The sequence below is a fragment of the Notolabrus celidotus genome, chromosome 6 (genome assembly GCF_009762535.1).
Source record: "Notolabrus celidotus isolate fNotCel1 chromosome 6, fNotCel1.pri, whole genome shotgun sequence".
NCBI lineage: Eukaryota > Metazoa > Chordata > Actinopteri > Labriformes > Labridae > Notolabrus > Notolabrus celidotus.
Genome location: NC_048277.1, coordinates 12793735 through 12865823, shown reverse-complemented (window position 1 = coordinate 12865823; position 72089 = coordinate 12793735). Strand labels below are relative to the sequence as shown.

At 39.2% G+C, this 72089-nt stretch overlaps 2 protein-coding genes across 2 annotated transcripts; both read right to left on the bottom strand.

Annotated features, from left to right (window-relative positions):
- Positions 1 to 5340: 5340 nt before the first annotated feature.
- On the bottom strand, positions 5341 to 7837 carry il17c (interleukin 17c). The gene is made up of 3 exons (XM_034685968.1): positions 7387 to 7837; positions 7070 to 7284; positions 5341 to 6166 (listed from the first exon to the last, which is right to left on the bottom strand). Exons 1-3 carry the CDS (start codon positions 7399 to 7401, stop codon positions 5908 to 5910), a joined length of 489 nt encoding a protein of 162 aa, XP_034541859.1. The 5' UTR covers positions 7402 to 7837; the 3' UTR covers positions 5341 to 5907.
- An 11661-nt stretch (positions 7838 to 19498) lies between these two features.
- On the bottom strand, positions 19499 to 68665 carry zc3h18 (zinc finger CCCH-type containing 18). The gene is made up of 21 exons (XM_034685232.1): positions 68483 to 68665; positions 66454 to 67454; positions 62928 to 63012; positions 57514 to 57662; positions 57192 to 57287; positions 55772 to 55914; positions 55369 to 55398; positions 54871 to 54985; positions 53449 to 53720; positions 44628 to 44810; positions 38867 to 38992; positions 38170 to 38256; positions 36510 to 36667; positions 36299 to 36440; positions 31736 to 31852; positions 30750 to 30758; positions 30452 to 30657; positions 29728 to 29942; positions 28128 to 28227; positions 25753 to 25849; positions 19499 to 20695 (listed from the first exon to the last, which is right to left on the bottom strand). The coding sequence occupies exons 2-21, from the start codon at positions 67441 to 67443 to the stop codon at positions 20467 to 20469; spliced, it is 3549 nt and encodes a 1182-aa protein (XP_034541123.1). The 5' UTR covers positions 67444 to 67454; positions 68483 to 68665; the 3' UTR covers positions 19499 to 20466.
- Between the last annotated feature and the right edge of the window lie 3424 nt (positions 68666 to 72089).

The following is a 72089-nucleotide window of genomic DNA, read 5'->3' as shown; positions in this document are numbered from 1 at the left end:
CAACGACAAACCCAAGGTATCTATAAGTTTGCTTCTTAGCCAAAGCCTGCACTTAAAAGCTACCAACCCCCTTTAACAAAAACTTTATTAACACTATAAAAAAAAAAATTGACACGAGTTCAAACTTGGTATTAAAAGTAAGAGTCATAGCTGTTTGGTTTTGCAGTTACATTGGCACTCTATGTTTATGTATCAGAGTGCTTTCTGGTTTGACCTCAGGGCTTCACCTTGTGCTACACGTCATTCCCCACTCTCTTCACACATTTCCTGTTCCTCCTCTGCAGTCCTGTGTAATAAGGGCAAGTTTACCCTGACTAATACCTTCTAAAAAAAGTTTAGGCAAGAACAGCGAAACCAACTGACTAAGCCAGCAACTTGTTAGCTTTGAAGTTTCATTTCTGTTTCTGTCAACAGAGTTTCATGCCTCTTTGTTTCGAAATGAACTAATTTTAGTTAAGTTTTAAAAATATCCCCTGGTATTTATAATACTATCTCTAAAGGAGCCTTTTTATAATGTTTAGAGAGTAACAGTTTCAGCCTGCCATTTCAGAAGCATGACCTTTAAGAGAAAATTCTTTAAATAGGAGCATCTGCCACCGCAAAAATACATCACTTCTTCTGGAACAATTCCAAAACATCTGTTCTTGTTGATCACTACGCTCTGTGAAGGTAACATTAATACCAATGTACAAAATTACTGGAACTTCTCTCTAAAGATGTTTCCAGAAGAACATGTTAAGAAGTTATTTCCGCACCTCCAATAAAAGGTTTGAGGTAGGCTATTACCATCATACCTCATGTGAGTGTAATCATGTGATCAGTACTCAGCCTACTTGGTCTGGACTCTGTACTTATGTAAACTTTATTTCAACATGTACAGGACCTGATATTCTCGATACTCAGTGGAACAACTTGTTTGGTATAGCTATGGTTTTGACAGCAGAGGGCACCGATGTGTTATTTTCATACAGTTCCACACTAATGAAAGTGCAGTTGGTGGAGTTGTTCTGTAGTCAGCAAAAGATGGTGTTTGGATGTAGAAATATGAGTTGGGATTTCATTAAAAGAATGTGCATGCAGAAAAATAACTGGAGTCAACAGAAGAGTCTGTGCTTTTTGTTCTTCAGGTTGTCTTTCCACTTCGTCTCCATCCTCAACAAATCTTGAAGTTTGTCCATTCTTTGTGTCCTTGTCCTTCAGGTGTCCAAACTAATTGTAATAGACTCCCGACACGTTTTTATTGGATGGATACCTACATGTCCAGGTGTAGTCAAAAAAGCTCTCACCTGCTTTAGTTGGTCTTGGCAAAAAACCCATGAAAGTTGAGATAACCATTAAGACAGAAAATGCTGGTAACCTGGGCCCCTCAAGAGAACACCTGGGCAATATACAGCTCTTGGAAAAATTAAGAGACCACTGAAACATTATCAGTTTTTGCAGATTTTACTATTTATAGCTATGTGTTTCAATAAAATGAACATTTTTGTTTTATTCTATAAACTACTGATAACATTTATCCCAAATTTCCAATAAAAATATTGTCCTACAAAGCTCTTACTGGTCAGACACCTTCATCTTCAAGAGCTCATAGTCCCCTATTATCCCTCTAGAACGCTACGCTCCAAGCATGCAGGCCTGCTTGTCGTACCTTAAGTCTCTAAAAGTAGTATGGGAGGTAGAGCCTTCAGTTATCTGGCACCTCTCCTTTGGAATCATCTACCAGTCAGGGTCCGGGAGGCAGACATCCTCTCTGATTTTAAGATTAGGCTTAACCCCCCCCTTCACTTACTTTAACCCTCCATGTCCTATTGAAAGTTACTAACCATAGACCCTCCATGTCCTATTGAAAGTTACTAACCATAGACCCTCCATGTCCTATTGAAAGTTACTAACCATAGACCCTCCATGTCCTATTGAAAGTTACTAACCATAGACCTTTCTGGAGTCCAGGCGCTCCCTTGTCTCGTAGTTTCCTCTGAGTCGCTGCCGTAGACGCCCTCTTGCTGTGGACGTGTTGGACTTCACTGCTAGTAGTTTATAGAATAAAATAAAAATGTTAATTTTATTCAAACACATACCTATAAATGATAAAATCAGAAAAAGTGATAATTTTGCAGCGGTCTCTAATTTTTTCCAGAGCCGTATGGGTGCCATTACATGGAAATGAGGACAAATTGCCAGGGCTCCAGTAGACTGCAGTTCAGAGTTGGTCCCATTTGGATGTGATGATTTATTTCCTGCTCTGTAAACTTCCAGATGAAAGCAAGTTGAGTTCTACTTTTTGGAAATTCCACCATCTGAGTATCATCCCAGTTCAAACACAGGTAGCAGGTGTGTTAGGTGAAACGACTCAATGCGTTGGCAATTAAGCAATATTCAAAATCACTAAGCAACTATGCCTTAGTAGGTCATCGGATGAGTGATTCTTTGTGTATGTATGTGTGTGTGTGTGTGTGTGTGTGTGTGTGTGTGTGTGTGTGTGTGTGTGTGTGTGTGTGTGTGTGTGTGTGGAGCTTTGGCAGAGTTTATTTCTCAGTTATTTTTCTCATTCTTTATCATTAACACAGTAAGTTCTACTTTACCATACTCTATCAATTATTAAGTGTGAATGAATGAATGAATGATAGTTTAATTTCATGCCTGTCCATATACTCATGGTATTAATCAGACCCATTAACTGAAAGACAACCAGAATATTCCATGATTTCACCCAGTCAGCACCAAACAGAACAATAATAACACCATCAAACACACATGAACCACACCCAAATAATGCCCATATTCACCCTCATATCTACACATACATGTGCGTATATTAACACATAAACATACACATACGTCGATGCCAACAGCCTCCTTGACTCAAGACAAATTCAAACATCAGATAAAAAGATAACTCCCCTGTGTTCAACAAAAAATGTACTTGTTTAGCCCAAATTCATAGACTGATGCATTACATGAGAATAGAGTTTCTTGTAAATCAGGATAAAGTGGACAATATAATTTATTCATCAACAATATTCACAGATTCTTTCATCTTCAGGTACACCTCTGTAGCTCCCAGTCTCAATCGTAGTAATATACCACATTTTGACACAAAGTGAACTTTGACTTTTGGGCAAATTATACATATTTTTAACATTTTAAGCAATGCTTAAATAAACAATAACTTCTCACTTTTGGATTCTGAAAGATTTCTTTGCTCAAATTTTAGTACATCTCACGTGGGCATGAAATTTAAACTCCTTCACATCCACACTGGCTGCTTGTAAATACTTATCTTCAAGTCCACATTCTTGTAATACATCAAATATTTCTGATGTCCATACACCTTTTGCAGAAAAATCCCAATGTAATATTCTGATCACTCTGTTGGTGGTAACCACAGGAGGCTGTCCCAGAGGCTCACAATGCTGACCTTTTATCTTACCTTAACACTAGAACGGACTATTTTCACATTTATATGTGGTGTAACTTTGTTAAATTAAAGAGCACATTACTGCCGGTTCCTGACTTTTCCTAAGGTTGTGTGTTTATGTATTTTAAATGTCATTTATACAAATTGCACAAAAGGCAGCAATTATATGTTTATTTTTACCTACTTTAGCCACAGGCGGTCATAATGACGCGATTAAATTGAAACATTTTCATGCAGGGCAAATGTCTCTTGGTTGCTCGGCAACATTGTCTCTATAAAACTTAGAGACTGGCCATGAGTAATTGTACAGAGCAATTAAAAAAGTTTTGAATTGAAAATGAAAAAAATAGACAACTCTATAGATAGAGAGAAGCACAAAGGGAGAGATGACTGCTGAAGCCTGACAGTTGTTCCAGGAATTGGACAGCTCAGACCACAATCTATCTGAATGAGAAGCGGATAAAAGTGACTCGCAGAGGAAAGTTTCATCCTATAGATATACTGTATCTCCTTAAAGAATAAACACATCACTCTCTTTATTGGCTCTTTATCATAATTGATAACACAATCTGGCAGTCAAAATGACCTCTTGTGGCCTTTCTAGTAGAAATGGAATTCTGGCCCTTCAAGCGTTAAAGATAGAGATAGACCGATATGTTTTTTTTCAGGGCCGATACCGATACTGATTATTAGTAGTCAAGGAGGCCGATAACCGATATTTGGAGCCGATATTCATTTGCAGTAAAAGGGAAAATATTGGCCTCAAAATTTTGAATAATACAAACTCCAACACTTAACTTTGTTTAAATGCCTTTAAGCATGTGTTTATTAAACAGCTTTTCAGATTATTTGCAACATGTTAAAAGGTTGTTTTTTTATCTTAGACAATAGACATCTTTGTTTTAAAATTCCAACACAAAGTGCAGGGAGCTCCCAGGCTCAGCAGCATGTCCTATAAAATTAAATGAAAACTTACTTCTACAGTAAATAAAGTTTCCAAAATGTCAATATAACTGAAATGTTAATCTTTCACTTATCTTTGTTTTATGAGGGTATTTCAGTGTTTTTGAAGTGGGGTTGTTAAATCACTAGTAATTGAAGGGGCCACAACAGATGCTGCTCAGCTCATCCCCTGTAATGAGAAACTGCAGGGAGAAATAGAGCACAAGCTAGGCTTTGGTTTATGCAGACGGTGTCATTTCTGCCATGTGAGTAGGTGAATTTTGAGCCAAAATGACCCAGTTTTAAGTGATCCCTTATCGGCCTTCAGATTTTTAAAAAAGGCTGACACCAATATGCGTCAAAATGCCAAATATCGGCGCTGATAATCGGCCCGGCCGTTAATCGGTCTATCCCTAGTTTAAGAGTCCCATCCCATTTCAACACTGACTGCCAGGTGCATGTACAGTATTTAGTTTGACTTACGCATTGTGGTTATAAAGTTAACACTAACCAGTTCCAATTTTAAAACAGAATATCAAATCCTTGCTTTTGGTCAATGTGATGTTTTGTCCCGTGTCTATTCTTTTATTGACTTCTGACTCAGAGCAATTTCATTGATGACATTATACAGTATGATGTCATCACTTGATTTCCTTGCTTGTCAGCAGCAGCTACAGCTTCATCATTAAACCAGCACACAAAGAGAAACATACTGTAGTCCTGATATTTGAGAAGAGCACAGGGACAAATCTATGCAATGTGTGTGATAAAGAACAGTTTTTTCTCTTTCGTTTTGGATGTGAAAGGTTTGACTCTATCTCACCTGGACCTTCTGAAGCTAGTTAATGAACAAAAGTGGGAAAATACAGTAATATGTAATGTTTGATTCTGGGTTCTCATCAACCAGGCTCTTTGTTCGAAGGAACTTTTTCAGCAGTCATAGGAAAAAAAAAAAAGTTCACAGAAAGACAGAAAATGAGTTTCCTTTTAACTCCATTTTTCTTTATTTAGCTTTGATGAAGCTGATTTTTTGAGTGGTACAAACATATGCAACATATCAAACATAAATAAATATCAAGTCGTTTTCATCAACTAAGGTAAATGTTTCAAATGCTCAATTATTCATCATTTATATCAACAAAATAAATAGATAATTATATAAATATTATTATAAGTTACATTATTAGTGCATAAAACCACACAGTAGTGCACCTATTCTCTGTGATGACCACGCCATCAATATTATAAAAAGAAAAAAATTCCCATTTAGATGAAGTGCACTAGGCAGAGCTGTAACAATGTTCTAAAAAGAGCAAACAGGGTCTATAATGACCTTAACAACAAACAATACAGAGTATCTGTGGATAGTTGGCATAAACCAGCCTAAAAAACAGGCACATATGATCTTGACTTGTGAAGCCTCATTAATGATCCCAGGGGTGTCGACTGTGCTTTGAGTCTGCTCACTCATCACACTGTGATAACCCTGAGTTAGAACCTGTTGCGTTTTAAACAAAACACAACCTGAAGTCCCGTAGATTGTCTCACTATGTCGGCTTGGGTCTGACACATGTACAGCCCACAGCCACTTTCATATACACCGGCTCCAAGTGGTACTTGTTCTTATCACTGCATTGCCTCTTATTCAGAAACATTTTGGTCTGCAGCACAGGGACTGAGTTGTAGGCGTCGCTCATCACTGGTCTCTTGTCCGCCTCTGGGCCATCCTCGATCAAGATGCATCCTAAACAAAGACACTCAGCCTCGGAATAAGTGGAAGGAAAATGATCGGGGAGAGTCCGAATCCTGGAGAGAAACAAAATGAGCAGGTTATCAAAACATGCAGTGGATATGTTATCAAGCTCCTGAACACTTTGTGTTCCTGCTTATGAAGCTAATTTGTCATTTCTACATGAAAAAAATGTTACACATCAAGAAATCTATTATTGTCAGGCATAAAACTGTTTCTGTAAGGATCCTTCTGTTAAGGTTTTAGGCTCTTTGAATGACATCCGAGCCTACAATTACTTTGAGGGAACATACTTTGGTCTGAGCTTTTGCCCTAAAGGATTGCATTTAAGCCCTCACAGCCTGTCAGCTCTGACACCAGAAGAAATATACTAGAGAAATTCCTTGACTTTTCATACATAGTGCATTTTAGTAATATGTAAAAACAGCTCAAAATAGTGGAATGAGCCTTTAATGAAATCGATGTAAAGTCAGCTGAGGAGATAAGAGGGCAATGTTCACTGAAAATTGTAATCAAGCTGTAAAAGTGAGCTTTAAGTATATCTTCACATGAAGTTGTATAACCTCAACAGATTAGCTTTTATCAACTTTTAACACATACAAGTGCTTGAAAATTTGTAGCTTCAACTTTTAAATAAGCCTAACTTTACTTTAATTTTCAATTAACTTTTCAATTATTTAATTTCTAAGAAAATTACGTCTTTTTTTCTCCTTACATCATGAAAGATAAAAAGATGTCACATATAAAGAGTTAATGTAATTGGTAGCTAATTTAGGTTCGCACAGATGGCTACAGGGGGACTCTGGAGCATGTGGCGCACTCACGCTGCGTGTCATTAGCGCCAGTAGCCCCCGTGTCAAAATCACTACCAGCCCCCTAATTATGGCAATAATTACGCATTTATCCATGCGTGTGCGCAAAAGTCGGCTTGAAGTTAACGGTAACAGAATGATACTCACACATATCTCCAGGGGGAAATCGATCTGTCTTTCGGGTCCTGACTCCGATTATTATACAGCTCCACGGGGCAGAAGGCGGGTGACTCCTTGGATGAAGAATACAGAGGCTGCTGGAATTGATGCCTCATCCGTCTGTCCACCGCTCTTTGCAGCTCGTCCTCTTCATAGCACGGGGAGGTCAACACGGGCACGAGGAAAAGCCCAAAGATGAGAATCTGAGGAGGAGCAGACAGACCGTCAGCTGGAGTGAGGGACGGCGCAGAGAGCAGCTTGAGAGCGCTGGTCTAAAAGTTTGTGTCTGTATGAATGTAACTCACCTGTTTGAAATCCATGTCTCTCGTTTGCTTTCTTCTTGGACTTCTATCGAGGGATCTGAGCTGCTATTGATGGCCATCATGCTCACACGGACTTTTATTTAGGCGTGTTTGGGAAATACCGGCGGCATGAGGAAATGGAAACGCTTCCTCTTTTCTCAGTGAAAGTGCGTCCTACCTACAGGTAGATAGGTAGACAGGTTGGGGCCACCCACGTGCTGTCATTAAGGAATACAGTCTAGGAATTCTCTACACACGCTGGAGGGCAGTCTGTCCCACAGGAAAAAAACATCTGGTCTTAAGACAGGTGGTAAAACCCAACCTGATGAGTTGACAGCATGAAAGCCCACATTAATGCAAACAGAAAAAAACATTGGTGAGAGGAGAGGAGACAAAGAAGACTGGTCACAAAATTAACATGATAACCACAGATAGGTCTAGTCTACTACTACTTACTTACTTTCTTTATAGTCTATATTTCAGACCCATAGGTCCATATCAGCATAAAAAGGCATACCAAAAAACTAGAAATAAATAATAAATTTAATACAGGGCCAGCAAGAAACAAGGATCAAATAACTACTTTAAAGCCATGTATGACTGGAGACTCTACATTATGTTTAAATGGCAACCAGTGCTGTTAATGTAAACACATATGGGCATGTTTAATCATGTAAAAGCAGGGAATCTTACAATTTTAACATACATATTTGATATACCACTTCTTGATTGATTGACAAAACAACTTAAATAATCTGATAGCCCTGTTAACCCTGTTACAGCTAACAGTATGAACTGGTTCCTGAGATAATGTTACTTTCATACACGTTCATACTGTTGTTAGCTTTTCAAAAGTAGGCTGATGTTAATGGGGTGCCGTTTGTAAAGTTGTGCACACTGAAAATCGCTTTATCAAGCTTTTATTTTAGTACTTCCACTAGGCGGCAGCATGAATTTACATATTAGCTAAATATTCAGGATCGCAGAGCAACATCCAACATTTGGATTTAAAATTTAACATTTAGATTTAACATTCTACATTTAGTTTTAACATTCCACATTTAGATTTAACATTTAACAACTCATTAAACATTTAACTTTTAGATTCATATTAATATTTATATTTAAATTTGACATTTAGATTTATATTTAGCATTAAGCTTTCACAGTAAAGATAATTGATTAAGTATCTAAGATATTTGTCACGACAAAAATAAAGTGGAATAGTATCACAAATACTGCTCTAATTGTGATAGAAAAGTGACTTTTAAAAATTCATACTACAATTTTATGATCTTTGGAGCTAAATGTGGAGAAGTGTTACTGTTATTTTCAGTGTGCACAACTTTACTGACGGCGCCCCATAACTGTTAGCTATGGTTGATGCTAACGTTAGCTGATTGGACTCAGCTGTCTGTGGCAATTAAGATATGTAAACAAAATGTTTGTGATCTCAATAGCTAAGGCAAAACAGCATTCAACCAACTCATAGCTTACACTGCCTTGATAGCCAACATCATCAGCTAGGATTTTGTGTCTTATCTTATCTTGTAACATGATCACATGATCACTGGATAATGTTACCTATGAAATACCAATATGGGTGTCATCTATAATAGTAACAATTCTCTCAAGATTTTTATCTGCAGTTCCTGATCAAATGAAGTGAAATGATATGAAACCTTACAGCAGTTGGACAGTATTTGGGCTTCACATCTTGATATAAAAGGAAAATGGCTGGCATGTTAGCGAGGTCAAGTCCAGTGCCTTGAAGAAGGGAAAAAAATAGTTTTTCATGATGACCATAGTGACCTTATTGCACAATAAGAAATGAACATATAGAGTATATATTATGGAGCATGTTCATTTCTTATTGGTTCTTTATTTCACAACAAATGTGTTTGGGATGAGTGATGTGTCGTCTTTTATCTGTTATAAGGTGTAACCGATCACAAATCCCACGGTTTGACCCAGTTGAGGGATTGGAGTTCAGTGTTCGATTCATTTTTTTTGGATTGGCCAAACAATAAAAATATATTTATGAAACAAATGTTCTACTCCTCAGTGACACATACTGTGCATCTCAATAACTTTATTCACATTGGGTCAATATTTCTTTTAAAATCTGTTAGTTAAAAACACCTCACAAAACTTTCGGCTACACCACCTAGGGGAATTTTGTCACCAGGACATTCAATTTTTAACCAGCTATTTCTCTTAACTCCGTTCAAGTACAAACACAGGTACGAAAAGAACACAGGGAAGAAAACGTGATTATAAACAAAATATAGTTTTATTCATCTTAAAATATAGATTTTAACTTCTTAAAATTGGCTGTAGGGTGCAAATTTTATCAATAATGCACAGTCAGTGGTTCCCAAAGGGGACTGCAGCAGACAGAGGCATGCCAAGGAAGGGGAACAGGGCTGTGGCTTACCGCGGCAGAAAGAAAATCAAAAGGGGAACAATTCCAACCAACACCACACGTGACAACACAACAACCAAAGACTGTGTAAAATGCCAACAACAGGGGAAGGGACTGCTGCTTGATTAGGCCCGCAGCACCTGTCGAACACACAAGAAAACACACATTAGTACATCATTGCCCTGCAAGGAACCACCAGAATGAGTTACACGCACCCTATCACATAGTAAATAAGAAAAAATAAACTATCCAAATTTTTTTTTTAAATGTACTAATAAACCAAATAACTAATTAGGAAAAGCAACACCGAAAGCAAATGAATCATATTAAACAATGCACAAACTCCATATACTTTAATAAACAGTAATCATCAAAATTAAAGAAGACAAAATAAGAAAGAAAATTAATCTTAACACAAACTCAAATTGACTTAACAAACAATACACAAAAATAAACAGATAAGACGATGAATATGAACAACAAAACAAACTAAAGCAAGAGCCAAAAATAACCAAACACCATAATGAATCAAAATTAACCAATATACTATTTACTATTCGTCTCATATTCTCTCTCTCTCTCTCTCTCTCTCTCTCTCTCTCTCTCTCTCTCCTCTCTCTCTCTCTCTCTCTTGTATTCTCCTCTATCTCTCTTTTCAACCCAAGCAGCAACCTCCAGTCTAAAAATAGGAGTCCAATGCGGAAGTGTTAAAAACTGCAGTTCATCGAGGATCCGCTTGAGGCTGGCTGCGGAAGTACCGGAAGTCACATACACATGAATGGAAAAAAGACGAACTTTACAGCAGAAATAAACATGTTTACAGCCTGGTACAAAAGACGAGTGTAGTCTGGATAGCTCATTTCTTAATCGGCTCACACTGAGGGGGGGGTTCTAACACGGCAATTTCAAAGATATTGAGATTACGAGTCTTCCAATGAGGCACAGCTGACTGCAGGAACACTGCAGCTGTTGGCTAGGTGGCTCAAACTCTGCCTCTTCACGTCACACTGGCTCGACAGCAGCAATATGGCTGCCTTCCGCCGATTTACCTCAAACAGCGCTTCAGAAACAGATGGGTGACGTCACGGATACTACGTCCATATTGTATACAGTCTATGTTCCAACCCCAACTCGGTCGAGGCAGATGGCTGTCTAACATGAGTCTGGGTCTGCTCGAGGTTTCTGCCTGTTCAAAGGATGTTTTTCCTCGCCGCTGCAACTAGCTAAATATCATGAGGTGTAATGCTCATGGTGAATTAAGATGAGATCAGACTGAGTCTTATCCTGCCTTGAGTTGGTTTGAGATTATGTTTGTTGTGATTTGGCGCAAATAAAGATTGATTAATGGATTTCAATATACCAAACCAGACTAATATAACTTGTAGCAGCCAAAACAGCAGTCCGCCAGGGTGATGGCTGACAATAGTCCATTTGACATTATGCAGAGCAGAGGAGACGAGAGCTGCAAATACCACAGTTGCTCAGAATCACTCGAGCAAACCCCCAGCCAGTCAGTAATGCTGGGAAATAAACCGCTGTTACACGCACATTCAGACCACTGTCGAGCCAAAGAAAGTGTGTACAGAAGGTTCATACATTTTACCACAGGTGCCAGGCACAGAAAGGTGCCCAAGAAAAAGAGCGGATCCTCTGACCGCCACAATATTGTTACTCTGCAAAAGATCAATCGGACACGTCACCTCTGTGCGTAGTATAGTGCACCAAATATGGATCACTAAGATGTGTACCTGTTGTTCTCAAGAGCTGAACACACAAACACACAATGTCTGACCACGCCAAAACAAATCGGCCGTCACACCTACATGGATGCTGACTCCAAGAGGAAACAGGAAATGCAAGCAGTGGCCAGCTGCTGGCTTTTGTAGGGCACACCCCACAGTCCAGGTAAAATGTGGATTTGGCACAGTGCCATGCAGCATTGAGGAGGCAGAAAATACACCTTGCCACACAGGTAAATCACTTAACTCAAAGTAGAAATCAGCTGAACTTATGGTCATCCTCTATAGGCTAATTATATGTCTCAGTGATTCAGCTGTGCCCTCACAGGTCGGTTTCCTGTACCCATATTTCTAGAGTGAATGAAAGGAGTGTTTGTGTGAGTCCTCTAACCAGACGAGATGAGGACAGGCCTAACACGCCGCAACCTATGTTTACATCATTGCTGTCTGTAGCCTCCTCCATAAACGTCTGTGTGGCCTCTTAGGAAAACTTTTGGGATTTTCATTGCGTCACTTTGTCGTCAGCGATGTTTTTCTGTGGGTTTTGAAGAAGGTACTAATGAAGATCTTACAGCTTGACCCCACTAAGATAAAAACACTAACACTGAAGCCTGGGCCCCCCTCTCCATGCAGGGGCAGTTTTGTTACCTTGTTATCTTTCCTAAACTCGTAGTTTGACGCGGAGGCCAGTGCATTAGGAAATCAGGAAAAGTGAGCTGTAAGTCGATATTGCACACCTCCAAGATTATGAATTATATCCCCCCAGTACACCACTGGTGGGGATATACCCTGTCACAGTTTTAACATATTACAAGCCTTCTGGTGTTTCCTCATTGTAAACTGATGACATCTATGTCAGCACGCCCTTGTTCCTCTTTTGAGTTTGGTGAATGATGTCATTCTCGAGTGGAGTGCTAATCACAAAGCCACAAACATTCATTGTTTTCCAGGTGCTATATAAAAAAAGTCTGATTGACAGTGAGAGGACAGTCAGAGGATATTGCTGATTTTGCCTGCTGAATAAATTGGTGAATAAAAAAGGTGCGGTTGTGGTAACTGCATTCAAAGGTTAAAGTGAATCTCCAGGGAATGTACTGCAGTCAATCTAAAGCTGCCTTTAGGGCATGTCTGCCAAGAGCGATGCCTAATCTTTAAACACACAGTTATATTCATACATTTCATTGAGTGAAGTGAATGCTATCCTTTATGTCTTTAAGTATTAATTTATTATTTAATTAGTTTACTTTTTCTGTGTACATGAAAAAAAGTAAATGCATAGATGAAAACAAATTTCTGAACACTGTGGTATGAAAGTTTTTCATTATTAAAAGAAGCAAAACAAAAAAATGTTGGTTTTGGAACACATAAACAAGAGCAACTTTAATTTTGTTTTAAAAACAAGAGGCACTCATTTATTTGAAAGACTTCAACATGAGAACTATATATTCTTATCTGAAGATAATATACAGCTTCAGCTAAGGAAATCACGAACCATTGAATCAAAAGCAAACACTTAATTAATTAATAATTAATTAATAAAGAGGAAGAAGGGCAAATACAAACCAAACAACCTTCTCTCTGTTTTAAATCCTCATTAAAAGAAATAAATGCTTTGAAGGAAATCTCTTTACAGGAACACCAGGTCAGTGGAGCATTGTCAGACTGCAGCAGCTATGATGGAGTACAACTTGTTTGAACACAGGGTTGTTAATCCCTGGGGCTGATCACCAAAAGTATAAAATCTTTGCAGCCGGGTTCAGTGACACTGCCAAGTTTTCTCTAAGGAGATTAGTTGGCAGCTATTATTAGACAACCTTTTTATATAGCTCAGCAGCACTGAGGTGTAGGAAAATCTTCATTGTTATTTTTGAATAAGTGATGTAATGATCTGGCTCTATTTCTCAAGGATTGTTACAACACAGATAACTTTCATCCATGTGAAAACCACCCAGACAACCAAACATGCTACCTCTAAGTTTCTGGTCCACTTCATGTAACAAAGGTTAATGATCCTTTTTTGCCTTTGGATGTCTACATAGTCAGTGTTTTCCTTATAGATATTTACCAAAGTAAATGTTCTTTTGCATTGGGCGTTCTTACTAATCATTGAATTGATTTTCACAAACTCTAAACATACTGAGAAAGCAATGTATAGTTTCTTGTACAAAGGAGTGAGATGATCTTCCCCAAGTATAAACAAAATGAGGGATGCTTATTATTTAGTGAAAATGAGCAAAAAAGTGCAGTATAATCCAAATTATAATAAAGAAATATCTGCATGCATAAAGTAAGCTCATGGAAACTAATCAAGAGACTGAATTTGAAATAAAATGTGGGCTTGAACCAAGTGGCAACCTCCAGTCTCAAAATATGAAGCCCATGCGGAAGTGTTATAAACTGCAGTTCATCAAGCATCCGCTTGTGGCTGGCTGCAGAAACACCAGAAACCGCAAACACACCAATTTAAAAAAAGACGATCTTTGCAGCATGAATAAACATGTTTATAGCCTGGTTCAAAAACAGCCCTCTCTCTACACCCTTCATTTACTGTCTGTCATCAGCTGTTCTGTAAATAGACAAAAATGTCCCCCGACAAAAAAAAAAATACAAAAAAATCTCTCATCTTACCTGACAGACAGAAAAGTTCATCAAGTTGTGAGGAACTGCAGGGTATTGTTGTATTGTTTAGCATTGAACAGAACACATTGAGGGGGCGGTGTTGTATGCACAGTGGGGTATTTTGTTGATATGACAGACCATCAATCAAGAGAGGGGAATGTCCTCTTATCAACCTGAGGCTGTTTTGGCATTTACACTTAAATTCCCCCTGGTCTGTTCCTGTGAGTGAGTTCAACAGTGTGAAGACATATGCAAATCAGAAGAGAGAACTAACTCGGTAAAAACACCTGATGGGGGGGGGGGGTGCTTCAGTAGTTTTCAGGTATGTGTAATTCACTATCAAACGTATCTTTTGGGGAACGTCTCAGTTTCACAGGTTAAAAGTTTAAAGCAAATATCTATATTTCTACAACTAAATATTTCAAAACAGATTCACCAGCTTTGAGTTGAAAGCATTTTAGGGGGATTATATTATGGGGCTCCTTTTGTAAAGTTGTGCACACTGAAAATAAAAGCAACAATTCTCAGCATTTAGCTCCAAAACACCATAAAAACATAGTGAGAATTTTTGAAAGTCACTTTTTTAAAATCACATTTAAAGCAATATATGTGATCTTACTCACATTTAATTTTGTTGAGAAAAATATATTTAAGTTACAATCACTGTTAAATCCAAATGCTAAATACAAAATCTAAATGTTAAATGTTAAATCTAAATGTTTAATAGAAATCTAAATGTTAAATGTTGCTCGGCAATCCTAAATATTTGGCTTATATGCAAATTCACACTTTCGCTAAGCGGAAATACCAAAAGCTTCATAAAGCCATACAGACTTAGCAATAGCAACTTAGCTAGCTTAGAAAAGTACTGTCTCAGAGCGTTGTGATATCTCTTTATGGCCTTCAAAACTGCCTTTCCAATTTTTCTATGGCAGGCAGTCCGGCTAATAACACGTAGGAGTCAGTAGGCTACTGACAGACAATGGTTGTGATATCTGCATCGCTTTATGAAGCTTTTATTTTTGTACCAGCAGCGCCCCATACCAATTCACATTGCCGCCTAGCAGAAGTACCACAATAAAAGCTTCATAAAGCGATACAGATATCCCAAACATATTCTGCCAGTACTGACTCCTAAGGGTTAGATTTAACATTTATATTTATCATTTGGATTTGCAACTTAAATATATTTTTTAAAACAAAATTAAATGTGAATAAGATTACAAATATTGCTCTAAATGTCATTTCTCACAATGTTTTTATGACGTTGTGCAGCTAAATGTGGAGAATTGTTGCTGTTATTTCAGTGTGCACAACTTTACATCGGCGCCCAAAATAATACACCATTCATTTTTTTGCACCACTGCTTGCCCATTTGGGTTCAAATGGTTCGGACAGTAACAAACCAAAATTCAATGAATTGGTGTATCCATGTGTAAATATATCAGACAGAGGATATGAAAATGAAAAAGATATAAAGATTTATCAAAAGGAAACAGACAGGGAGGAAAACTAATAAATAAGTAAAAGAAAACGATATCTGTAACCAACAGGTTGAATTTTTAACTTATGTTTGAGCATCAGAGCTGCAAATATTCCCCATCCTACTAAATTGGACATTAAAGAAAAACATTTTTTTTTTTCTGAATCTTTTTGCAGTAAAAGTCAGAATCATAAAACTAGTCTTTTAATACAAAGCAGAGTCAGCCGTGAGCAAGCACCTGGCAAAATTTGGCCAAAGTTGCACAGCAAAACTTGCTTTTAACAAGACTTTACTTGATTAAAGATCATGTGTACCTCTGCCATCTCTGCTGCATATGTACACGGAGCAGAGAATTCTGGAAAACAATCACTTGCAGCACAATGACGTCAGCACTTGCAATAAAGTAAGTCACTTTTAATAATAATTAACTGCAGCTTGCAGAAATGATGACGTAGACTCTCGTAAACATTTTTACATGTTTGTTTCTTGAAGCTGCTGTTAATTATTAAAAGTGATATACTTTACAGTGCTGATGTCAAACAATCATTTGACGATACATTACTACCCAGAATAGTAAAGTAGCGATGAATAAACAGTCTCTCTTTCCACATTAAATGTTTAGTGATGCCATAATCTAAACTTAACTTCTAGCTTAACAGAATTTACCACACTGATTTACCCACTTTAAGGATTACATCAATCAACCTATCTGAAATTGCATCAAGTTTTTCCGGAAATGATAACGTCCAGATAATTTTTCCTCCATCAAGGAAAAACACATTTGAGTTCTTCCTAAGACCCATGACGGTGATCTTGAGCGCTGAACAAATATTGAATCAAGCCCCAGAACGAATTTTGCAACCATTTGGACTAAACTGACCACACTTCACCATTCATGTTTCTGTAGTTTGCCCAGGTGGTTTTTCACCTTTAATCACAATTTTTTTTATAATTAATATTTGGCCTTCTCTCTGAAGACATTATGACTCATGGAGTCTAAACTACAATTTTGGTGGGTTCAGCTTGGAGAGCTTTAGAGTTTCTTGTTAAAAAAAGTTGAAAATATTGTCAGCCTATTGTCTTAAGGCATTCATAAATGAGCACAGACATAACAATTTATCATGCTGCATAAAAACTAAAGTCACATCTTTTAGTACATTACAAGGGGTTCAGAGGTCTTTTCAGAGGCTACGCCATAGACTATATAAAAAATGGACGTAGTATCCGTGACTTCACCGTTCTGTTTTGAAGCACATTGTCGGCGAGTGCCATATTGGAAATGCCAAACCCAATTTAACTTCATTCAAGTTAGTGTGAGGTAAAGAGGTGGCCTTTAGCCTTTTTGCTAACAGCTTCAGGGTTCCCGCCTGTCAATCAAGTCAGCCATGCCCTTATTTGGGCAAAACTCATAAGTTTAATAACTTTAAAAATATAAGTTGTAAAAAAATCAACCAGATGTTTGGATTCTACATTGGACACTTTTTTATTGTGATGCTTCACAGGTTTGTATCTAGAGATTTGTAAAACCATTAGAATGGTTCTATTATTTGAGATCTGTGACTTATGTTGTTCTATGTTCCTTTATGGTACATTTATCTGAGCACCCCTGTCCTGTTTTAGGCTGGACTTGTGATTAATGCATGACAGAGTATTTGAATCAAATCCTTCAACATCTTTATCTTTAAAACAGTTTCATGCTTCACAGTTTTACTCTTAAAATTACTTTAGCACAGAAAAATAAACATTTTCTAACATTAAATCCCCTTTTGGTCAGGACAGTCCTTTCCTCTAAATGTCAGCAGTTTTGAAACAGTTTCAGTCACAGTGCAAATTTGCATGTCATCAAAGTTAAACCTGGCATAAAATCACCACAGGAATTCACTTTGTGTAAAATAATCCCCTGACTGGTAAGATTAAGCAACAAGCATAGGCTGATTGTTGTGAGTTTCTGCACATCCACACATTGGAGTGCTTTTCCTTGCTTTCAAGTGTTCACAACTTTAACCTTAAGGTCATTGTGAAACCGAAAACTGACCAAGTCACTCATCAATTTGATTTGTGGCAAATTTGTGACCCAAACTTATAATAGTTGTATTTCATACATTTACCTTACAGTGGAGTAAAGATGATTATCAGCCTTATTTGATGAATTAATATTAAACTGAATATTTCAATTCACCGTCCAGTTGAAGCATTAGCCTGCCTCCTTATTATAAAGAACATCAAGCTGAACATTTCCATGCCTAGACTGCAGAGCAGGATGCTGCTCCACTTTATCCTTTCATAAATGGTTGGAGTCCAGGCTGTTCTCACAGTAACTGTCCTTATTTTCTGACTTGCAACACCAGCCTGAGATGGAAACTCAGTCATATTTGCTGATTTAGGATGCAAAGAGAGTAGTTTTTGCCAGGTCAACAGGCAGGGATACAAGGTTCCGATCTCCCTTCCGTGGATTGTTCTGATTGGATGTGTAATCAGATTTTCCATGATGTAGCTGTTCATAATGAGAATTAGTTACTGCTGTTATAGGGTTCTGAACAATCAGAACTAAGTATTTAACAGTTGGGTGAAGATGAAGACATTCGTGGCACATTTTAAGACATTTCTCTAAATGTGACACTTGGTTTGTTGTTCGGTTGTTGTCCTGTGCATATTAGTTTAATTTGCAGACATTTAGAGCTAACGGCCAAAGTCCACCAGATCCATGTCCGGTTCTCTGATTCGTCACGGCACCAGAGTTCATAGGTTTCTATTCTAGGTAATGTGTTAACTCCCACAGGATCCGCTCCGTTGTGTTCCAGCTGGGTCTCTGATCCGGCACGCCAGAGCCCTCTGGATCAGATACAAAGACTTCTATTTTGTCCAGAAGCTGGAGCACAAGGCATACATTTGCACAGATCAATCAGGACAGGAAGTCAGGCACCACAACCAAACTAAAACATGCGGTTAATTTTTAGAATAAAACACTGTTATGGCCAGATCGTTTTTTTCTTAGCAACGACAACAAACTTTAAGAGCATGGCCTGGAGTCATCAGGTCAGAGGTTTTCAGCGACCGATAAAGCGGGAAACCTCGGTCACATGACTCCAGCTGTCCGGCTCCGTGCTGCGTCCTGAAAAAGCAACCGGTGTTGATGGATGAGAGAGCACGTAGCAGGACCGCAGCGGATTGGAGACAGACCGGACACGAATCTGGTAGAAGTGCAGGGTAACACTTAATGCACTGAGTGGGAAGATCATTCCTGAAAAATGTAAACAAGGTCCCCAGAATGGATCCCTGAGGGACACCAGTAGTTCAAGTAAGGTCTGATGACAGCTCTGCATTTAATTTGATGTTTTAAGTTATTAGCATTTTGGTACAATTTCTATACGACGAATGCAAGCTGCTCGTGGGAAATTTAAGTTGTTGTTTTGCAGGGTTAAGATACTTGGTGTTAGATTAGCATTATGCTGAAAATGTCATAAAAAAGGCCCTGATGAAAGAAGAGGAAGGCAGAGACTTACAACATCTTTAGAGGATAAATAAATCTGACATCCTTTAAATTTAGAACCCCATAAAGCTATAATAAAGAAATCACAGCATCGCACATTTTAACCAGGTATAATGATTAATATCTTCTCTTTCTTGGCAGCATTGAATTACTATTTAAGCGTGGACCATGACCTTTTCATTGACCTGACTAAATAGTTTGGGGTTTTCATGCTGACCAAACTGTGATAGTTTCAACTTGCCTAAAAAAGAGTTGTAGTCTATTTCAACACATTTGTTACTATACCATTATAATAATACATTTAAGAATTAAGAGTCAAGTGAAAGTCACATGAGCAGAGAAAAACCACATGGCTCAACTTCTCTTTATCAAAATAGTTTATTTAGAAGGCTTTTGTCACAAAAGCAAGACAAATCTTGTCTCTAAATTCCCCCGTTCCATCTCATACTCCTCAAACTAAAAATGATCACACAAATAAAACATCAGTTTATCACTTAGGAAGAGCTTAGAAGAAAACAAAATGCTGTAGATAAAAAAGAAGCAATACTTCACATCACTGTTGTCTATAATCTTACACTTGAAAGAATCGGATGATTTGCTATTTTTGTACAAAGTGTGACAGCGAACACTGCTCTTAACACACAGAACCAGACGTGCCATTGGTTTCAGATGAGTCTGCTGTGAACAAACACAGGCTCATGATGACTTACTGAATGTAGATGCTCAGGAATTTATACAAATAAGCAGAGTGAGGGCTGTCAGTAACCTGCAGGGCTGACTCAACATGGAGGAAACTGACGAAAAGATGTGAGAAATAAAAAAAAGCACAATAAAAATGGCCAGAAAAAGACAGAAGTAGTAGACTCAATGTGTATAAATCTGTTGTCACACCACATGAGGAGGTGCTTCCTTTTTGAATGAAGGAACAGAGTGGGGGGCAAGTGAACAAACGCACCTCAATACCTTTCTGTTTCCGTTGAGTCTGCACTCCATTTCTGAGACTCCCCTCCTCACCAAACGCCCAAATGTTCCTTACTCTGTCTTGTTGATGAGGTAAACTGCAGCTGAGACATTCAGAGACTTTAAGGGGATCTAACATCGGGCAGACGGGAGTGAGAGACTCTCCAGAATAGAGTAGAGCCAAACCTCAAGTAAAGGATGATTGCAGTGTGGCCACTTCCTCTCCTCTTTCACAATAACCTGTATACATGAACCATACAACATTTTTTAACATCCACTGAGAGCAGGGGATCAACCCTCCCATGACCCTTGCTGTTTCTGCGGCTCACATAGCCTCACAAGCAGACAGGTGAACAGATGCCTTGGTTTATTTGGTGGGAATCTTTGCTCGTTTCCTGGCGATGGCGTCCTCCACAGCCTTCAGCTGTTTCAGCAGCTCCTCACGGCGGGACAGTGTGTTGCTGGGTTTGCCGGAGCCTGAGCCTGAACCAGAGCCTGAGCCAGCAGCTGGAGCAGAGCCAGGGGCCACCTGCTTGGCCATTGGTGGCGCCGGGCCTTTTCCAGAAGACTTTGAGGGTGGGGACAGAGGGCGTTTTCTGAGAAAGAGGAGAAAGAGTTTTACTAATGTCTGTCAGACAAGGACAAAGCATGATATGACTAACACTGTGTTCAGACCAAAAGTGAAGAAAACTTTTACCTCTGTTCATTGTGTTATTATAGTTGGTGTGTGAATATTTATCACGTCTGAGTTTATGACACCACAGTGGTGCACACAGATTGGTTAATTTCACCACATGAACACCTTTCCCAAGGCTGCCCTCCATACTGACTTCACTACTCCTCAGGATTGGACATGATTTTTCGAATGCTCAAATATCTATTCACTTATTAAAGATGTTAGTACGGTATTCCTGCCAGACAGTGGCTATAGAGCGCCTTAAAGCTGCTTGCGAACTGGATTCAATAACAGAAGAAGAAGAATGCTAGCTGCATTAAATAACAAAAGATAAGTTGAAAACATCAGCGACAGTTGCTGGGAATACATATGTAGAGGTGTGAGATTTAGAAACGGAGATAATCGCTGAGACTGAGCATGGCTGTAAAATGTAAACACACACGGCACGCTGCTGCGTCACTGAAACACAGACATAAAGGTTGAGTCAGTGCCCGCTACTAGCCGCACTTCGTCCCGCCGAATACGAATAGTCGCTGAATAGGTGCCAGTGATCATCGAATAGTATGTTGGCTTGAAATGCCCATCCCTAACTACTCCTTGAAGGTATTCAAGTTTAAACCATGCCCAGTTTGATAGTTTGTTAGCTGGAAGAGGCCAAGCTTGGTCTGGCACCAGGATTTAGCAAAGAGACACCTACTTTAGGTAATCTGTTCAAGGTGTGGACTGCCTGTGCATCTGTGTTCAATGAGGGACATGTGCACTTAATCCACCAAGTCACAGTTGTGCTGAGATTTGGCTTACTTGATCTGTAATAAATATTGCTATCCACTACTTTGTCATGTAATAGCAGTGAAAGAGTACAGGAAGCTGAAATTACTGTCACAATGATTTCAAAAGGTCTGAACTCATGTTGAACGAGCCTTCTAGTCTTTCCGACAACTCAGAGTGCCTTTACACTGTGTGTCACATTCCCCCAATCACACCACATCCATACACTTATTAAAGAGGATGCTTTGTAACGTGTTCATCAGTATAAGTTTATCCCATTCGTACTCATTCACACACTGCTGGTTATGCCACCAGGACTAATTTGGAGTTGAGCGTATTGCCCATGACACATGGACATGTTGACTGCAGGAGCCGGGATTGGACCTTCAACCTTCAGAGTGAGTCCACTGAAGTAGTTGGCCCTATACTGAGTTGGTTTTCAGGTTGTCCAATCCAATGATGCTATATTCCAAAGGAGTTAGAGCACCATGATTTTGGAATATAGCATCAAGTAAATTACTCACACATTTAGACAATACACATCTCACCATCCACTCTCTTTCAATTTTGGACCTATTGTTTATCATATTCTTTTTGTTCCGCAAAATGTCACAATGTCAGAAGATCGCTAAGATTTTTTTCTATGTCTGATAAAGAAACCTTTAGTACCTGTTGATACGCAAAGTGCTTCAGCTTGCTCAATATGCGTATATGCCCTCTAGCATCGTAGGAGGATGCTTTATGTTTGATTTATTCAAGTCACGTGACTGACTGCTCATTTCTTCTCACTGTATTGTAGCTTTTGTTTGTTTTGTTTTAAAGTATTGTCTTGAAAGCCCATTCTTCTGTGAGGGCTTGGCACACTTGGTGAATGACACACTTGAAAAACAAAACTATCTCTACTACTACTTCCTCTACTACTCTGTGACTGTGAAGGGCAAACAAGGTGTTTGTTTTTTGTCTAAAATAAATGTAAAAAAATAAAACAGTTATGAAGGCTGCAATAATAAAACACATTTTTGTGTGAAAGGAACTTCTTTTCATCACCTTTACAAACCAATAAATGTATTAACTGTGAATAGCATTTATAGAACGAGACTGGTGTTTGGAGACTTTTCCATGTTTGAGCTGAACACAATATTTCTCACAGAAGTTGGGTATTAAAAATCCTGAAACACATTACCATATTCAATTATGTTAAGTCATCAACCTATAGTTCTATTATTATGTTACTTCATATATTAGTTGCTTTGCTCTCCAACTTATTTTCAATGTTAACAGACAACTTCATTTGCTCAACCCCATATTCTGTTACCACAACAGGTGATCTGTGTGTGGACAATGTTTGCATTTTGCAACAGTCCCAAATATTATAAATGATGTTATCACAATAAAATATTTCATATCAGTCGATACCGTTAATTATTATGATAAATACCAAATAATTCTTTCATTTAAATTTAAAGGCAGATTTTTGGTCCTGATGAAAAATTGAAGAAACCAGACTGTCAGTTTGTGTCTGGATTTAGTTTTCTGATAAACTTCTTGAATCCATCATTTCTGAAGGTGCTAACAGGAAGCAGGTATTTTGTGTAACATGAGATGTTTTAAAAGTTTTAGTTTGTAGATTCGTATTTTTCTTAGGTTTAGGTAATTTGCATAATTTGATTTAAATTTACAACAAAGATATATCAAATAGTATTCTGTGTATCAGTTTAGTAGAGTTTTGTTTTGAGTAGTGCACTTTGAGCAGTGATGTTGTGATGTTGTTTCCCACAGTGCACTGAAGGCATCATTGTTATTCAGTCTTCGGTTGTACTATCAGAATCAGAATCAGCTTTATTCGCCAAGTATGCTTGAACACACAAGGAATTTGACTTTGGTAAACTGTGCTCTCTTTGTACAAGGCATAAGAATAGGAATAAGAATAAGAACTACAATAAAAAAATAAAATGAAAATATAATAACAATAACCTTAGCTATAAATACAAAGAAACAACAAATAGCTTGACTAATATGTACAGGCTAAAATAATATGATAAAGTGCAGTGGTGAGTTGCAGAGGTAGTTTTACATTATAAAATAGAAGTTAAATAATACAAAAAATAGAAATATGGAATTCTGCTTGAGAATTGTTGCATTGTATATCTACATGTATATTTACAGAGAGTATTTGTTGTTACTACGGTAACATTGGACATTAAACGAGTTGGAGATGCACAGCAGAAGTTGTCTCTGTGCTCTTCCTTTACCCACATCCTGTAAGTATATTAAACTAAGTGTATTAAGTTAATAGTTGACGCCGAGTCGACACAGTGATAGACTAAGGACTCTGCTTTGAGCTGGTAGGTTTTGAGTTTTCTTCAGTGTCGCGGTCTCTAGTTTCAGACGTGTTTACATTCTGTTCCAAAGTCCTTAAGCCCCACCTACCTCTCACCCTGCGACATGATTCTTGTCGCAGGGTGAGAGGTCTTCTTCTGTCTAATGTTGGATGGTAATTAGTGTTTCAGGTTCATTTATTTATATCAAATTTTTATCGAACATTTGTCATTTTTATATTGGGAAAAATTATATCACAATAATTATCATTATCGAATTATCGCCCGGCCCTATACTGTACACTAGACATCTAACTTCAATCACTTCATAAACAGGAGAGACACACTGAAGGACCTCTCTCTGAACAGAGGGGTGGCATGTGTCAGAACAACAGGTTATCAGACACAAGGCGCAGAGAGTTGCAAGAGAGTTGGGAGTGACTGTCTAAACCATTGATCACAGATGGTGATCTTTTAGGAGAGAAAAATATAAATATGGTGGCTTTCTGTTTAGGCAGCCTTGCCAGATATGTCTATGTGTGGGAAACACTGAACATACTAACGTCGTGTTTTTTTAATATACAAAAAAATGACATACCCAGACATGCATAACAAATATCCTGTTCTATTGTGCCAAAAATAAACACTGTGTGACATATTCCAGTCACATAATCAACACACTCCACAGTTTAGTTGACTCACAGCCCATCCTGCTGCTGAAGGAAATACTACAAACTATATAAAGCTGTGTACCTATGAGCATCTAAAAATAGCCTCAAACTCCTTTAGTTTTTCCTACTGTTTGAGTTACCGGTTGAGCCAGCTGTTCAGAAGTGAAGACTAATCATAAATGGAACATAAACGTTTATGACATGACTGAGGTGACAGGTTCACACACTTGAACTCAAGAATTTGTTTTCATAGCGTGCAGCAAGTAATAATCTTGTGCTCGTCTTGCATAGCTAATTAATGAGTCATATAAAAAAAGATAGACTCTTCCTCTCTTTGACCCAATGATGATGGGGTTTAAAATTAATTTGTGTGGAATGTGAGTGACACAACTGAGCAAACACTTCAAGGATTGCTGATTACACATTTACTCAACTCAGTGTGGCTCATTTTAAAACTTACATTAAGAAAATACTCAACACTTCACTGTTAACTGACAAAACTGACATACAGTATATATTATATAGGCAACCCATAGGAGAATGTAAAAGATCTAAATTATGTTTGTAGTTCTTACCTTTTGAATTTTAATTTAAAGATCTAAACAGATAAACGCAAACAAGAAATTCTCATGGCCAGATCTGAGGCAGCAGGTATGGGCTAGTTGTGATAGCTGTAGAGTTGTTTACACAATGAAATGTATGTGTGTCAACACTTCAGCAGCAGTGTGATGATACAAAGATAAAAGCCATAGCAACATATTAAAAAAAGACATTTAGTTGATGTCATTCTATGCAAAGTAGGTGACTCATGTTTCACTTTTACGGAACCCAAACTCAATAATTAGTCATTTGAGGTGTTCACATGTACACATTTTGTCCTTCTGTCATGTTCAGTGTAGAAGTAAATTACCCTCGGCTGTCACAAATGCACTATTTAGAAAATATACTGGGAAATTTGTGCAAGAGGATGTTTAATATTGTGACGCATGAATGATGATGTAACGTTTATGTGCTTCCACTTCTTCCACTTGTGTCAGCTAAACTTAGTGCTCTGAAAACCCTGATGTGTTTGTCCTGAGTACACGGCAGAGATAAAAAAGATGTGGGGGGGGAGAAATGGACTTTAAAATTTCCAGACTTCTGGCTGAATTTTTCTCTTTCAGTACTTTGAACTCAGAATTACTACATTACAGCAGTAACATGTTAAAGGCTGCACCAACCTGTCTCCCTGGGGGGGCATGGGGCGGGGCCCTTGGCCTCTGGGTCGGTCCATTCGAGGGGAAAGCGGGGGTCGACCTGGAATCCTCTTATCACGGCCTGAGAAGAACAAGTTTCAGAGTCACTGAATGAACACTTCAGCTCTGCAGACTACATAACTGTTCAAACTCTATCAGCTGTGTTGTATACTCAGACATCCGTCCAAGTCTTCATGAAATGTGTCAACTTTCACATTAGGTTGACCTGAAACCGGTTGTAGGCTTATGCTTTATGTGACAGAACGGATCTTTCAAAGCAAATCTGAACTTTCAGATCAAAAAAAGAAACGAGAAGTGATCCCAGCACGGAGACCTTTAACTCAGACATGCACGACTCTTCATGTGGTGTAAAGCAGGACACACTGTAAAGACAAACTTTGCTGACACAGCAAATCAGTTATTTCACTTAACCAAGACATTGCAGTCTTGCAGTTTTCTTCTTTTGAAAGCAGAAATGCAAAAATTACACCTGCTCCAGCTTCTGGTATTGGAATATTTGCTGGTTTTCTTTACATGTTGTTTACAAGGAATTGCTTTGATGAGGGTTGGCAATGTCTCCTGTGCTCGGTTACTTACCTAAAGAACTGACTCAACTTGGGATGAGGGGACAAAACAACATAAAATGACCAAACCTGGCAGTAATTTATTTATTTATTTATTTTTAATCATTTACTTATTTATGTATTTTACTTTAATTTATTTTTGTATTCTATTGAATTGTATTCATTTATTTATATATGTATTTTGTTTTATTCATTTATGTACTTTACTTTAAGTATTTTATTTTGTATAAAAAATTATCTTCTCTTTCTAATATACATTTCTTTATTTAATCCACTCTAATGTTCTTTTTTAAATGTGTAATGTGATTCGAAGGCAAGATGTAGGATTTAATTTCATTCTCTTCTGTTTTTGGAAAAACAAAAAAAATAAAACAGTTAAAAAAAAGATAATTAAGCTTAAAACACAAATCTCTCAATGTGGCCTACGTGTGGTTTTTATATTCTCCCTGTAATTAAATTATCTTTGATTGTTTTTTCAGTTGTACTGTTTCTGTAAGTCTTTATTTCAACATATTTATATTCCTCCATGGAGCACTTTGAAGTGCCTTGTGTCTGAAATGTGCAACATAAACTTGCTTTGCCTACATGAGTAGAAGAGAGGTAGGCTGGTAGCTGAGAACAGGACTCATGACACATTGGTGCTGCTTTGCATGTATGGTTTCTGGAAAGCAGGTTACAGTTTGTTTGGTTTACATTAGAGGTTAATAACTGAGGATTGTAGTTGGATTATATTAAGTCGCCTTACTGCCAAAGCACAAATGCTGATTGGTTAGGGTGGAGGAAAAAGTGTACCAGACGAGGGAATGTTAAGGCATTTCCCACAGAAATAAAAAAAAGAGTGTTGGAATTAAGAGATCACTGTGTGATTGCTAACTACACCGATAAGAGATGTTACATCTTACTGATAAGTATGAAAAACAGATTACTTATTAAAGCTACTATAGATTTAATCAATTGTAATTTATCTAGGCCTTTTGTCAAGACATAGATAGTCTTTAATTGAAAGTTAAAGCAGACTAAGCAGATATCCAAAACGGTGGGTGGAAGACCCAACAAAATGCCTCCACAAAGCAGGACTAACACTGATCTCTAAGTTATTTTAGCCAATATGCCAAAAAAAGTGTCCAAAAAAAAGAGCCCAGTTTAAAAATACCAGTTCCCCTTTCTGTTAGAAAGCTGGGAAAATACCTGCAAATTGTTCAGTCTCTTAATTTAAATTTGATGACCAGGGGCAACACCCTGAACAGAGATTGTTTTGAGTGGACAGAGAGAAAGGAGAAGGTACTGGGTTGAAAATTACTATCAAAACATGTGTCATGATGACAAGATAGGCAGGGCTTTAAAAGCAAGCTGAGTTTTTAGGAACTGCCACAGAAAGAAATCTGACCTAACATCATGAATATATTCATTATTGATGACTAACAAAACATTTTTTGACATCATTATCAGACACCCATGAGTCATTATCTATAGAGCATCTTTGTTATGTACAAGTCTAGAAATTAAATCATATAACACATAAATACATGTGAAGTATTTGAACTATAATTAGCTCTCGATATCAGCTTAACTTATCTAACCGATAACACATTTGCCAAGGTTTATCTAATAATCGTTGTCTAACAACCTTTCTACATACTTACGATCGTCGGTCACGTTACTTACAGCTTCAGCATAACTGATAAAACATGAAGTCTGCACAATCTGACCAAAATGAGAACATTTGTGATTGTGGACAGATGTGTCGAGTGTCGAGTGTCACAGCACAGTCCTCACCTCGGTCTGGAGACATGGCCATCCTCTTGCTGACTGGGGAACCTGGTCTGTCTTTGTCTGAAGGCAGGTACCTCTTCCGGTTCCCCTTATCTCCCTGCTGCTGTAAAGAGACCAAACATTTAGTTAACATCTGGTTGAAAATGAATCATGACGCAGGCTCCTCATGCTGTGACAAGCGAAGTGATATCTGATCAGCCGCCGACTGTTTGGGAAGTCACGTCTTCGTTTTTCATAACCAGAATTGACAGCATTTTGACGAGTTCGGAGCAGAAGAGGAGCGAGGGGTTAAAAGACAGTTACTTAATGGTACTGCTAGCTTAGAAGGCAAACTGAATCCAAACCTCGTGGTAGCTGTGACATTAAGTGGGTGCTTAATGCTTTTACAAAATGAGCTTACAGAAAAAAATTAACAGCATTCTTGTATTATTTTCTGGTACAAGACATCTTTCAGGTCAGGTTGGGCAATTTAAAACTTCCTGGTCCTAAGGAAGAATGCAAGTTTGAAACATCTAAAAATAGAAATACTTCACTCTCCAGATCCTGAGGCTTTGTAAACTCACACCACCTCGACTATACAACTACACACAACTCAGACTATACTACTACTTTACAGTTTATGTTGCAGACAGCTTGTTTTCAGGAGGTCTGGCTGATACGTCTGCAAGACACCTCTCTGTTATATGCTGACTCAACTCTGGTAGAGCCTTCAAGGGGCTGAAGGAGTCAATAGAAGAAAACTCTCTGAAGTGAGATCATTCAAAGTTATTCAGCACTAATTCTTATGTTATTATTTAACCAGCTGAAGAAGTCACTATCATCACGTTCAGAAAATGATTTTTAACTAACAGTGGTGTGGTTGACAAATAATCACTGCCTTGTCGCTTACAGGAGAGATTAGCGTAGGGGAAATACCTAAACTACAACACACAGCCGAAGTGTATGAGCAACATGAAAGCATGTTTCCACTTGAAACTGTTACAACAAACGCATGTTTTTTTTGGGCAGTCATATGGGAGTGACCTCTATGCAAGCACTGATGTGCATCTGAGCTATAAAATATTTGACTTTTACTACATTTACCCGCCTTCAATTCACACTTCCTGATTTTGTGCAAAAGTTAGTACAACACTTTCTTTGATTGATTAGAGTAATAAAATAATACGTTACATTTCTGAGAGGAGCTGAAAATATTGAGACTTTTAAAAAGGTATTTATTCAATTTGGCTTTTATGTAGGGTATAACAATTTTATTACTTTAATGTTTTATACTGATTTTAATGTTGTTTTATTATTTTGGTAATTTTAACTATTTGTTTTTCATTATTTATCTACTCAGTTCTATTGACATTTTTAGCCTTAATTTTATCTCCAACTCTAATCCTTATCCCTTTTTTATTCATTTTTCAAACTATTTATATTCTTCTTTTTAAAAAAAAATATTTTTTGGGCATTTTTGCCTTTAATTGATAGGACACGTCCAAGAGTTGTTCTATACAGGAAGAATAATGCTGAATTGCTGCTACTACGTGTACCGGAGTTTTCTTTCTTTGTGACTTTGTTGAACAGCCTCTTAAAGAGTGAAAAGAGATGCAATGGTTACCTTGTTGAGGAGGGTCAGTTTGATGTCTTTGTGCGATCCTGAACCTCCATAGCTTCCTGGGGGGCCCATGTTGCCAGGTGGGGGATGTAAAGGGTGGCCTCCTCTGCTTCCAGGTCCTGACCTAGGCATGGGGTTGCCTCCTCTGGGTGGTCCACCAGACGGGTCCATCTTCCTGCGGTCCTCACGGAAGGGTTCGTCTTTCTTTGGCGGCCTCTCTGCGTAAAGGATGAGAAAACAGTTACAACTTAATGAACCGAAGCATGCAGTTGAAACATCTATTGTGGCATCTATTCTGAAAACCTGTCTTAACACACAACTGTTCTTATTTCTATTTGCTTGAAGATTCATTTCCCATACTGTTGCTGCTCTCCAATAAAGAAACTATTTTGATCACTTTTACTTCTACTTCTAAAAAAAGGAACCTATGACAGTGAATATTCAAAATACCACAATTTAGCATAATACTAATTTAACTGCTGTTACATGATTTATATTGTGCAGATTTAAACAATAATCCAGATAGCTAGAAAAAAATCAAAGCACCTCATTTTTATAATAAAGCTATTATCAAGCTGCAGTTATTTGAGTTCAGGCCTTTATTTGAGATCAGGCCTTTATTTGAGATCAGGCCTTTATTTGAAATTGTATGATATCTACGTCATGCTTTCATTCATTATTCTGCCTCTACATCTTTCTGTGTGTGGACTAGAATGTTTCAACTAACCCCTGTTTTTGTCTCTGCCATGTGGAATCTGGTCCCTTGGCATCCCTCTCTCTTTTCGAGGGTGATTTGGAGTGGGCGAGCGGGAGCTGGCAGAAGACACAGGGCTCGCGAGGTCAGCGTACATGTCATCCGAGTCAGCACTCCGCACGGAGCTGCTGCTGGACGACGCTGATGACACTGAAGACACGCTGCTTACACTCAGCGACCTGTGACCAGGAGACTTTGGTTCAACATCCCTTTGTTTCAGCACATTCACATATGCACATATTATCAATATCTAAATAAATAACTATCATACCTGGATTTTCTGGAGGGTTCCCCAACAGAAACAGCACATGAAAGCAAAAGAGGAACACATGATTAATAAACATTGGATATGCTATCAGCATGACTGATTAATTGTACTTTTAAAACCAGTTGTTTAATGTCCGACCATCAAGCTCTCTACTCAGCCACTCAGACCGATACAGGAGTTTGGTGTGCTTGACAGAAAGAAAGAGGAATAAAAAAAAAGAAGTGAAATATTTTTCCACAGACATGATTTGGAGTCTGATACAGCTCTCTTCAAAATGCTTATATGTTTTGAAAACTGAGCTTAAAAGACTTGCAAATTGACTGAAGATGAATGCAATATATAAAAAAAGCCAATGTGATAGTTTTAAACCAAAGAGTAGCCACATGTCAGTAAATGGCTGTATTTGTAAATTGCGCTTTCTCTAGTCTTCTGACCACTCAAAGCGCTTTTACATTACATGTCACATTCACCCACTCACACAACATACAATAACGGTAGAGGCTGCTTTGTAAAGAACTCATCAGTATTAACTAATCCCATTCACACACCGATAGCACAACCAATGGGGGCAGTTCAGGGTTAAGTGTCTTGCCCAAGGACACTTCGGCGTGTGGACAGCGGGACCGGCGATGGAACCCCTGACCTTTCGATTGAGAGTTGACCGACTACCACTGAGCCACAGCTGCCAAGTCAGTGACATCAGTACCATTGTTTCTGGATTTTAAAGACCTTTCTGATGCCTCCGATGCGATGCTTGACATTATGATCTGCTTCAAGTGTGTTGACTTTTTTGTAGTTACACTCCTGTGTGTGCCAACATGCTTTATGCACTGTCCACTATTCTTGAAAGTGGAATAATAACATGTGACATACACATAAACAGTGGTCTACATGCATAAATGGCTCTATTTCCATATACTGTATGTTCAGCATTGTAAAAGGAAATTTTAGTGCAGTGCTCTTCAGTGAAGGTGTTCACGTGAGAGTACCTGGATTTTCTGGATCCAGAGCGAGAAGGTGAGAGGGAGTTGGAGGAGGATCTGGATCTGGAGCTTGAACCAGAATAACTGCTTCCACTCCCACTGACACTCCCACTTACAGTTCGCCTGGAAGAGACAGACAAAGACGGTTTGTTTATGCTGCACAGCTTCTTTGGCAGAGGACGATCTACCACCTGTATTAGGTGTGTGACAGTATCACAGCACATGCTGGATTCTCAGGACTGGGTTACAATCTTACCCTGTCTTAAGAGCTCTGACCGTTTTGACTTATGAGTTGTTGTCAGCTGAAGTAAAAAAGTACAATGTGGAAATCACTTTGGTCCATTTTTATAATTGAAAGAAGTCTAACCAGCCAAAATGAATGTAATCATACAAGTTCTCAAAGCTGATAACACAAGGCTGAATCATGTCTCTGTAGCTTTTGCTAAAGCTGTATTATTAAAGATCTACAGTGTACACTTTGAAGGCTATGTTGCTTTCAAGTTCCTGCTGACTTTACAAACAGGAACACCCTTAATCTGACCCTAAAATATTCCACTAGCGATACTTCTTCCCACTGCTTCAGCAGTATCACTAACAGCTATGGACAATCAGAGGGAAGTAGTTTACCAACAGACCATAAACTGGTTTTTCAGGATAGTTTCCACATTGTGCCCACACACTCATACCCACTCACAAACAAGAGGAAAAAACACTTTCACACATCCTTACTGTTCTTCCCTGCCCTTTAACTTTTCATCCTCTCTGGCTAAGGCTGCTTTGTGTTGCATCTGCACGCACACACAAACAGCAGAGAACAGGGTGAAGATTTTCCTCGAGCTATTCCACCAACTCCCCCACACCCACACAATCTCTCTGGTATTCCCCCAGAAATGCACAAATGTTGGATACAGCATGTATCACATAATGTCACATGCAAACATGGGGACATGCAAAAACAGAAAGTTTGAGTTTGACATACTTCTTGCAAATGCAGACCTTTGAAAAAAATCTGCCAGTCATCCTTTAACTAATTGTGATATCTGTCTCTTTTGTGCTCATTCAGTGCAACGTGATATTTCAAAATGTTTATTTTTTTACTTAAGAGTAAAAAAACAAGACAGCATTTAGCCACATCTGGCAAAATCAAATTTTCCTTAGCGACATAAGATATAAAATTGACGATGAATACCTACGGATCATACTGAGGCGTACAAAATGTTAACACACTGAATATCAACGTGTGGAGCAGGCTCGTAAAAATAATCTCAGCGGACATACAGTCATATAAAGTAAAGGCTCAGATTACAACATGTGGATTTACTGCTTCAAGAAAACAGAACAGAATCATATTTCAGACTCACAGTGTCCAGTTTTCTGCCTACTGGTTCTTATTTAGAAAAATAAGCATGTGAACATGGTCAGGTGTCACCGCTGTGCACAACACCTTCAGTCAGCTGATTGACATCAAAACATGCTTTAAATTGAAAACACCTCCTTTAAAGCTTGACGAAATATGAGACCACATGATGTTTGTTCCATGTGATAGAAAATCGAAAACAAAAAAAACCTGTTTGAACAACCAATTAATCGATACTTGATTAATTGTTAATATCACTTAAACAAACCTTCAAGTATAAAACACAAATAAAATAAGAGCAGCTTTGTGAAAAATGCATAATATCTCTAATGAACCCTAATCATTAGAAATCTATCATCTTATTCATCACTCATCTAAGAGTGTATTTTATTGCGTGATGATGATGTTGTGAAATAAGGCGAGTAAAAGTAGAGTGTTTCCTCTGGATGTTCACACGCAAAGGCATGGCGTGAGTTACAATAACTGGCTGTTTGTGTAGTAGTTAGTCTCTGTGCAGACTTTTCTCATAGACGTCAAACTTTAGAGCACGCACAGGTTAAAGTACTGCCAACAAAAATTGGTTTCCCGAGCTCGAGAAAACCGGTTACAACTTAGAACCGGATTAAACCTCAGATAAAAAATTTGCAGTGGATTTTGCACACATCATTTAGCATAACATTACGTCATGTGTGAGGCAGAATGTCAACAAAGTCGTGAGAAGAGGGCCTTGACGCTATGATCTTTGGCTGCACTTCACTTAAAATGATAATGACAATGCAAAGGGGGGAAGCACGTCTGGTATGAGACTTGAGTCAACACGGCATGAATTGAGTGAAGCATTGTGCTGCAGTCTCCAGTTCATACAAACGCCCACGCTGCAGCTGTGCCTGAGTGTTGTCACACTGAGGTACACAACACAGCTGAGCTCACGTTTGCATTATACAGAAGTAAACAAATCATGTCTACTAATATTTCATTTATACTTTTGCTAGATACAAGTTCAGAGAGCTCCCCTCCACCCGGGTCCTACAGGGAGTCTCTGTCGTGCACAAACTGTTCACTCTAGAGATGAAGTGTGAGATGAATGAGGAGAAAGTGGAGGAAAGTCTGTGTGCTGGAGAAAGATTTGTGGTAAAGGGGTTACTTACACCTCTATGCCACAGTTAAGTCACCAGAGTTTGAGAGCGAGAGAGCAGGAGGGAGAGAGAGTGACTTACCATTGCAAAGAGCTTTTGATTTGAAATCAACAGGTTGACTTCATCACAAACATCAGCATGGATACTTGAAAGAGAAGAGTATGGCCCCACATTTCAGCTCATATACACTAATCACAAAGAGTTAGGGCTACTCGACTTTCTGGTGAAATTTATCGAAAATATAAAATGTTCATGCTACAGTGGTGTCATATCATGAAAGTAGGGCATTTGAGTAGAAGCTAGGGATGGGACAGGATTTTTGATTGTTGGAATATTCGTTCACTTCTTAAAAATCGAAGAGTTAATGCTAATATTGTTTCATTTTAAAGTACTTTTTTCATTGTTTTCACCGGTGCCTGGTTGTAATACTGTATTCCCGCCAGATGGTGGCTATAGGGCGTCTTAAAGCTGTTTGCTAACAGCATTAAGTAACAGAAGAAGAATGCTAATGGCATTAAATAGCGAACGAAGTCAAACACATTAGCGTTAGTTGCTGGAAATACATGTGTAGTGCTGTGAGATTCAGAAACAGAGATAATCGCAGAGGCTGAGCATGGCTGTAAAATGTAAACATACACCACGCTGCTGCGTCACAGAAACAACGACATTAAGGAAGAGAAAAACGCTGCCAGTACCCGCTACCAGCAGCACCTCGTCCCACTCGATTACAATTTTGGCTTGAAATGCCTATCCCTAGTAGAAGCATGCAATGGTAATTTCTGCATCTCGAAAATTGTATTTTAACAAAAACTAAAAACAGTGGTGGGTAAACCACATTTAAAAAAATGTCAACATTCTAACTTGTCATTTGTCCTTGAGCATCAGTTTCAGCTTGACAGCGACGTCTCATGCTGTTCACAAGTCAACCTATTGTCTGCTGAAGCATTCAACTTTTCTTCTGCTCTCAGGTCATTGAGGTTCCGGGGTGCGGGGTTACGACCCTCTACACGATGACTCAGAACCATTGTTGATGGATTGTTAGGTGTCGTCTTGGTCTCATGGTGTCAAATTGTGAAAAGCATGATGAAGAGCAATGTTTAAATATGAGAACATTTAGTGGTCCATTTATGGATCAGACACTTGTTTTTATTTTCGTAGTTAATCACCTTGTTAGAGAACAGCATGTTATACAAAAAGTACTGAAACATTGAAGAGCTGGACATGTGCATTCAAAAGTTTAGAGAAGGTCAAATTAATGCTAGGGTTGGTAGTCAGGGAAAACTAGCATGAATTTGAATGCAGCATTTCCTCAGGACTGCGTCTTCTCCTTTGTCTCTTTCACTCAGTTAATAGAAGGTCAGCTACAAACAGAAACTTCTTGCATTGTTAATCAGTTAAGTGACACTCAACTTCAAACTTTAGTGTAAATGAACTACCTGAAAGAGAACCTTGCCTTTCCTGATTCCTGCCATGAATCAAATTCTTTTTGTAATGTGATTCACTCCCATTTCATCACATTGATGTAACACCTGCAAAGTATCCAGACCAAGAGGTAACATCTGAAACTTAAAATATGAAGCCAATGCCGAAGTGTTCAAAACTGCAGTCCATCAAGCGTCTGCTTGAGGGTGGCTGCAGAAACACCTGAATCCCCATACAAGCCCATAAAAAAAAAAGACGATCTTTAAAAAAGAAAAGAACATGTTGACAGCCTGGCTCAAAAAAGCAGTTGGCCTGAATAGCTAATTTCTCTACCAGCACACAATGTACGAAGGTGAAATGTCATAACTTGTTGGCATTGCTGACTTGACAGGTGGGTGAACTGCAGCTGTTAGCCAGGTTGCTAAAGGCCTGCCTCAACTCCAACTTTCTGCCTCATACTAGCTCAAACGTAAGTTAAGTCGAGTCAGCATTTCCAATATGGCAACCGCCGACAGTAGGCTTCAAAAGTCTGTTTACGAAACAAACTGGCGACACCACGGAGGCTACGTCCGTGTACTATACAATCTATGATCAAGACATGACCATTTTACAGCGGTTCAAATCAAACTGAGCCTTTCGTGATGAGACACCTACCTCCGTGGAGGATGCTGCTGCCGTTCTCTCCGCCTTTCTTCTCTCGCATTGGGTGGTTTTCCAGGTTCCCGCGGTGGCAGAGGTCTCCCGGCTCCACCACCTCCGGCACCACCACCACCTCCACCACCACCTCCACCTCCACCTCCACCTCCACCTCCACCTCCACCTCCACCTCCAACTCCACCGCCGCCGCCGCCGCTGCCTCCTGCACCTCCAGGCTCCCGAGGATTGATGGGAGGCTTCCCTCCCTCTGACGGGGGTTTTTGAGGCCTGCCTTGTGGTCCACTAGGATGAGGAGGACTGGGAGCCTTCTTCATGGGAGGCTTGTCCCTGCGAGGAGGGGGCATGGCACCCGGCTTCGGCGGCATGCTTTCAGGGGAAAAGGGCAATTTTGTTTTTTAAGCATGCAGACAGTGATGGGCAGGCAGTGATAGCATCAAACATACTAACACAGTACAAGCAATGTTTAGAACAAGAAACACTAAATCTGTGACCAATGGTTCAGAGAGATCCTGCTGCCTTTCTGGCAAAGGTCGGTTTTACTCCCCACGTCTGCAGATTTGAAGATCTAGTGGATGCTTTTTATTTAACATGGAGAAGTGCTAGCGCTAGTTAGCATAGCCACATAGCTACATATTAGTAGCTGTGTTCCAAGACGACGTTGACATACTGACAAATAAAACAACAAGAAACACTAAATCTGTGACCAATGGTTCAGAAAGGTCCTGCTAAAGGGGTAATATGTCACCTTTAATTGCAGCACTAAAGCCACTGCTAAGCAAAGAGGTTGAGACGGACCACGGAGTGAAAACAATGAAAAGTACACTTTTACAGTCTGTCAGCACACGTTTCACTGAGATCTATTCAGATCCTCTGCACTTCATCACGACTGTACTTGATCCACATTCTAAAATCATTACTTAGATGTGGGAATAAAGCAGCGCGCACGAGAAATGATCCAGGCCGCGATGGATGCGGAGGACCCACTTGGAGACGGAGAAGCACAGGAGAAGGAGAACAGAGCGCAGAAAAAAGGACTCGTCTCTCTGAACCAGATGAGGGGCATGCACTCTCGTTGTCTGATATGTTCAATGAGATCCTTGATTTTAGTGAGGTTAGTACACAGTCATGGACATAAATGCAATGGTAGGGGAGACTGGGGACAGTTGTAACATTTTTGACATTTCTGTCTATAAATTTGAGCTCTTTTAACCCAGTGTGTTCAAACTGCTATACAAACTATCTTCAAGAGTCTGCTAATAAATGGCCTAGAACATGCCTGTGCAACACAAACAGAAAATGCATGGTCTACTCCCTACTAATAATTGGCGTAATCATTTCTCTCTGTGTTTTGGTTTTCGGCCTTGGCTTCCTCTTTTTCGGTTCTCGGTTTCGGACAAGAATTTTCCTCTTGGTGCATCCCTAAATATGATGCTTTTAGAAGCCATTGCAACAGACTTTAGAGTGGCTATTACGAATTACAGTGGAGCATGGAAAAAGAAAGAAAAGATAAAACACTTTAAAGTGGAATATGTGAAAAAGAGTCTGGGGTATTTAAATGGGTATTAAAATATTAAAAATGTAAGCTTTGGAATTTATGCAGGAGTTGCTTCACATGACAGCCAAAACACTCATTTTTATGTCTACAATTTTGTATGGTCTTTTCATCTTTATCTTTGCATCTGATGAAGCTATTACTGGATCAATTATAAATAAATAATATATGTATTTATTTTCTCCTTTTAGACCGCAAATTAAATAAGATTAGGGCTTAGGTTTAAAATGACCAACACAACCCTTTAAGGTGAAGAAAGGATGGAAGCATATAAATTGTGCACAGTGTACATGGCTTCAAAGAACTCATGATTTACCCTTTGGCCATCATGGGGGGAGGGTCTGGTTTGTTCTTGGCCGTCCTCGGTGCTGCTGGACTCGGTGAGGGAGATGTGGAGTAGGATCTGGACACAGTCATAGAAGTGCCATTAAAATCAACATACATATCAAAGGCTTTAAATTATTTTGTTAAGAAGTATTGGGAAGCTAAGCAGAAAAGGCGTATGTGTCCAGTTCCTGACTTTGTCTACCTGCTGTCTGTGTTTAGCAGTTACAGTAGAGTGCTCGATTTTTTAAGTATGAATAAATAGAATAAAGTTAAGCATTTATCTTTTTAAAATCTGATGTGAATGTTATTTACAAATTGTTATATTTATAAATGACATATTTGAGATGGATAATCAATATTTATATAAGCATTATGTTATCTAGCAGTATTATTATCAGAACACAAACATAAGGTTGGTCACTGAAAGGTTACATTTCCATCATCATGTGAGAACACTGCACCTCAACGTCAACACTCACACTCACTTTTCAGACACACTATTTAAAACGCATCACTTAAACTCCTGAGTAGTTCAGGTTATAAACTATTTCTTAAAACTGGGAAACCACATAGTACAGGATTGTGGAGGTGTTGTATGAAACCTTAAGGGCAGGAATGATTGTGTAGCTGTGCAAAATCATCTACAAGGTGTATTGAGATACACGCAGAGAAACACTCCTGTATACCTGGAGCGGCTGCCGCTGAAGGAGCTGCGTTGGGAGGAGTGGCTGGAGTAGGAGCTGAATGAGGAAGAGCGGCTTCGGGAACGAGACGACCCGGATCCTGTGTATGATGAAGAGCGTGATGAGGACCTGGAACACACACAAACAGAGCATGTGTAGTTAATAAACATATTATAACATAAGGGTGCAGAGGCTTGGTTGGTCAGTAGGGTCTACACCAAGCGGCAACCTCCGGCTGCGAAAATTGTATCCAATGTGGGTCTGCAGTTTTCTCGAGTGTCCGCTTGAGGCTGGATCCAGAAGTACCGGAAACCACATACACACCATTTCTAAAAAGACGATCTTTACAGCAGAAATAAACTTGTTAAGCCTGGTGGGGTGGGGGGGGATTTTCATAACGTGGCAATTTCAAAGGTATTAGGATTAAGAGTTTTCCATTATGAGAGGCACAGCTAACTTGACTGACAGGCAGGAACACTGTAGCTGTTGGCTAGGAGGCTCAAAGCCTGCCTCTTAACCTCACACTAGCTTGACACTAGTTAAGGCTACTTTATGCTTCTGTGTCGCTCCTATGCAGCAGGGAAGAATAGAGAGGAGATGAAGTATGCGGCCAATGTGCGGTTGATGAGCGGGGATCACAGAAGTGCTGTAAATTCGGGAAGTACAATGCCGCCGAGTGGACCAATCACAGGGCTTGCCGTCCGCGTCGATTCTACCCGTAGTTACATTTTGGAGGAGGTGCACGTCAGCTAGGTGTGTAGGTACGGGAGCTACGCTGACCTCTGGCGTAGGCTACGCCATTGATTCGACACAGAAGGTTGGAGGTCAGGCTTTAGTTTGAGTTCAGCATTTCCAATATGGCTCCCACAGACGATTGGCTTCAAAACAGCTCTGACACCTGACCGCATTCACATGCTTATTTTTCTCAATAATACAACAGACAGAAAACTGGACACTGTGACAGCGTTTTACATTTTGTACGCCTCAATATGATCCGTAGCTATTCAATACTGTCAGTTATATACATTATGTTGTGAAGGAAATTTTGATTCAGGGGAAAAAACGCATTTGTTATTGTTTTTTATATAGAAAACGTTTATGTGTTTTTGTTTTTATGATTAATCGATAATTGATTGTTAACATTTCCAAAGATCGATCATGGAAAATACTTGAAATTTACATCCCTAGTCCCAGTGCATCTAAGGATGTATCTTTGAAGTTCTTTATGGCATTTTTGCTTTTATTGGATGGGACAGCTGGAGAGAGACAGGAAATGTGGGGAGTAGAGAGTCGGGGAAGACATACAGCTAATGGTAGAGGTCAGGAGTCAAACCTGTGACCGCAGCAACGAGGCAAAAAAGGATTTCTTTATGTTTCCTCTTCACCATTTCTCTCTTGAAGGCATATCTAAACATGTTCACAGCTAATTATATTTAATTTGTTGTGATAGGAAAAATAGGAAGACATTATATCACTTTATTCCTGTGCTGACGAGTGTTTAGTAAGTCCCACACACAGACCCTCTGGGATCATCTGGTCATCTTATACTTTGTGTAGGCGTTAAATACCATGCTCAAGTCTGTATAAACTTCCTGTCTGCTTTATTGCAGATATAGAGGAAATGTGACATCAGAAAATACTAAGATATTTGCAGAGGTGAAATAGGTTCAAACTTCTAGTAGACAATCGCACACGGGCTTAAACAGCAGGAACAATACTGCCCATGTTTCACAATTAATTAAAATCAGTCTGCAGGGTTCCCACTCTTTTCCAGAGATCATTTTCCAGGACATTTTCATTGATGATCAAGCTGGTATGACCGTCTAATTTAATTTTAGTTCCTAATTTAGTTCCTAAATAGTCTAATATGTTCCTCTCAGTGGAAGTCTACATTGAAAGACATGTAGTCTATGGCTATCAATGAAATAATCTCTTACATACTTAAAAATGATGGCAAATTGATAATAGAATAATTCAACCACAGATGTACAGCACATTAAACAAAAGAGCCTGCAAAGATATCAGGAAGCTGCCTTACTGAAACAATTAAATAATAATAATGATCAGAGGATCAGTGCATCAATGACCTAAATAGAACTCAACTCAAACTCAAAATATACCTGCTTAATCATGATATTCATCCTGCTAAGTGGTTGATATAAAAAATGTCACGTTTTTTTATTTGAGTTACCATAAACTCTGAGAATATCACACCGGTGTAAAGACACACTCTGTATTTGAAGATCTCTCAGAGAATTAAAAAATGTAAACTGTCTTCTTGCATGGCGATGTCTATTATGATCAGCGATGTCTACAACGTGGAGTTTCTGAGCAGCTGTGTCGCTCTTTTTGTTCCGTTTGTTTTCACTATCGGGAGTTTGCACTCCTACTAGCTAGGGCAGGGGTTCTCAAACTTTTTGGAGCCAGGGACCCCTTACAGGTGAGAATATTGTCCATGGCCCCCTCATAATTGTAACACAGATTAAGCACAGTAGTGATGTGTCATGATCAAAAGCTCTGAGAGCCGATGCTTTATAGTGAATCAGAAGAGCCGTCTCGCATCAAGAGAGAGCCGTCTCACAGTTTTTTCCTTTCGCTGCTTAGCTCTCACAGTGCTCAGCCCCAGCTCTGCTCACAGCAGAACTTTGTTTTGATTGGTCAGCATGGAAGCCATGCGGCCAATCACATGTGAGGATATAGGATACAGGTGATGGAGGGGAGGCTGTGTATCCTGGCTACATCTGTTCCTTCAGAGAGAGTCTTCTCAAAGACAGGGCAAATACTCACTGAGAGGAGAAATCGGATCAGCCCATCACAAGCTGAGGCATCTGATTTTTCTCAATGCCAACCTGAGGACATTAATAATGTTTGCTCCAGTTTGGTTCTGGTTCTGTTTGCTTGAGTTTGGTTCTGGTTCTGGTTCTGTTTGCTTGAGTTTGGTTCTGGTTCTGTTAGCTTGAGTCCGGTTCTGTTTCTGTTTGCTTGAGTTAGGTTCTGGTAAGGTTCTGTTTGCTTGAGTTCGGTTCAGGTTCTGCTCTCTTCTGGTAAGGTTCTGGTACCGTTCTAGTCCGGTTCGGCTCTGGTTCGGTTCTGGTTCGGTTCTGGTATGGTTCTGGTTCGGTTCTGGTTCATTTCTGGTATGGTTCTGGTTCGATTCTGGTTCGGTTCTGGTCCGGTTCTGGTCCGGTTCTGGTTGGGTTTGGTTCTGGTTCTGTTTGCATGAGTTTGGTTCTAGTTCTGGTTCTGTTTGCTCGAGTTTGGTTCTGGTTCTGTTTGCTTGAGTTTGGTTCTGGTTCTGTTAGCTTGAGTCCGGTTCTGGTTTGGATCGGTTCTGGTTCCGGTTCTGGTAAGGTTTTGGTCCGGTTCTGGTTCGGTTCAGGTATGGTTCTGATTTAGTTCGGTTCTGATTCGGTTCTGGTTCAATTCTGGTAGGGTTCTGGTTCGAGTGTGGTTCGGGTCTAGTTTGGGTCTGGTTCGTTTCTGGTTGGGTCTACTTGAGTCTGGTTCTGGTTCTGTTTGCATGAGTTTGGTACTTGTTCTGTTTGCTTAAGTTTAGTTCTGGTTCTTACCCTAACCCAAACCCTAATCCTAACCCTAAGCACAACCCTAACCCTAATAATAACCCTAACCACAACCCTAACCCTAACCCTAACCCTAATCACAAGCCTAATCCTAATCCTAAACCTAACCCTTATCAAAACCCTAACCCTATCCCTATCCCTAACCCTAACCCTAAGCACAACCCTAACCCTGATCCTAACCCTAATCATAACCCTAACCCTAACCCTAACCCTAATCACAACCCTAATCCTAACCCTTACCCTAACCAGAATCCTAACCCTAATCACAACCCTAACCCTATCCCTAACCCTAACCACAACCCTAATCTTAATCCTAACCCTAATACTAAGCCTAATCATAACCCTATCCCTAACCCTAACCATAACCCTAACCCGAATCCTAACCCTAATCATAACCCTAACCCTAATCCTAATCACAACCGTAATCCTAACCCTAACCCTAATCCTAACTGGAATCCTAACCCTAATCACAACCCTAACCCGAATCCTAATCACAACCCTAATCCTAACCCTAACCCTAACCAGAATCCTAACCCTAATCACAACCCTAACCCTATCCCTAACCCTAACCACAAACCTAATCTTAATCCTAACTCTAATACTAACCCTAACCATAACCCTAACCCTAATCCTCACCCGAATCCTAACCCTAATCATAACCCTAATCCTAATCACAACCCTAATCCTAACCCTAACCCTAATCCTAACTGGAATCCTAACCCTAATCACAACCCTAACCCTATCCCTAACCCTAATCATAAACCTATCCCTAACCCTAATCATAACCCTAATCACAACCCTAATCTTAATCCTAACCCTAACCACAACCCTAACCCTAACCCTAATCCTAACCCTAATCATAACCCTAGGATCAGGATGAGAATGGTTTTGTAAAAGAATAAATGCACAAAATTGGGCAATTATAAGGCTTCTCATAAAAACACTGCAAAAAAATAATTGTTTGTGTTGAAAACCCTTTTACGTACAAAGTTAAGGTAAAATATACGGCTACAAAAGATCCTAAATTAGGAGCTGCTTGGTAGTCTTCTTTGGGAGCCAAGTCAAAAGAGCCAGCTCTCTGAAAAGAGCCGAACTTCCCATCACTAAAGCACATGCTTACTACCATTTGCACTCTTAGTTTCCCTTGGAACTATTTGTATTGTCAAACGTATCAATGTAAATACTTCAGACCTGTATCATAGTGATAAACAGATAACACTTCAATTTGAATCAAGTAAATACCACTTGTATACTTTAAAACAGAGGGTCATTTCATTCCTTGTGGACTCAACGTGACAGCATTCATACTTTTCAAGTAATTGATCTTAAACGCTTTCAGAAAATTAACAGTAGCAAGACTCACATATCCCTTCGAGCCACCAAATGGTATCATAACAATGGTGTATGCTGTTTTGTAATGACACAGCACAATTTTATAATTTATTAGAAATGTATTCAAATTATTTCACAGACCCCCACGCTATGGTTCGCGGACCCCCAGGGGTCCCAGGACCCCACTTCGAGAACAACTGAGCTAGAGTACGGTAAATGAGCTCTCAGCCTGCAGAGAAAGTTGTGAGGCACAGACCCCCAAGCTCTCTGCCCGACTCCACTGGCCACACTATAACTTAAAAACAAGACTCTTTGAATCAAAAGAGCACTCTACGAGGTTAATGTACCATAAAACATGAACAATATACCCCCGTATTCTGTGAATGCATGATTATGAAGTGAAGGAGAAAATATGTGAAAAAAGTTGTGCCGCGTCACTGTCTTTTCCATCACAGCGTGCACTCAACTTTCAATGAATGGGGATGTGTTTTGTTAATAAGGTCAGGTCGCACGCAGCCATGTTGGAATCATTTTCCAGGACTATATGTGATTTTCCAGGACATTTGACTTTTTCTCCCATTTACCAGGTGTTTTCCAGTACTGGAAAACTGGTCAACTGTTTTCCAGGTTTTCCAGGACGCGTGGGAACCCTGAGTGTGGAACCAAAATGTGACATAATTTTGACCTTAATTCGCTCTAATCTAGGACCACCAGTAAGTCAATTTTCGGTCAAGATGTTGGTGTTTTCCTCTGCAGGATTAAACTAAGTGCAGCATATTTTTCAGCTCATTAAACCGAGTCTCACAGACCTCATGAGACAATTTGTCCTGAATGTGAAGAAGAGATTCTACCTGGAGGAGTTGGACAGAGAGACAGATGAGCCAGAGGGCCGATGTCGCCTGCGCCCTCGTGGTGGGGACCCCATCCCGGGTCTTCTTCTGGGGGATTTGGACCGACGCCATGGGTCCTTCCACTCGTCGGGTCGCCTCATGACTGGCATCATCTCCTTCTTTGAGGGAGGCTCCATCGGCCTGCTGAGAAATTTAAAAACAGAATCAATGGCTGGTCAGACACAAGTGTAAAGCTAAAAGATAACTGAAACAAATAAAAATTTGGCGTAGACTTGTTGGATCTGAACATTAGCGGTGGTTTGTTTTATTTTCCCTTCACCTGCTTGGGATTACTCGTCCATATGTGCATTTTATTATTAAACTACTGAGCCTGAACCTGTTGACTTTCTTCCCCTTGATTCTTAGTAATGTGGCTATTGTCTTCAGACCAGTGTTAATTTCGTTAACGAAAATAATGACAAAAAATATTCATCAACCATTTTTCATGGCGAAAAAAACGAAGAAAACAAGACTATGACGAGCTAAAGTGCATCACTAATAATAAAAACTCTAACAAACGTGTGTTATGTTTCTGTTAACGAGATGACGACGAGACAAAGTGCCATTGGCGGACCGCCGGACATTTAAAGTCCATATTTCCCCCCACTGTGCGTCTATTCTTTGAAAATACAAGCGATGCGGTCTGTGGCCGGCTTAGTTATTACTTGAGGGGCACAGTATTAGCTTGGTCACTACCTGCAGCAGGTGTGTTGTGTACACCAGCTCTCCCTGCATTCATGCCTCTGTCTCAATTTCATTGATGATTTTACCCTACAGTGTGACAAAGACACACTCCAGAGACATAAGTACAGTTTGGTCAACTCCTCATCATCACAGATTCAGATGCATTTCAGAGCCCCGTGAAGTGACCGTCTGTCCAGTGCTCCTGTCACTGCAGGTACATTCAGGGGCCGTTGTAAAATTGCAATACAGCCCTTACTTTGTGTACATGGCATTTTTATTCGAATCAAGAGAAGCAAAATATCTTCATAGTGGTCACATGAAAAATGTTTTCTTTTGACTTTTTAGCAGGGACAGGCTGAATTATTAGATATTACACAAGCAAAATATTAAGGAGTGAAATGTTGACGATTTTAACACTTAATACAACTTTGATACCAATATCTGATCGACTACATGTATTATTTTTAAGAGAGAAAATGTTGCGACAAAAATCAAAGACTAAACAATAACGGGCTGAAAGACTAAAATGTGATTTTAACTAACAGGCATTTTTGTCTAAAGACTAAATCTAAAGTAGAAGCCAAAATGAACACTGCTTCAGACAGTTAAACATCAACCAGGACCTCTTTTCAAAAAAGTCTCCAAAATCAATGAACTTGAGCGCACTACTTTCATCCACTATAAAGTTTGTCTCAAAGTCTGGGGTATCTCATGGCAGTAGTATTTATCTTAAACAGCATCTCAATTGAGGTAATAATAATAATTTTATTTATAGAGCGCTTTCAATCAAAGTGCTTTACAAAGCTTAAAAACAAATAAACAAAGAAACAACACACCCTAAGAAACATCAGCAGTAAGAAACAGTAAACAGGTGGGTCTTCAGCTTTGCTTTAAATACATCAACCGAACATGCTAACCTAATGTCCACAGGGAGACTGTTTCATAAGAGTGGGAATGCAGCTAGGAGGAAGAATACACCAAACAAAACACCTACTAAAAACCTGCTTAGTGGCATCAGACTGATGATACATGCAAATGAAATGTTGTGTGGAAAAAAACAGAGTTATTTGTGGTGTTACTTCTCTTAAAGGTGACATATCACGCTTGTTTCATCAATATATATTGGTCTAAGAGGTCCCCAAAACATGTCTTTAAAGTTTATGCTCAAAAAAACACTTCGAAATCAGATTTTGGCATGCCTGAAAAACCCTCTTCTTCAGTCCTCATCAGAACACTCTGTTTTCCCTCTGACCACGCCCCCTCAGGAAGTGGATGTGCGTCGGCTCTCCAGCACGTTGATCTGATGTTTTCATGTTGGCTGAATATACACGGCTGCTCAGAGATCACGTTACTTCAACCCTCTGAATCTGATCCAGAATCTGATCCTGACGGAGAGGCGCCTGCAGCAGGACCTTTCTGAACGATTGGTCATAGATTTAGTGTTTCTTGTTGTTTTATTTATCAGTATGTCGACGTGTGTCTTGGTACACAGCTACGAACATGTAGCTATGTGGCTATGCTAACTAGCGCTAGCACTTATCCATGATAAATAAAAATCATCCACTAGATCTTCAAATCTGCAGACGTGGGGAGCAAAACCGACCTCTACCAGAAAGGCAGCAGGACCTTTTCTGAAGGATTGGTCACAGATTCTGTGTTACTTGTTGTTTTATTTGTCAGTATGTCGACGTGCGTCTTGGTACACAGCTATAGCTACAGCTATGAACATGTAGCTATGTGGCTATGCTAACTAGCGCTAGCACTTATCCATGATAAATAAAAATCATCCACTAGATCTTCAAATCTGCAGACGTGGGAAGTAAAACCGACCTTTGTGTTTATTAAGACAGCCTACAACTAGCATGCCTCCCTCCTAAGCTCCTTGTTAGCACACATTTGTGCAGGTAATGAAAAACGGAGGGGGGATTCAGTATTATTTTATACAGTCTATGGGCTGAACAAGCTCCGATCTCTGACTCCGTGACAGACCGGATATTGTTGTTATGTAACAAAAACACGGAAGTCTGAAACGGCTCGTTTCAGCACACATTTACAGAAAGGTGGAGAAATCAGAACAGGGGCAGAATGGATTTTTTTCATTCTCGGGGGGTTTGTAGACATGCCAGGGAAACATATTTCAGGTAGAGAACCATTAAAAAGTCCATTTTGCATGATATGTCACCTTTAACCTTTGCATGGCACAATCTTTTAACCCCCATTTATTGTGCTATTTATAATACGATAGTGTTACTTAGTGCCCCTACTTGTATAAAAGGGAAACATTTGCTTGATTTGGAAAAAATTTGCTAAATTATTTTTGTTACAAATATTTAAAATTCCTAGTTTTCTCCTGCCAACAGTCCCAAATCTAAAAATCAAAGCAACTATTCATATTGGAAAGAAAAAAAGTAGTTAATCATTCGGCATTTTTACTTCCTACAAAGTTTACACAATCATTAAAATTTCTTCTGAATAATGTTTGTTAATAGATTAACAGACTAATTGATCAGGGGGGAAGTTTTCTTTATAGTGTAAAATCAAGTCAACCAACACTAAAAAGAGTTTTATGGTAATACCTGCTGATTTGATAAGACAGATTATTTCCTGAATGCTAACCAAGTAAGACTAAAATACAGACATTACTGTTGGTTTTTTGGCTCGGAGTCTGTGTTGTGTCTTCTTTTTTTGGGAATAGATAACCCACAGTTGTAAAATGCAGATAGCTAATTTACAAAAATCGTTGGATGGAGTGCAATTACAGCACATCATTTACCATCACCATGTCAGGGATTTCCCCACTAAAGAGGTCAATATTTATTTCTTCAAACAAAACAGCAAGAATCAAGTGTTCACCTCCGAGGCGGTTTCCAAATATTTGTTGGAGGAAATGAAAAAGATGAGTGGATATTCCCACAGTGTAAGAAAAAGCCCACAGCAACAGACTTCTGGAACTTAGACACTTGAAGGAGTCCTCGTTTTGTGTCAGCTCTTGTCTGGTGTAGAAAATGTCTATTTATAACTTCCCTTGGGCAACATGCTGCACAAACTTATCATATGGAGCAATCTATTGTAACTTGCATTACAATCTAATCTAACAATCCAAATTAAGTGAGCTGGTGTCATTTTGTGTTTACACACGTTAACAGTACACAAAAGCATTATCCTCAGGGTGAATGAGAAATTCCACAGGTGTGATGTAAGAGCACACAAATGGCCTCATCAAGTTTCAACAGATGGGAGCTAAAAATATAACCATAACAGAGGCGCTATTTTTAGCTCTAGATAATAATACATATTAACAGAGTCTTTTCTTTGAGGAAGTAGGGAAAGAGGAAGTGATATAAATAACCTGACAGGGTCCACAGAGTGTAATAAAGAAAACAAAAGGATATCTGAAGGGTGTCATTTCTTCTAATAAATCAGCCTGAGGAGCCTCCTGGAAAAGGCCAGGAGCAGTCTGGAGGGACAATAGCTCAAATGTTTATATAAAGCAAAATTGAACTTGGCATGAACCCATCGTCATGGTTCTAAAAATAGAGCAGCGGTTAAGAATGTGCTCGAGGGCTGCAGAAAAAAAGAAGAAAGTCGGTGAAACTAAGAGAGGAGAGAAACTCAACATCAGCTGTACAGAAGAACATCTATCTTCTGTTGAAATGTAGTTTGTATGATTATTATTGTTATATATGTATTTAAAACACTAAATTACATCTTATTCAGCACATTACTAGTCTTCAGATCAGTTTAAGTTCTTATTATTATTCTATTATTGCTTGTTTTGACAAATTGAACATGACTTGATGAATGATGATTGTATTGTTTCTATGACTAATTATACTTGCCATTTAGATTACAACTCTCTAATATCAACTTTGTATGGTACTAAGTAGTGTTTTTCTTTCCTTCTCAATGAATATTTCTCTCAATATGCCGATGTTGATGGTAACAGAGCTAACACCCTACACGAATGCCACATTGGAGGGATTTCACCTACTGTGGGTGGACAGGATACAGGAGAGCAAGACTGAACAAACTGGTGAAGAAGGCCAGCTCAGTCCTGGACTCTGTGGAGGTGGTGGCTGACAGGAGAATTATGGCCAAGCTGTCATCTCTGATGGATATATATGTATATATATATATATATATATATATATATATATATATATATATTTTTTTTTTTTTTTTTCTTGTTTGAATTCTTCCACTGTACACCTTGTTTGCTGCTGTAACTCTGTGAATTTCCCTGTTGTGGGATGAATAAAGGAGTATCTTAGATCTTATCTCATCTTATGTTTTTCTCAGCCTCCTGGCCTTGTGACGGTATAAGTGAACCTCAACTGTTTCTATTGTTTCACCACGCCCTGATGAAGACTCCCTTAGGGTCGAAACTGGTTGGCGCTTCTTTTTCCTGATCACTTTTTCTAAACTTTATGCCCTGAACAATGAAAGACTTTTTAATACCATTCCTGGACTTGAGCTAGTGTGCCTGAAGACAGCCCCCTTTGGCTTCCCCTTTTTTGACCAGTTTAGCTTCTTTCTTCTTTTTTCTTCTACCTGGAGTTTATCACATCACCTCCTTGAGCACACAGTAACTTTGTTACTTATTAAAACATTTCAGTGTTCTACGACACAACAGATAGACATATCCTAATAAAGACAATCAGACACTTTCTCAGTCTACATGGGGAACTTGGAGTCCTCTCCACTGTCTTTTGGTGAACCACATGGTTTTGTCCTGAGGCCCTTAGTTTCCTCTTGATTTTCTGCTCCTGGGACAGATTACAGTTTTAAAATATCTTATTATCTCCACACAGATGATTTGCAACTGTTCTTCTCACGTAAACCCAGTGAGGCCTCTAGGTTTTCTTGACTCTGGCCTAGCACCTGGCCAGCGTGCTCCAGATACAGAGGCTATAATCTTTGCTGCAGTGGTCCCTGGTTACACTCTTCTCTACTCGTCATGTTTCAAGTCTATTTTCAGTCTGTCTAAAGCCTGATTTATACTTCTGCTTCGTAACGACGGCGTAGCCTACACTGTAGGTCTGCGTAGCTACCGTACCTCTGCATAAGCCTATACATGAGTTGCTCTTTAATGAATTAAAGACACTATGGGTAATGTTTATGAGTTGCAGATAAAATCATTAAAACCCTTTGATAATCAGCTTATAAAACTGGACATCTCAAATTAAAAAGGAAATACTACAATTAATATGCATCCAAAGTATTAAGTCATCTTTATTGACCTTCTTTACCTGTTATCTTACATCCTAACATTTACAGCATTATTATAAGTCAAATTTAAAGTATTTTATTTACTATCAATATTCAGCTGAGATGCAACTTCATATCAAAACTGAATATGTTTACAACTGAAGCTCAGAAGGTAGATAAATCATTAAAATAAGAGCGATTGAGTTGAATTGATCATTATCATAATCAATAACTTTATTCTTTTGAATTTTATTACAAATTGTTCGCATCTAAAAAGTAATGCTTGCTATTAAAACACATCGATGAAAAGACAAGGATCAGGTTTAGTTAAGAACTGGAGGGATTTCTATTTTGCCCCTGGCAGGTAATATTGCTTAATAGCTTTACATCACTCATCCCTAAAGAGAGAGAGGAAAACATGGGTATGGCTGGTGACAAGAGCTTCATCATTGTCATTTGCTTTGTTTACTTGTCACGACTAGCGGAAGAAGACCTGTTTAAATTCCAGTATTTCAAAACCAGAGATTATAACTGTGAGCAAAACAAAGACAATATGTGACACAACTGCAGCAATGTCCGGACTACAGGACTGTAAATTCCTTTGGCAATTGTGAATCACAGTGAGGGTAGTTTTCCACAAATGGACTACACATTTTCCTTGACGTTTATTTGAGATTGGCAACATTTACTAGTTTAAGGGAAACATCTCTGTGTGTGTTTTGTAATGAGATAGGCCTGTCTGATATGCAATGACTGGTGTTGTAGTCTTTTTCCCTCATCCCTGACCGTGTAAAGTTTATTTTCATTCATTTGATGCTGCACATTATGACCCCAAAGAAGAGACTATTATAAATCAAGCTGTGACCAATGGCACCAGGCCTGAAAACAGGGGGTCACATGTTGTCAAAGGATGTTTGTATGGACCCTCAAAAACAAACAAATTCAAAGCATTCTCTGTGATGGATCTTTGGAAACGTTAACAATCAATTACTTATTAATACAAATCTTCGATTTTCCCCGACAAAACAACACCAAATGAGTTGTTTTTCTTCCTTAAATCATGTTTTCACAGCAGCAGAATGCTTAAACCTGACAGTACTGCATGGCTACATTACATATAGAGGCTTACAAATTGATAATGCGCTGAATATCCACATGCTGCAAACTCTGAAAAATAATCCTTGTGAATATGAATAACGGCCGCAGCCTCAGATCCTCAGGCAGGAATCTCCTTAAAGTTCCCGTCGCCAACTTAAAAACTAAGGGTGAGAGAGCATCTACTGTTCAGGCTCCACGACTGTGGAACGACCTGCCTGAGGATCTCAGGCAAGCAACATCTGTATTTTCTTTTAAATCACAGCTGAACACATATTTTCATCGAAAGGCCTTCCTGTAATATTGTTTTATCAATGATGCTACATTTACTTTTAATTTACTTTTATTAATGTTTTCATTTTATTCACTCATTGTTTTTGTTTTGTTTTACTGGTTTTTAATTGTTTTAATGTTTTAATTGCTTTTAGAAGTTTCTCTTTTACTCAGCTGTTCCTTTAAGCTGTTCCTATTAAATTGTCTTAATCACCATTATTATTATTATTATTGTTATTATTATTATTATTATTGTTGTTGTTATTATAACAGCTCGCATTTTGGGACTTGGATAGTGCATAACTATTGCCCACACAGTCAGTGTTGCCAGATTGGGCGGCTTTTCGGTTGGATTGCACGTGTTAAAATGGGCTTCGGCGGGTGGACATAATTTGTGCTTGTTTTCCATGAGTTGAGCGTGTTTTTAATTGTTTTATACATTTCAGTATGTTAAAGATATGTGTGAGTAAAAAAATATTTAACTAAATAATGTTGCATCTAGTCACTAAACACAACATTCTGGTGGGAGGAGATACTAGTTACTGTTACTATGATGCACACCCAACTACAGTGTACATTAGAGTTGTAAACACAAGCATTTTTGCAACATGAACGTCATCTCCCAGCGCCTTCGCTGGATTTAACGGGAAAGACTTGTGTTGACAATTTGGTGGCATCAATCAGCTCTATCTGGCAACACTGCCCACAGTATTTACATGAGTGGAATGTCAAGTTTCGTCTCTGACCAGTGGTTCAGAGGAGGAAAGGACCAACACTGTAAATAGTCAAGCTGACAGCTTTATTACTTCATCCATTCCATCCATTCATCTGTGTGGCATATGCAAAACATTTGAATGCATATTCTGCAGACATCACATTTTTACCCAGACTTTTCTGAAGCAGCCCATAAAAACAGTGACCGTACTTACTGAAGTACTATGTCATTTTTTCATCTCGTTCACTATTTATCTAATGCCCCTAGAACCCTGAAACCTTGTCTGAACTAAGTGCCCCTGCCTCCCTGAACTCTCGCACTCAGGCCACGCAGGGGCAGGGTTAACACAGACAGACTTCTCTCTCATGTTTAGTTTGAAGCCAAGTCAAGTGATCAAAAGAGAACAGGAAAAGTGAGTTACAACTTGTTATTAAAAGTGTTTCATTAGAACATATTGTTCTAAAGTGACTGCTCGGCTGTGTGGCCAACAGCCAGTGCTACAGGGTGTGCTTGATTTGATATGCAGCATGTTTTTTACAGGTGGGGCTAACATGTTAATCTAATAATAATCGTCAATGTTGTTTTCTTTAATGTAGGAAGGTCAAAATCTTGAGTGCAATTAACATTGGATTAATTGTGCGGTTCCATCCTAGACGTTATTTAAAGTGCCAGGTTGACAACAAAGACAAAACTGTGCCAACCTCCTCCCCATCACCTCACATCCACACCTTCAAACACACTCATCTTAGTATAACTGCTTCTATTTTTGTTGGATAACAAATGATGCAACAATTAAATGTCACTTACTTTGGTGGCATGCCAAGAGGTGAGCGTGGTTTCATTTTGTCTTCCTCTTTCTTCTCCCTGGCGTCTCGAGGAGGACGCATCCTCGGTCTGTCCTTCTCGTCCCGCTTCATCCGGTCCCTCTCCCACTCCTCTTTTCGCCGGATCCTCTCCTTCTCACGCTCACGCTCTCGCTCTCTCTCCCTCTCTCTTTGTCTGCGCTCCCTCTCGCGGTGATCTCTCTCCCTCTCTCTGTCCCGATGCCGCTCGCGAGGGTCTCGCTCTCGTTCACGCTCCTGTTGAGAAAAGGTGTGGTCAGTTTGGTTGCAATGAAGGCCGTTTACTGACTGATTCACTGTGATGGAAACTGATGTGTTGGTTATTGTAAAGAGATCTCTGGGGAAACACCAAAGCCATAATATGTTACTCTGTCTCATGATACTTTTTAGCTTCCTTACCTCATTAATTGAACTCAAGTCCAGGCCCTGTCATTGAAGCTTGACTCAGACAACACTGATGTAAGTTTCACTTCTACAAAAAAATGTTCTTCAGAAAATACCTGAATGGAGATTTTTATAATACCCCTCTCCAACAAGGTTACAAAGGACATTTATTTGAAATGATGCACAATTATTAAGCTACTATTGTAAAGCTTTCTAAACACCTCTGCTCTATTTCCTTCTCTTTCTGCATTGGGCCATCTTTGAGCCTTCTTTTTGTTTGTAGCCTAGCAATATCACACAAAACTATACCACCGTTTTTGTATAGTGCGGTGACTGTAGTCTACCGTGTTTATCGGGATTATCCTTAGAAGTGAAACTAACCTTGAGTTCTGCAAAGCACAATTCTACATCTTTTCACTATGTTGTATGTTAACGGATTGAAAACAAAGTAAAGGTTAAACGTGTTTTTTCCTCTGCGCTGCCGTAGACATCCTCCTGCTGTGGACGTTCCAGTCTTCAGCTGATATGGACATGCTGGACTCCAGCAGCAACAGCTACTACTCATTACTATCATGACTCTCTCTTATTCTCCTGTATCCCTCTTTCCAACCCCAGCTCAGTTTTGACAGATGTCTGTCTAACATGAGACTGGTTCTGCTAGAGGTTTCTTCCTGTTAAAAGGAAGATTTCCTTGCTACTAAGTGCAATGTTCATGTTGGATTAAGATGACATAAGACTGAGTCTTACCCTGTCTTGGTGTTGGGTATTTGTTGATAATTTAACATAACGTTTGTTGTGATCTGGCGCTATGCAAATAAAGACTGATTGATTGATTGCTCCAAATGAAGGAATGAGGTACCATACAACATTAAAGACAAACATGATGCAATGTAAGACAATAAGGATGCATCATTTGACTTCATTTTAAGATTGTTGAGGGACATTTTGCTGCATATCTTTAAACTTAGGACAACCCTCTATACAGGCTGTTCAGGATACTCACAGTGTAGTGGTAGGGAAGAGGAGCTTCTGTGTACTGCACTCTGAAGTTTTCGTACTGGCCTCCTCGCCACAGAGCCTCCATTTCATAGTCATAGTATGGATCAGCATACGGGTCACTGTGGAAAATAAACACATACGACATGGTTGGGTTAAGTCATCATTTATATGATAATGAGCACACAAGATAAAACACACTGGCTCTCATGGTTCATTTTCTTTCATCACTATCAGAAAAAACTTTCTAGAATGAGAAATACTTGAATTCAAATATTTACAAGAAACAAAAACATTTTTAATCATCCATCTGAAAGGTCTTCGAATTTTCATAAGCTGATGGAAGGACAGAAAGATAAAGAGATGTATGTTTCTGATCTCATACACTAGACTATTGCTGATGATCTCACTTGGATTATTAATACTTTTATTTATTATTACATTAGTAAACATCATGGAAACAAAACCTGAAAACAAAAAACTGAACAGGTGAGTTGTCTCTTACCCATAGATAGGTTCCCTGAATTCCATTTCACTGAAAAAGAAAAGCAGATGAGTTTTAATGACAATAAATCAATTGTATAAGGGATGTTTACCACGGACTAATTGCATTCTAAGTTTGTTTATGTGTTTATCTGAATCAGCATAAACTTGATTTTTTTTATTGGAGGAAGTAAAGTCATGTTAAATGTATGTATTTTTCTAATATGTGTATTAACTGCTGTGGTATAACTAGTTTTCATTAAAGTGAAAGAAAAACATAAAAAGGGCATATGTAATCTGTGTACAATTGTTAAACGGACTTGGGGCTCAGATTTATGAATGCGTCACTTGTAGCAACGACACTGTGTGTTGTGTACTTTGGTTTCCACTGATGAGAGAATGTGTGGATTGTGTGCAGGTCGTACTCTCTGATGATGCGGTAGCTGCGTTCTCTAAAGAACTCGTTCTCTTTGTCAAATTCTCTCTCATCCTCTCCGATGGTGACGTTGAAACGCTTCTCCTCAAAGTCTGGCTCCTGCTCCTTGCGGATTGTGGCCTTCTTCAGCACCTATGGGACACAGAACCAGACACAGAGTGATTAGCTTAACTTCTGATATGAATGGCAGCAAAAGGGATCTATTGCACATAAAGATCTGCTTTTTTACTTCCTACCTTAATGATTATAACTTTTTTCATTGTATTTAAACTCTGCATTTTGTGCATAAACTGAAAGAATAGACGAGATAAATTGTCACTATAACTTCCTTCATGAGACAATTTAACTTTACTGCTTCCGTTTTAAATGTTCCTCATGCGTCCCTCGCAAGTGGCAGAGAGCATTCTGTTTTGGTGCCCCTAAACTTTGGAACTCTGCCTCTGGACATCAAAATGGCGAGCTGTCCGTGTGTTTTTAAAAGTAAACTTAAGACTTAGACAGACTATGACTTTCAAAGCAAACAAGACAATTTTTTAGCTTGAGAAATATGTGTATTTCAAATATTATTTCAACCTCATTTAAATGAAAGAGGGAATATCAATTGACAAGCCTCTCTATTTAAAGTTGTATTTTGGGGGCATTTTCGCCTTTAATCGATAGGACAGCTGAAGAGAGACAGGAAACGTGGGGAGTTGAGAGTGGGGTAAGACATGTAGTAAATGGTCATGGCTGGAGTCGAACCTGCAACCTCTGCGGTGAGGACTATAGCCTCTGTATATGGGGCGCATGCATAGACTGCTAGGCCAATGCCACACCAAGCCTCTCTATTTAATGCAATCACAAAAAAAACACATTGTACACATGATTCAGTGTGTTAATTTCTTCTCTCAAAAATCTGCACTGGTATCTCACTCAAAAATTCCTTATTTGGGCTCTCAATTGAAAGACATCCCCCCAATAACAGGGTAACTTTATTAGCTGCAATGTAGCTAGGTGTGGCAATTACACTGGCAATTAATTTAATTGCATGTCCTACATATTTAAAGGCAAAACTTAGAGGGAGATAACAAACATTTTCCAATAACTATCCATGTCTCCTCCTGACACAATGAAGCACATAAAATGTTATATTTAAATAATGCTCCATTGCCATTAACTTATACTTTGGTGAATATCACATACAATCTTTTGAAAACCTCACTTGGCGGCCAAAATTAGCTTACAGAATATATGGCACACCTCAAAAGGGAAACATCTTCAGAATGAGGAAGATAGAAGTTGGTTTCAAAAAAAGAGCACTCTTTGTCATTGACCTGGAGTGACCCATGTTACAGATTCTTTACAATATTTCCACAGGCTGATGTTTTTTCCTTGACAATTCAGTTTGGTTGAGTAATGAAAGGGTGTACCTCTTTGGCATGCCGGAGTCCTCTTTCCCAGGCACTCTCCACAGGAGGCTCCACTGGAGGAGGCGGGGGAGGAAGCTCTTCCACTGCAGGTGCAGCCTACAACAGAGGAACATTCATTTACATGCTATGTAAACATGTTCACGGAGGGATGCAGGGGACAAAAGACCATGTCAGTAGAATTGCTGTATACACAGTCGTGTGTATCTATGCTCTGATACACTTTTTTGATTACATATACTTTAACTTTTAAACTTTTGCATGTTACAATCATAAAATGTCTATTGACTAGTTTTGCAGAAATGCTGAATTGTAACAAACATACCCAGGGATTATTGGGGATGAGAGGGTGTGGTCCTCCAGGGGGCGCTCCATTAGGTGAGAAGGGGTCAGGTTTACTGATGAGAGAGTAGTTACCTTTGTCATTGACTCCAGGGTGAATGAACCGACAGTTCATACCCCAAGTGCAGTTTCCTATAGGGAGCAAAAAGTAACAGTGTGTTTAAAATTCACTTGCAGGTAGTCGATGTGAAAGAAGCGTTTATTCAGGGTCACAAAAAAAATAACTATTAGTCCAGACTCCAGAGTAGTTCTTGGATTAAGAGGGATTTGTGACTCATTTTGACACATAAAGTGGTTGAAATGAAGAACAGGTACGATAGAAATTTCCCTTTTTAACAGTAAACTGAAAGAGAAGGTTTTTAAGTGGCCTGTAGAACCTAAATCACATACTACTCTTTCTTTACGAATGCAACAATCTGATCTCTTGCAACAAATGTTAAAATGAGATATCATACAAAATAGGCAGATGGACATTAATTGTGCCAAAAAGTCATTCATGTTGGTTGTTTTAAATATATCAAGTCTTTGACTTAAGGTCAAAATACATTAAAGGGGAACCTAAAATGTCACATAAATGGTATTCAAAGCAGCTTTTGATGAGTGCATGACTTAGGGCAGTGCAAAGATATACAGTGGGGCAAAAAAGTATTTAGTCAGCCACTGATTTTGTAAGTTCTCCCACTAGAAAGATGAGAGAGGTCTGTAATTTTCATCAGAGGTACACTTCAACTATGAGAGACAAAATGAGAAAAAAAAAGTCCAGGAAATCACATTGTAGGATTTTTAAAGAATTTATTTGTAAATTATGGTGGAAAAAAAGTATTTGGTCACCCACAAACAAGCAAGATTTCTGGCTCTCACAGACCTGTAACTTCTTCTTTAAGAAGCTCTTCTGTCCTCCACTCGTTACCTGTATTGAACTTGTTATCTGTTTAAAGACACCTGTCCACAGCCTCAAACAGTCAGACTGCAAACTCAACCATTGCCATGACCAAAGAGCTGTCGACAGCAAACGTTTGACCTCTGTCATTGCCAACAAAGGTTATGTAACAAAGTATTGAGTTGAACTTTTGTTATTGACCAAATACTTATTTTCCACCATAACTTATAAATAAATTCTTTAAAAATCCTACAATGTGATTTCCTGGACTTTTTTTTCCTCAATTTGTCTCTCATAGTTGAAGTGTACCTCTGATGAAAATTACAGACCTCTCTCATCTTTCTAAGTGGGAGAACTTGCAAAATCAGTGGCTGACTAAATACTTTTTTGCCCCACTGTATATCATGTGCAACAGCTCCCTCTGTTGGCATACAGGGGGGAGGTACAAGAGTATAAAATTAACATTCCTCACATGCTTTTTGATGCAATAAGAAAAAAGGTTTGATTACAATGTCAGACTGTCCTACAAATGTAATGTTAGTTTGTTGTTTAAACTAATTTAAGTATGTTCTGCCTTTCCATATTGTCTCAAGGGGGGGATATTTACGCCTCTGGAACATCTCACCATCAACATAAATGTAAAAGAGGCCTCAATCAACAACTTCTTCTCAGTCTTTTCACAAATGTATTCTTAAAAAAAGTTTAGGAGAAGTCTACAAGTCAGAGTCTTGAATAATTCTTAAACTTCAGAATGTCCATGTCTGCTTTAGCTAAAGTTTGTGCTCCATGTTCCCAATTAGTGTAGATGTACGCCCTTTAAATGCCCCCAAACGGCAGTGCCGTGTGCACACAGAAATTACACATGCTCAAGAAAAGTGGAGAGACACTGTGTTTGCACAAATAAATTAGAACCCGAATGCCCACTGGACTCTGAGTAAAAAGATAATAGTTGTTCTGAAAAGGAGGTAGTGCTTAATACTCATGTTTCGTTACCCTGGTTTATACTTCTGCGTACACAGCAGTGGCAGATGTGGACGTGAACACTACATACTTGTGGTTCCATACTCCGCCGAAATGCTTCAAGTAATGTGGTCTCTCTGATAGTTGGGTCGCCTGTTTCCTGTCCCACTACTTTTTCTGTTTACTTTTACATAGCGAGTCTGAGTGTATTATGTTAATTCACAGCTACACGTTGCTGTTTATCATACAGACATGATCACAGGGAAGAAAAAAGAGGAGAAGTCAGAGGAGATAAGACGTGATGTGCGGCAATTCTGGAAGTACTGTAAATTTGGTAATTACAATGCAGTTCAGCGGACCATTCATTTAGGATGAGGTGTGTGTCGGCTACCTGCATAGGCCTCTGTGTAGGTCCGTGGGGCTATGCAGACCTGGGCACGTAGGCTACGGCGTTGATTCAAGGCAAAAGTATAAACAAGGCTAGAATCTCATCTGATTCCGATATTCTCAAAAACTCTTCAGGGTTCCCACTCTTTTCAAGAGATCATTTTCCAGTACATTTTCATTGATGATCAAGCTGGTATGACAGTCTAAATTTTGTTCCTAATTTTGTTCCTAAATAGTCTAATATGTTCCTCTCAATGGAAGTCTACATTGAAAGACATGTAGTCTATGGCTATCAATGAAATCATCTCTTACATACTTAAAAATGATGGCAAATTGATAATAGAATAATGCAACCACAGATGTACAGCACTTCACTTTATTAGTGCAACCAAGTAAAAATGATGGGCAACATCTCAGCTTTCTCTTTTCTCAAAAAATATATAATTAGCTAAGTAAAAAACAAAAGAGCCTGCAAAGGAATCAGGAATCATGCGGCCGATCATGTGAGGATATAGGGTATAGGTGATGGAGGGGAGGCTGTGTATCCTGGTTTCATCTGTTCCTTCTGAGAGAGTCTTCTTGAAGACCGGGCAAATACTCACTGAGAGGAGAAATCGGATCAGCCCATCCAAGCTGAGGCATCTGATTTTTCTCAATGCCAACCTGCACTGAGGATATTAATAATGTTTGCTTGAGTTTGGTTCTGGTTCTGTTTTCTTAAGTTGGTTCAGTTTGCTTGAGTTTGGTTCCCTAACCCCAATCCTAATCCAAACCCTAACCCTAACCCTAACCCTAATCCAACCCCTAATCCTAACCCTAATCATAACCATAACCCTTACCTTAACTCTAACCCCCCTAACCATAACCTTAACCCTAATCACAACCCTAATCACAACCCTTGCCCTAACCCAAATCCTAACCCTAGGATCAGGGTAAGAATGGTTTTGTAACAGAATAAATGCACAAAATTGGTCAATTATAAGTACTCTCATAAAAACACAGTACGTAAAAGGGTTTTCAACACAAACTATTATTTTTTGCAAAGTTAAGGTAAAATATACGGCTACAAAAGAATCCTAAATTAAGAGCTGTTCGGGAGTCGAAAGAGCTGGCTCTTCTTTGGGAGCCGAGTCAAAAGAGCCGGCTCTCTGAAAAGAGCCCAACTTCCCATCACTAAAGCACATGCTGACTACCATTTGCACTCTTAGTTTCCCTTGGAACTATTTGTATTGTCAAACGTATCAATGTAAATACTTCAGACCTGTACCATAGTGATAAACAGATAACACTTAAATTTGAATCAAGTAAATACCACTTGTATACTTTAAAACAGAGGGTCATTTCATTCCTTGTGGACTCAACATGACAGCATTTATACTTTTCAAGTAATTGATCTTGAACGCTTTCAGAAAATTAACAATAACAAGACTCACATATCCCTTCGAGCCACCAAATGGTATCATAACAATGGTGTATGCTGTTTTGTAATGACACAGCACAATTTTATAATTTATTAGAAATGTATTCAAACTATTTCACAGACCCCCACGCTATGGTTCGCGGACCCCCAGGGGTCCCAGGACCCCACTTTGAGAACAGCTGAGCTAGAGTACGGTAATTGAGCTCTCAGCTTGCAGAGAAAGTTGTGAGGCACAGACCCCCGAGCTCTCTGCCCGACTCCACTGGCCACACTATAACTTAAATACAAGACTCTTTGAATCAAAAGAGCACTCTACGAGGTTAATGTACCATAAAACATGAACAATATACCCCCGTTTTCTGTGAATGCATGATTACGAAGTGAAGGAGAAAAGATGTGAAAAAAGTTGTGCAGTGTCGCTGTCTTTTCCAGCACAGTGTGCACTCAACTTTCAATGAATGGGGATGTGTTTTGTTAATAGGGTCAGGTCGCACGCAGCCATGTTGGAATCCTTTTCCAGGACTATATGTGATTTTCCAGGACATTTCCCAGGTGTTTTCCAGTACTGGAAAACTGGTCAACTGTTTTCCAGTTTTTCCAGGACGCGTGGGAACCCTGACTCTTACATATTCCTAATGTAACTTTTAGAAATGTATCTAAATAATAAAGGAAAAAAAAAAATCCAACAATTCTGCACTGACATATTGACAATCAAATGAGCATAAGAGTGCTCTTGAGCGTGCTTCTGTTTTGAACAAATCCTAGATAAGAAAACTTTGGTGAATGTCAGAATTTTCTTTAAAACTTTGTTAGTTTCAAAAACAGCTTTTTTTTAAGAATGGTTGACCTGCAGCCAGAGTCTCCTCCCCTGCTGCCCTTTAACACATAATGATATGTTACGATGGTGGGAAAGACAACACGTCAGCTAAAGGAATACCTTTGCTTGTTGTTGAAGGTTTTTTTAGATCATGGAATTGTTTTGCAAAAAGAGATTGTTGAACTTTGTCTAAATTGAAGCTGACTGTAAACTAGAGAACCCTCAGTCTCTGGTGAAGCATCAATGTATTGTATACGCTCAACCAGATATCACAACCATAAACAATTTCATCACAGATCCCTGAGATGCGGTTACTAAATTATTCTGATCAGTATGATCCTAGCAACATTTTTGAGACTGTAGCACTGCTGTTCCTTGTTGCCCACTGGCTTACCCCCAATTTATACAGGATGTGCCGCGTCGCGTTACATCTGTGCTGCGCACTGCATAGCCGATACACTCCCATTCTAGTCAATGCTCATGTGTACACAAGAAGTGCTGCATGTGGTGCGTCTCAGCTCCGTCTCAGGAGCTTGCCCCTGCGGCACTCTGCTGGAAATACGCGTTGAGTCTATTTTCGACTGAGCCTGCGACCAGCACGTGTCAAACTGAACAGAGACGATCGACTTGGACAGTAAGGCATTAGGATCGAATGCAACATCCACTCAATTTAAAAATAAAACACCATATAATGGCTTCAGACTGTTTAAAAGATTGTACAGATCCAAAAAAAACTAATTGATTATTGATGTGATTGTTAACAGCTACAAAGCAGCAACCTAGCCGTGGTCCATGTCGACCACTACAGGACTTTAAGATAACTGTGTCAGAAGATAACAGGACAAGAAAATAGAGCAGAAATATTCACATGAAACTCATCTTAACCTGCTAAACGAAAATGGTCTGGTCTTATTGGATCTGCTCTTCACTTACCCTTAATGAAGAACCTGCAAATGGGACGGGGTCTGATCTTCCTGTCTGAGGGATCCTTGACTTCTCCCTCCTCGAGATCATCATCCTGCAACACAAACGACATCTTGACTCAACACAGTGTCTTTTTATAACATAACATATTTCTACTTTATTTTTAAAAAGTTGACAAAACATTCTTAGGTATGCACAGGCATCATGCTCTTTAAAATGGCTCTTAAGTCTCATTTATAATCGCTGCATAGGCACAGAACTCGGCTCGAAAAAGACAGACAATCCATCTGAAGTAAATGTCAAAAAAATAATTAAAGTTGTACAAGGCAACAGGTGAGTAATACCCCCTGCTCTCATAGTTCCGAGAGGGCTGGATTTATTATTGGTTGTAACTAATGCATTATTCTGTTAAACAGTGTCCAGTGGGGGTGTCCTGTTTAAGAGTCCTTTATCACTGATCATTTCTTAAAAGTCCAACCTCATACTTACATATTTTCAAGCAGCAGAGGATATGCCAGGGGGTCACTGCTTAAGCTTACTCTGATAGGAGAGCTCCTTCTCTGGCTAATGATCTATGGTTGAGCACTGAATGTGACTCAGAGCATGCAGAGCAAGCAGAGGGCACACAAACTCAACAATCACAATAAGTCACTGCAAAGCAGATAAAGCTGGCCAGCTGCGTTTTCCATTTTAACAACTGAGTCTACTCAGTTTACTCTTCTCTTTGCAAATGAAAAAAGAGATTTAGACCTTGACTGTATTTGCATACCTGGATTTTACTCAAATCAATGAACCCATCCGACTTTTTACCTCTCACACCCTAATTTTGACTTTCATTCATGGGTGAAATGCACTGCTTATGCTGTGAGTAAAAAAACAAGCTGAGGTGGAGGAACCTAGTTTTGAAAGAGCATTTGTTCAATCATAACTTAAACGATGCCCATCATTTTACATGTGCCTGCATTAGGGTTGCAAAAGTTGAATATCTATGCTATTCCTCAATCACATGCACATAGCACACTGCTTACTGCAGGGCTATTGAGACCATGCCCCCTACATGCACTGTGCATCCCTCCATCACATGCACATATGATTTCTAGAATCCTGCAGAGGCTAGACTTGAGAAGCTTGAGGGAAATTGCTTTTTTATTTGCATGTTGAATGGGATTTTTTTTTGAGGGCGAGGGGCTCTTTTAATTTAACATTTTGAATGGGACTTCGCTGGGATGCATTTTTGTTAATTTTTGAATGGGTTTGGTCAGGAGGGATGAGTAATATTTTACTCAACATTCATACATTGAGTATTGATGAATGAATTAAAAACACTCCTGAGGATGTCAGCCAATCAGCTCCCACAGATGCAAGGATGGACATGAAATACTCGCAATGGGACATCCTGATGAAATATAAGCAGTAAACAAGCATAGAATGTGGACAATTGTTACACAACCTAGAAATATCAAACTGTTGATCACACAGAAGAACAACAAAAGCCAATAAGTGCCTGAAGTTTTCTGCTTGCACATGAGGTGACTGCTGGACTACCTAACAATTCTGGGGTCTCATTACGTATGCCGGTTTTCACGCCAAATTTGTGATTTATACAAAAAAACTTGATGGGATAATGTGAGCACCTGTAAGCAAACTCTGACACATGTATGCTCGTTTTAGAGACGGGAAATTGGCGATGCAGTTTGTGATTTATAAAGGGAACATTGTGTGAGGTTGTCGTGCAAACGGTTTTATAGATCAGAATTTTTTGTAGTGCACACCATTTCCGGGTTTTCGGAGTACGTACTCTTGATGTATGGATTCTTCTCTTAAATAAATGAGACCCCTGGCATGTTAAACCTTGATTAAGCTAATGCTGGTTTCGGCCCACATTAAGGATATTGTCGACATCAACGTGGACCCCCATCAGTATGCTTATAGGAAGAACCGGTCTGTGTCTGACGCAGAATCAGCTGTTGTCCACTCTGCATTGACACACCTGGAGAGCAGGGATTCCTATGTCAGGCTGCTCTTCCTGGACTTTACTTCTGCATTTAATACCATCATTTCGCAGACTTTAGTCAACTATTTTAGGAAGAGAGGCCGCACCCCTCATCACCCCCTCTACATCGTAGGTGCAGCTGTGGAGATGGGGTCCACCTTCAAATAGCTGGGCCTGCACATCTCCAATGACCTCACGTGGTCCACCAACACAACCAACACCATAAAGAAGGCCCACCAACGCCTGTACTTTCTGAGGAGGCTGAAGCGGGCTGGCCTCAGCCCTGCTGTCCTGACATCTTTCTACAAGTGTGTGGTGGAGAGCACACTGACAGCATCCATCACTGTCTGGTATGGGAACTGCCCTGTGGCTGACAAGAAGGAGCTGCAGCGAGTGATCAAATCTGCTCAAAAAACTACAAACAGCAGTCTCCCTTCACTGGAGGACATATATGTTAGCAGGTGCAGAGGCAGGGTGTCGCACATCATGGAGGACCCCACCCATCCAGCACACGGACTGTTCACCCCCCTCCCCTCAGACAGAAGGCTGCGCAGCCTAAAAGACAGAACAACTAGGCTAAGGGGAAGCTTCTTTCCAGAAGCTGTGAAACTTGTGAACTCTCTTTAGGTCTGTTCTCTGCACCGCTGTGACTGCATGCACACATTACTGCACTTTCTCACTGGTTTTAAACTACGTTTTTATAGGTACTTACTGTTTGCTTGAGTTTATGTATTTATTTCTTTATTTGTAGAGTCTGCTTTTAGCTTGTTATCTATTCTGTATGCTGCTGGACCTGAGTAATGTGTTTCGTTCTTTCATGTTTTTAAATGTGACTGAATGAGAATAAAATGAACCTTGAACCTTGAAATGATCGAAGTCTTCGCAATCCACTTCCATCGTGAAATAGTGGTTTAGAGGGTCAGGAAGTTAACTCCTGCTGTCTTCCAAAGATGAGAAAAAGTGTTGCCAAAAATGTTTAACATTTCATAGGTTCTATTGATGCTCGAGGCAGCCTGACAACAAAACTCATCAATGCTTGGATACATCTTTTCATTGATGTTTACAGTGAGCACTCTTTTTTTTTTTAGAAATTGAAATGATAACAAATGATACCTCAAAACAAAAGCAGTTTTTTTGCAATTCAGCTTTGCCCATAGTAAAACCTAAAAAAAAGACGTTATGCTGAAAGAGTTTTCATTATGGTCTTTGTTGTTACAGAATGGCTTTTAAAGGCACTTAAACTGTTTTTTAAAAGTGATTTGGGTTTATTATTACTCAGGTAATTTGATTTCTCTCAGTGTACATATTAAAAAAGAACCGCCAAATAAATACTATTGCATTTAAGCACATCCTTACATTAAGCTGGTGTAGAATATTCCAAAGTTTCCAAAACGAACTATTTTTCTTTAGGGCTTTCTTTATTGGGAGGATACTTTCCAAACTCGCAGCATAATCAAATTATTAATCGATTGTTAAGTAATAAATTAATAAGATCATTGTTTTTCTCCATATCACCCAAATAGTAGAATTATTATCACTTACATCAATCTCTCCTTCATCAATCTCTCCATCATCCTCATCCTTCTTCTTGTCTCTGAGGGAATCTCTGCGCGTCCCCTCAGACCCTTTGGAGTCATCCGTCCTCTTTGAGTCACTGTCTTTGGGAGACGGAGGAAAAATTGTTTTCCTCTCCTTCCGCTTGCTGATTTTGTCCTCACGTTCCTCCTCTTCTTCTCCCTCCCCTTTTGTTTCATCCTCCTCCTCCTCCTCCTCATGTCCAGGGATGCTGGGCTCTTCTGGCACCTCCTCATCGTAATCCAGTTCATGCTCGTCCAGGTCCCTAGACACAGACGCTGAGTCATCCTTCATTACCCTTATCGCAAGAGCTCTCCTCCGTTTCTCTTCCTCGGCTCTAATCCTTTCGTCCTCGTCTTCCTCCTCTGCTTTGCTTTTGTCTTCCTCCTCCTCGTCATCCACTTCAGCGCTCTCATGGGCCATCAAGGCATCCTTTTGATAGTCACCATATCCTTCCTCCCCATCTTCGCCATCCTCTTCAGCAATGAACCTCTTGCCCTGATCTGGCTCTGAGTCTGGAGACTGTGGGGTGTCAAACACTCTATCCTCTCGCTCCTCTCCTGCTTCCTCCTCCTCCTCCTCCTCACCTAACTGATCCTCCTGGGGACCATCATCATCCCCCTCCATCAGTAGAATGGTCCCATCTTCCTGTCCCATCTCTTCTGTTTCCCTAACAGGCTCCTCATCCTCTGGATCTGAGACAAAGTCAGGGACCACCTCATCTTCTTCCCCCTCGTCAACCAATCCCACTCCTCTAACTCTTCTTTCCCCTTCCTCATCATCCTCATCTTTCTCAGTCAGCCCCCCATTGTCATCTTCATTGACCAAGTCACTGTCGGAGATGATCCCCTCCTCGTCTTCATCATGAGAGTCCAGCAGCTCACTGTCAGAAAGGCCCTTGTCCTCCTCCTCCTCAGGGGACTGAGGAGACTGGGTAGGGCTTTCAGGAGTATCCATTAGAGAATAATCTGGTGCAAACAGAAAGACATTTATCATTAAGAAAAAGTTAAAAACGTACACTCAATCATGATAATATCAAACTACATCGGATCTAAGATAATTGGTTAAGTGCAAAACAATTATACAATAATTTGCCACATTATCTAGTAATCCAAGGAATCCAAATCCCCCTGAAGTGTAGGTTTAATGCTATCAAAACCAACGCAAGGTGTCATGAGGTAGTGACACAAGGAGTCAAATTGCAAGGAAAGTCTGTTTAGAGCACTGTTTCAAATATAACGATTAGATAATTGTACAATACACATCACATATATCGCCATGTTCATATCTTGTCTCATCCCTAGAGAAATCATGCTGAGCCAATCAATGTAACATTTATATAAATCCTTTCACATCACAGCGCTGACTCCAGAATGAATGACAGGCAACTTGTCCCCAGCTGTTTCGATTCTACGATTACTGTTTACGTGATCCAGCTTCCAAGGTATATAAAGTAGTCTTCATAAGACACAAATAATAAGACAAAAAAAGATTTGATGTGGACCAACGCTGTGGAGGTTTATTAGCTTGTTAACTTAGCTATTTAATAGAAGACGACGGCAACTACTGTGATAGTAGTTACTTTACTTTTTCGGCATAAAAACTTCCTGGCAAATGATTTAAATGGCTATATATTTCACGTTTTCTTATCTCTAAATTACCTTCTTGAATACATAATGTCTGTTTGAAAGTTCCCCTGCAGCTAATACGACTGGGAACACTCTCGGTTTAGCTTAGCCCGCTACTTTGCATCAAGGCCCATAACTTTGCAGCGCAAAAAGAGAGGCAACAAACGACCACACTGCTTTTCATCGAGCTGTAAAACTGTGTTAATAAAGTAAAATGCAACACTAGTTGGCGTAGCTGCCAACTAACGGACTTCAACGGCTTTGGATCAAACTAGCCTCTCTTTCAATTAACAATGCAGTCTGTCCCGCAGCTAAGCTAACAGCGCAGCTACACTGTAACTGCTAACAACCAACATATTTTCAATCACCTTGTCGACCCGGACCTCTTCAAAGACGGCACTGCTGCGATAAAAACTTCGCTCTCCAGCTGATATTGATTTCAACTGTCTACAATAAACGATAATCAGTTAAATTTAATCACTATGGTGGAGAAAATAAAACATTCGGCACGGCACAACGAGAGCGGCCATTACCTCGACGTCATCAAAACGCGACACTCTCTGAGCTAAAAGGTCGTGCTGGAAGTGAACAACTACGGTTCTGAGATCAGTTTACAGGGTCAGATTGAGACTGCTGTGCACAGAGCAGAGTGGCAAAAACTGATTTTCGGTCGGTGCGCCCTCACTGACCGACAAAAAATAATGTGCCTCAGGGCAAAAAAATGTAACTGTGGGAGCTATTTGTTTATTTTTTGTATTTAGTTGTTTATTTAGTTTAGAATTAATAAGTAGTACTAGTTGTTAGACTTAACCAAACCTTTATTTTTGTATGCAATTTCAGTTCGATTTTGGGGTTATATTTTTTGCTAGTCATTTGTTTAGTATATTTAAATTGTTTGTATAATTAGTATTTCTTTCGTTTGTTTTTGTTTGTTTGGTAATTAGGAACTGTGGACACCTGAGGTTATTCAGGTAGGTATGGTGGCAGAAGGCCAGCATGCACCTGGGTGGGCCTATGGTTTTTTACCAGTGCAAGAGAGGCAGCAGGAGCCGTGATTTTCTTTGTTCCTTTTTTTTTGCTTGCTTGCCATCAAAGTAAACCATTGGAAACCGCTGAACTTTTGCATGGACATTGGACTACTTTTGCCTGTGTACATCACATCCCCACGGTGCATCAGTGACCCTTTGATTAAGTTTAGTTAAAGTTTGAGTTTGATATTTGGATTTTTATGACAACTGACCACTACAGTAACAATCAAATGTAATATAGAATATGAGATAGGAAATATTATGTTATATCATACCATATTATACAATGTTAAACTATATTAGAATACTCTATATTTGATCTTATTATATTATCCAAATATTTAAAAGAACCTTAAAGCAGCTTTGGAACGATAAGACATACTGCTTTCTTAAGCTTTATATCTTTCTTATCCTAATTTACACATGTGTAAATAAAAAAGTAAAGTCTATTAATCAGAGTAAGTTAACTGAGTTACAGTTTACTTAACTATGAGTAATACATAAGACTTTGCTCAGTCTGAATCAAGGTTTGGTACATTAAAGTTTGAGAACATTACAGTTTTCCATGTCCAAAGAGTCAAGTAGTTGTTTTGTCAAACCCGTGTTTAGAAGTGAGTGAATGGAGTGAACAAAGTAGATTTTTAACAATAGAGTTTCAATAGGCCTATAATCATTCTTAAATCAGGTTGACCTGTGAACTTTGTGACATTTCAAAACAGTTTGAATTAAATGATAATCGCCAATATCTTAACTTTGCAGCTATCTGGTTCATTAACTCACCTGCAAATAAAGACCCCTAGCTCCAATGGGAATAGCTACAGAGGGAGTTATAGAGATGCACTTTCTCCTCCACACACCTGACAAGTTTTGCTCTCTTAGAGAACTGCATTTTCAAAAGCTAACAAACAAATTCCAAAAACTTCTGGACTTTACCTCTTGAGGAGAAGCTGCCAGTCCTCCAGGGTGAAAGACCAACAGCTCCTTTAGCAGCTCAGTATGTCTTCTCCTGCCACAGCCTGAGGGACACACACTGATCAACTGTTTTATTTACCTGTATTATACTGTATTTAAATAAACTGTAATATTTAACTGCATTGTAGTAACTAACTGTGAAGATTAAATGTTAAAATTACTAATTATGCATACATGTAGATAAATTGTATTGAATAGTAACAAATGAAACGTTAGTGTAATTGATGAAAATATGTATTATCATAATTATTGTTTCTGCTTTTTTTTGTTTGGCAATAACTAAACTGTTCATGCCAATAAGCAAACTGAACTGAACCAAACTGAATTTTAGAAAGGTAACTTGTCCTCTGCTATAACACTGGTTTAGTATCTTCTCCAATACGATATTAAATAAATAGAGAAAACCATAAAGTCACACAGGTGCAGTGAAAGCTTTCTAGCCACTTAGAGTAAATACAGTTTAAAATGCATAAATGTCTTAAGTAGTTGGACCATACCATAAGGATTTGTTTATCATATAAAGCAGAGAAATCAAAGGCACTGGAAAGAGTATACGTCTAAACTGAGGCTGCTTTTACCAATGGATGTGTTCTCAGAAATGTTTACCAACGATTGGAACTAAATACATTTACCCCTGGATCCCCTCACCACCAACCACATTTAATTTCCTAGAATTTCCCACCGAATAGAGCAAATTCGTAAATTTCAAATAACAACAAGATAAAAGACGATTAAACTAGCAATTTATGTTACTTCACCGGCATGAGTGCAGTATGGACCCTGATCCATGATGTATGAATTATTACATGTTCCCCTCATGATCTTTGGTTTTGAAAACCTAATTCGCACTTTGGGTTTTGAAAACCATGATGCTTGGTTTTGAAAACCAAATAGCTATAGCCTTCTTTGAAATTGCTTACCCAAAACCTCAACCTTCCTCTTTTAGGGGGGCAACCTTCCTCAATTGTCGATACCTTTACCCATTTGCCCATACTGCCAATTTGAATTGATTTAATATTAAGGTTGCTCTCCTGATTTTAAGCCACTAGATGGCAGCAGCGACCTTACACCATTTCATTGTTGCATGGCTGTACTCATGCAGAAAAAAACTGGCGTTCTTTATAAAAGTAATAGCGATATCAATTTAATTGATGAAGCACATTTCATTACAGGTAAACTCGTTGTGCTTTACATTGAGGAAAAAAACGTAGAAAAACAAAAGATACACACAACACATCAGACACAGCAAACATCAATCAAACAAAAGTACAGACTGTCATGATGGACCTTAGGTCAGCAGGCAGTTTGTTCGAGAGAGAAGGACCGCAGTTAAATACACTAAAAATGCGGCTACAAATAATTAGCAATGCAGACTATAGGTTCTACATCTGTAACAAGGATACAAATTAGGCCCAACATTAGTTAATATTATACAACTTAGTCCGATATGGACAGTTCCTGCATTTTTAGTTTTTTAGACCTACATGTGTGTGTGTGTGTGTGTGTGTGTGTGTGTGTGTGTGTGTTTGTGTGTGTGTGTTTGTGTGTGTGTGTGTGTCTGTGGTAGGAGATGCTTCTCTGAAACACATGAGCCTTGATATGAAGCGCGCACAGAAGGCAGAAAGAGCAAGAAGGCGGGTTAAGGAAGAATAATCAAGCTTGAGCACATAGTATACACAACTTCCTCTCAGAAATGAATCAAAATAAAACTTAAGTTCAAGAGGGTGACATCTGTAAATCATTCCATCATTTTCGCATATTCAATCACCAGATAAAGTTTTCATATCAACTGATACAGTGAGCTAAATGTGAAAATTGTTCATCACAGACTAAGAAAACATAGACTACAGAACAAGCGGCAACCTCCGGTTTAAAATGTGAGTCCAATGCAGAAGTGCTAAAAACTGCAGTTCATCAAGGATCCACTTGAGGCTGGCTCCGGAAGTACCGGAAACCACATACACACCAATTCACA

What these genes read in the sequence shown, in the direction of transcription:
- il17c (XM_034685968.1), bottom strand. An exon ending in ATTTCCCCCTGGAGATATGT is followed by an intron (nt 6,167 to 7,069) that starts GTGAGTATCATT and finishes GTTTCTCTCCAG; the next exon opens with GATTCGGACTCTCCCCGATC.
- zc3h18 (XM_034685232.1), bottom strand. Translation starts at nt 67,443, where the DNA reads ATGGATACTCCTGAAAGCCCTACCCAGTCTCCTCAGTCCCCTGAGGAG. An exon ending in CTCTTCCCTACCACTACACT is followed by an intron (nt 53,721 to 54,870) that starts GTGAGTATCCTG and finishes TTTTCTCAACAG; the next exon opens with GAGCGTGAACGAGAGCGAGA. An exon ending in GGCCATGTCTCCAGACCGAG is followed by an intron (nt 25,850 to 28,127) that starts GTGAGGACTGTG and finishes TGTTCTTCTCAG; the next exon opens with GCCGTGATAAGAGGATTCCA.